Source organism: Notamacropus eugenii, chromosome 2 (assembly GCF_028372415.1).
Source record: "Notamacropus eugenii isolate mMacEug1 chromosome 2, mMacEug1.pri_v2, whole genome shotgun sequence".
In the NCBI taxonomy this organism is placed as follows: domain Eukaryota; kingdom Metazoa; phylum Chordata; class Mammalia; order Diprotodontia; family Macropodidae; genus Notamacropus; species Notamacropus eugenii.
In genome coordinates this window covers 352593704-352665792 of record NC_092873.1, presented here as the reverse complement: position 1 = coordinate 352665792, position 72089 = coordinate 352593704, and the positions used below count along the sequence as shown (strand labels likewise).

General features: G+C 40.5%; 1 protein-coding gene and 1 pseudogene across 2 annotated transcripts in view; one reads left to right on the top strand and one right to left on the bottom strand.

The window, feature by feature from the left end:
• Positions 1-30614, bottom strand: part of SKAP1 (src kinase associated phosphoprotein 1) — a 382247-nt gene extending 351633 nt beyond the window's left edge. For both annotated transcript variants that reach the window (XM_072646171.1, XM_072646172.1), the window contains exons 1-2: positions 30395-30614; positions 8757-8862 (exon numbers count right to left, since the gene is read on the bottom strand). In XM_072646171.1, coding sequence (XP_072502272.1) covers positions 8757-8862; positions 30395-30443 — 155 coding nt within the window. In that variant the 5' untranslated portion in view covers positions 30444-30614. The remainder of the gene's footprint in view (positions 1-8756; positions 8863-30394) is intronic.
• An 18516-nt stretch (positions 30615-49130) lies between these two features.
• LOC140523052 (inosine-5'-monophosphate dehydrogenase 2 pseudogene) lies at positions 49131-55022 on the top strand (annotated as a pseudogene).
• Positions 55023-72089: the final 17067 nt, after the last annotated feature.

Genomic DNA, 72089 nt, shown 5'->3' with positions numbered 1-72089 from the left:
GCCTCAGTTTCCTCATTTGTAAAAATAAGCTGAAGAAGGAAATGGCAAACCACTCTAATATCTTTGCTAAGAATACTCCAAATGGGGTTACAAAGAGTCAGCTATGACTGAAAGATGACTGAACAACCAAAAAAACATGGAAACAAATAGGGTGCTCATCAACTGGGGAGTGGCTGAACAGATTATGGTGTGAGAATGCAATGGGCTGTTATTTTAACCTAATAACAAAAGGTGTGGATTTAAAGAAACCAGAGAGAACTTGTATGAAGTAAACAGAACCAGAAGAATAATTTATACAATGGCTATATTGTCATAAAGGAAAATAATGGTGAAAGACTTTGAAATGCTGATCAACGCAATGAACAATCATGCCTCATAGCAAAGAGGTGGTGAACTAAAGGTGCAGGATGGAGCACACATTTTCAGATATAACCAATGTATGAATTTGTCCTGCTTGAAAATACTAATTTGTTACAAAGGAGGGCTTAATTTTTTTGTCCTGGGATGACTAATTATGTCTGGAAAAAATGAAAAGAGCATCAGTAAGACATTGGAAAATACATAAAAGAGGAGAGAAGTACAAAAGGAGAGTCAGATGATCAGAACAGTATGCATACTAGCATGTTAAAATTAACATACACCTAAAAAAGACCCAACCAAACTATGTAAGGCAGATTCAATTTCACATATGAAAAATAAGAATATGAAATCAAACTCTGAGCAATTACAATGCTCAATCTTGATACCAAAACACATGATGAAACATACTTCCCTCTTTTCAGTAGAGTGGTGGGATACTATGGGATCAAAATGTTACATATACTGTTAGATATGGTTATTTTATCTGGTGCGTTTGGGTAACGATTTTTCTTACAAGGGCAGGCTCGGAGATATGACTATGCTACAAAACCCAAAAAACATCAGTAAAACATTAGAAATCATTACAGTGCCACACATGGATTACAAGTCATACTAGCTGAAGTAGAGTTGTAGACAATGTCGTTTGACATCTAAGGACCAGCCTCACATAGTTTGGAGAGAGGATCATCATCAGATTGACCACAAAATCACACAGATTTTTGAGCCAGAGAAAAGCTTAAACACTACGTTTGAGGGGCACTGTGATCCCCTTCCATTGTGTCAGTAGGAAAAGGACCTCCTTTGAATTGTTGAAAAAAGGTGGATTTAGCTAACGACTTTCCTTATGTATTGCTTTACCAGAAAGTAGCATGGTACAGCAGAAAGATGACTGGGTCTATAATCAGGATCTAGATTCAAATTCTGCCACTGCCACTAACTACTTGTGTGACATTGAGCAAATCACTTAACCTTCCTGAGCTTCAGTTTCCCCCTTTGTCAAGTGATAGGGTCGAATCAGGATCAAATGAAATTTGTTGTGGTGGTGGTTCAGTCTTTTCAATCATGTCTGACTCTTTGCGACCTCTTTGGGGTTTTCTTGACAAAGAGACTGGAGGGGTTTGCTATTTCCTTCTTCAGCTCATTTTACAGATGAGGAGCTGAGGCAAACAGGGTTAAGTGACTTGCCCAGGATCACACAGCTAGTAAGTGTCTGAGGCTGGAATTGAACTTGGGAATAGGAGTCTTCCTGACTTAAGGCCTAGCACTCTATCTAGTGCCACCTTGCTGCCCTATTTCAAATGAAATAGCATATGTAAAATATTTTATAAGCTTTAAAATGCTGTATAATAGTGAGCTATCATCATCATCATTCCTTTAGCTTCTGAAGCTCCATCCAGATTTAAATATATGATCAATCAATGAAACAAAAAGCATTTATTAAGCATTCACTTTGTGACTGCATTCCCACTGCACCAGGAGGCACGGATGATAAAAAGACAGAAAGGAAAGAGTCCCTGGCCTTGAAGACCTTACATTCTATTGTAAGGCAAAGTAACTACAGTGCTGGACCTGGAGTTAGGAGTTCAAATTCCAACTGAGCTGTGTGACCTTGGTTAAGCCATTTAACACTGCCGACCTCAGTTTCCTGATGGAGATAATAATTAACACCCATCTTGCAGGATTGTTGTGAGGATCCAATTAGGTTGCTTGTAAAGTGCTAGCAGATGGGGTGTAGGGATCAGGAAAGGCCTGTTGGAAGGGGTACCTAAGCTCAGCTTTGAAGGTAGCTAGGGAATCTAAGAGGCAGAGATGGAGAGAGGGTGCATTCCAGGCCTGAACAACAGCCTGTACAAAGGCACAGAGATGGATGGTTCAGCGTTCGGTGTGAGAAATACCAAGAAAGCCAGTTTGTCTGGAATAGAGAATATGTGAAGGGCAGCCCTGTATATAATAAGCCTGCAAAGGTACTTTGGGGCAAAGTTGTGAAGGGCATTGGTCCATCCAATCAATAAACACAGGCAAGGTTGAAAAGCCTGACAATAGACTGACTGGGGAGAAGTGGGCAGGAAGAGTGCAGGGTCCTAAACTGTGAATGTGGGTGTCTGGAAAAATGGTGCTGGTGGTGCTCTTGACAAAAATCAGAGTTTGAAAGAGGCAAGAATTTGGGAGGAAAGATAGTGAGTTTTGACTTGGACATGTTCCAGACAGACAGAAAATTCTGTTTGAAATTTCTAATAGGAACTTGATGATTAAAGACTGAGGCTCAGAAGAAAGACTAGGTTTGGATATATAGATTTGGAAATCATTTGCATAGAATGCAAATAACTGAATGCATTGGAGCTAACAGTGTCACTGAGGGAATATAAGGAGAAAAACAAAAAAGGTCTGCGAACAGCTTTGGTCTAAACTCCTCCTAGTCAGGGGTCAAGTTAAAGAGGATGACCCAGCAAAGGAAATTAAGCCAGACAGAAAGAAAGGGAACCAGGAAGGGGCAGTACCATGAAAACTCAGAGGAGGAGGTGGCTGATGATATCAAATGCTGTACAGAGTTCATGAAGGAGCTGGCAATTCAGAGATCACTGGTAATTTTGGAAAGAGTAGTTCATGTTGGGTGACGAATCTGGAAGCAAGATTGTGAGGGATGGAGAAATTAGAGGATAGGAAATGGAATCTAATAATTTTTTAATGTAATTTTTTCTAGAAGTTTGGCAGTGAAAGGGGAAGAAAGATATAGGATGATAACTTGAGGGGATCATAGGTATAAGGAAGAGGTTTTTTTTAAGTTTTAGGAATTCTGATTACGTTGGAGGCAACAAGAAATGAGCCAGGAGATAGGGAGATAAAATATTAGAGAGGGGGATCAATTGCGGGATGAGTGTGTTGGGGCATGTATCTAAGAAATACTGTTTGTTACAGGCAGTGATTCTCTGGGAGAAAGAGGGAGAGGGATACTGTGGAAAACTATAAAGAGGTAAAAAACAAAAGATATCAATAAAAATATATTTTAAAAATTAATTCATGCCAACTATGCACAGAGCACTGTCCTAATATTGAATCAAGTAAAACAACACAGTCCCTATCCTAATGGAGTCCACAATCTAGTGGGGAAATACAACATAAACAGCTATAATATAGCTATAATCGACTGATGTAAGCATGTAAGGGAAATACAATTTAAGGTAGAGAGGCCTGATATCAGGGTCCAAGCCCTGCCCTCTGATACATAAGGGTGGTGGGAATCACTCAACCTCTAAGTGCCCCACACAACTTTCTAAGACTTAAGGGTTGCAGAATAATTCCTGATCTGATTGGTACAGGGAGTTTCATCACAAGGAGTCTCCTACCCAAGTCAATGAAATTTGAGGGAGATAAGAAGAAGGGAGTAGAAGAATGAGGAAATAAGAGGGACAGAGGAATGGGATTGGAGAAGGAAGGACAAATAGAAAATATTCATAGGAAGTCTGAGGAGAGAAAGCTCATCTCCAAGAGTGGGTAATAGAGAAGGCTTCATAGACAAGGTAGAATCTGAGATGAGTCTTGAAGGATTGGTAGAATTTCCACAGACAGAGACTGGAGGTGAGGTATTCTAGCTAAAGGATGAATACAGGCATGGAGGTGGGGAAATATTGGCTGAGATAATAGAATTACTGAAGGAAGGTTAGAAGAATACAGGAGGCTGAGGGACAACCTTGAATAACACTGGACTTGATTCAGTAGGCAACACAGCAATCACTGAAGGATTTTGAGAATAGTGACACAAATCAGATCTTAATGTAAGAAAGGCTAATCTGGCAGCAATGTCAGAAATAGACTGAAGAGACTGTTGGTGACAAAATGGGTTAGGAGATTGTAATAGTCAAGACAGTTTCCACCAACACATCCTATTTTTACAAGTCTATAACACTATTCTTTCAATAAGACTAAGGCTAAAAGTTCATTTTGTGGCAAGAATTATTTTCATCTTAGATGTGATTTAATTCCTTATTTTGACATAATTACCAAAATTAGACTTACATACACCTTCTCAGAAACTACCTCTTGTATAAAGGGATCTATGACTACTAATAACTGACAGAATTCTAGCTGACAGGTTTATCTCAGTCTATACTTCCAAACCAGTTGAGGTCACCTACACCTGAACAGCAGTATTTAATGGAGGCAGTTACGTGGCTCAGTGAATAGACCAGTGGGCCTAGAGTCAGGAACACCAGAGTTCAAATCTGGACTTACTAGCTGTGTGACCCTAGACAAGTCACTTCACCTCTGTCTGCCTTAATCCACAGGAGAAGAAAGTGGCAAATCACTCCAGTATCTTTGCCAAGAAAATCCCATGAATAGTACTAACATGCTGTAGTCTATGGCATAGTTGTGAAAGAGTTGGACATGACTGAACAATAACAACAGTTTAATATAGGCAACAGTGTGTGTGTATGTGTGTGTGTGTGTATGTGTGTGTAGTGTACCTACAAAAGAAAAACCCAAAATGCACACTGTAACAAACCTTCCTTTCATGGTACAGCAATTGAATAAGGATGCCAACAAGATTTACTATGGAATAACTATGAAGGACGGATGATTTCAACAACATAGGGAGCTCACAGGGAGAGAATTCCCTCCACTAAGACCAATGACTTGGTGAATGTGTCCTATGGAGTTACATTAAGTGACTTGTTCAAGGTCATCCAAATATTAAATGTGAGTGACACAAATTGAGCCTGGGCCTGGAGTCAGGAAGACCTGAGTTCAAATCCAGCTTCAGACACTAACTGTGTGACCCTGGGCAACTCTGTTTGCCTCAGTTTCTTCCTCTGTAAAATGAGCTACAGAAGAAAATAGCAAACGACTCCAGTATCTTTGCCAAGGAACCAAAGAGATCACAAAGAGTCAGACACAACTAAAATGAGTGAACAACAACAAACTGCCTGACTCCCGACCCACCACTCTATACACTCTGACAAGCTGCCTCTTGTAAACAGGTAGCTGACGGAAACTGAGGGCAGCGACTATATCCTAGCTGTCTTTACAGTTCTCAAAGACCCTAACACAGGGCCTTGTGCATGGTAGGTATTCAGTAAATACTGACTGAATTAAATCCTTCTCCTTTGCTATCCTTCTCACTTTGGATTGATGGCTTCTATTATGATTTGAATAATCATGAAATTCTAAGGAATATATCATCTTTCTCACAGCAAAGAAATGCACTGAAAGCAGCCCCCAATGATGCAGCTGTTTCCTGAAGCTACTGCTGATGATTTCCTGAATGTCTGCCACATAAACCACAGCAAGCTCTTTGAGAGGACCAAGCTGCTCCTTACTCCCTAACTCAGTTTACATGCATTTGCTTTAAAAAAAAGGTAGCTGCTATTGCAGCTGTTACAGTTGTCAAAACATTGCAATTCTTTCTTTCACTACAGAGCCAAAATGTGAAATTCAGACTTTTCTCTCAGGATGAAAATCCACAAAAGAACTCCTGTTTGTGTATCCAAAACTGGAACAAGGCACTTGTGAACTCCGGGCAAGATTTCAGTGATTACCTGCTCAGAACCTTTACTGGAAAATATATGACTTGATTTACTGAAAATCAAATACTTCTTAGCCACAAAAAGCAGAATTTCCTGGCATTGAAATATGTGCATTTATAAAAAGGAGTATTAGAAAGCATCCCTTATGCACAAGGTTCCATGTTGTTCAGAACATTGATTATACCGTATGTTTCCCTCATCGTAACAAAAAAATCTAAAGCAGGTACCATTCTCATCCTTTAACTTCTTCAGTCCCTATAGAGATGATTAAATCCTGTTGCCAAATGACTTTCTAGGCCACAAATGTAGATATATCATGGATCAAAACATACCCCACACAAGTCTCATAATACACATAGCTTCCAGTATGAAACAAGAAGTCTGAAACAACTACCATCCTTTTACCCATCCACTTCCTTAATTCTTCAAAAGTCTTGTGATTTCACTAGAGCAGATGCTTCCTCCACCAACACAAACCACAGTCCCTCATTACCTTAAAGCACAGTTTCATGAGTTGCTGCCACCAAAAGAAAAATGTATCACTTGCTGACCAGCGCTCTGCCGATGAGCCCTTTATTGGGCTGGTCCTTGGATGATAGACAACAGAGTCTGCCATTGGGTCCAGCCTTCCCAGATCAGCATATTTACATATTGCAGCCTCCCAGCAGAATGTAAACTCATTAAAAGCATGGTCTCTTTCCCATTTCATCCTTGTATCCCCAGGACCAAGCAATGCCAGGCACCTGAGAAGATATTTATGGAACCGGACTGGTTGGATTTACCAGTTTGTGCTCTGCTGGTACAGCCTGTGATGATCCATGACCACTTCCATGCCATGGTGAGGTATAAGATGACTTTGATCTCTTTCAAGAGACAGTATGGCACCATGGATAGAGAGTTGGCCTCAAAGTCAGGAAGATCCAGGTTCAATTCCCTTCTCTGTCATATCCTGGCTGTGTGAATCTGGGCAAATTATTTAAATCTCTCAGTGCTCTAGAAGATTCTCTAACGCTATAAGTTTCACAAAGGTACCAACCTACATAAGGACAAGACGTTTCATCATCCAGGTTTTTAGACCAATAAAACCATAAATCTAGTCCCTAATCCTTGGTTTTTGTCTTTGGAGACAAAGGATCTGGGTTCAGATATCACCTTTGATAACACCTGTATAAACTGAGGCAATCCACCTACTCTCCCTGGGTCTCAACTTCCTCATTAGTAAAATAAAGGAACTAGACCAGCTAGATTCTGAAGCCCCTCCCAGTTTTAGGTCTATTATCATCTGAGCCTATACCTCTAAAGACAAATTTTGGAGAGAGGAATAAGCCCTGTATATTAGTCAAGCTTTCATTTATATAAATCTACTACTGTAATACTATTACTCCATTATGAGAAAGTTTCATACCAACTCAGGCAAATGGCGTTTGCCAGGGACACATAGTTAGTAAGTGTCTGAAGCCAGATTTGAACTCAGGTCTTCCTGACTCCAAGCCCAGGCTCAATTTCTGCCACTCACACTTAATATTTGGGTGACCCTGAATAAGTCACTTAACGTCTGTGTATTTCTTAGGCAACTCCATAGGACATATTCACCAAGTGACAAATATTGGTGGAGGGAATTCTCATGCTGGGAGCTCCCTATGTTGATGAAATTAAAGATAGTTTAATTGTTGAAAAGTAAAAGAGTAGGAAAGGGAAAGGAAGGGAAGGGAAAGAGAAAGGGAGGAGAAGGAGAAGAAAAGAAAAACACAGGAATGAAGGAAGAAAGGAAGGGGGGAAAGGAAGGAAGGGGAAAAGAGAAAGAAATAAAGGAATAAAGAAAAGAGGAAAGAGAGGAAGGAAGAAGGGAAGGAAGGGGAAAAGAGAATCTTGTCTTCTGCATTCTGCTTGTTTCAATTATTCAGGCCAACCCAGGCTGATAATTACATAGTCCCAAGTTGCTGAGTAAAACTGATGCTTAATTAGCCAGCAGGAAAGATCGATTAAGATACAGCAGGGCATCTTGTGAGGTTCTTTAGCATGACTGTGGGGAATAGGATCTGGCTCTGGGCCTTCTAGAGGATTAAACTCTCTGCTGCTGCTCAGAGACTTGAGCGGAGTTCTTTATAGTAAATATACAATTCTCAGCCTCTCAAGTCTTTAGGCACCCCCTCCCCACCTTCTAACGACAGGCCTAACAGGCACTCAGTATAAAAATTCCAGATCACGAATACCACAAGATTGGAAAATGCCAAAGTAAGCTTTCATGCCTCACTACCCTCTCCCAGTGACCCCATTCTAGACAGAAGGTGGCAGAGAAATAGGCTGCGGAGAAAGATCTTATAACCCTTCACCCTTCCCTTTTCCTCCCTTCCTCCGATCCTTAGCAGATGTATGTACCCGTTAGATACACTTGTTAAAAATGCACATCTTCAAATACAGGACAGAATCTTTTTTGGAAAACCTCTTGGTTAAGTATAATATTCCAATGCATTCTTAAGAGAGATCATTCTATGTGTTCAAAAAAGTCACATATGCAAAGTTACATATGAAATCCCTTCTACTGGGGAAGGAGATAATGAAATAGACCACAGATTGAGAAGACAAACCAAGGGGTCTCTGCCTACTGTCAAGTACACTTTTTTCCTGAAGATATATGGATCGACATAATTTTAATTCTTGCCAACATTTTTAGTTAAATGGAAAGATCTTTAATAAAGGTCAGTGGAGTTATCTGAGGCTCAAAAGAGGTCTTCTAATTACCTTAGGCTACACAGATAATTAACTGTATCTTCATACTTTCTCTTACTACATTTATCAAATGTCTACCGCAGTAGATTATACTTCATCTGAAATATTAAGTAACAATTGTAATAATAATGGGTTTAGACAAACCTGGCTTTGATTTGCTGGAAGCCCCGTAAAATTGCATCTCTGCTCTCCCATGCACTGGTACTAAGGTTCTCATTCTGCAGACCTTCTACCAGGTAATCTTCCACATCTAGAAGGAAAAAAAAAACATGACTCAAAAAGAAAGAAGAGGAATTCAAGGGGGAAGGAGGAAAGACTACCAAGGGAATTCAGGGATGGCCATTATTTCCCTATTTAAAAAAAAAAATAGTGCATACAAAGTAATTCGTGTCTGTTCAGGACCCTGTCAGCCTAGAAAGCTAAGGCACATGACAGCCACAAAGCAGACCCTTTTTTAAAAAATAAATTATATTTTAATATTAAATATGATCATGGATGGCAGAAGGAATAGGTTGTCAAATTTCATAAACATATAAATGTTGCAAACTAGTCACAGAAATTGACAGCCCAGCAGGAAACCATGAGGAAATCTTAGCAAACATCACTGAATTAAAACCATAAATACAAAATCAAGCACCCAAAAAAGCAGGCATTCAAAGAAAACAAATTTATTAAGAAGTATAATATCAATCAGATTACACAGTGTAACGGAGTGAGAGACCACACATGCAAGAAAGAAAGGAGATCTGACAAAGAAAATTGCATATGCAGCTCAAACACACATTATAAATCTGGGTTCTACTAGAAGGTACATGTGTAACACCAAAGCACTTTATGTTAGTCACAGTAACATTTGGAACCCTAATTTTAAGGGGCACATACCTTCTCTACTCTCCTCTAACACGTACAATACAGAGGGAAATGACTGCAATGACAATTGAGAAAATTGCCAGAATTACCAGATCCTTGACTTATTCTGAGGGAAAAAGAAGACCCAAAGGTGCCCAAAGTGTATCTTTAAATTGGTCAACTTCAAATATTTAGGTTGCAATGCAATAATAAATTAATTCTTATCAATATATTAGTTTGCCTAATAGTAATAGCTACTTACATAGCACTTTTAAGTTGGCAAGGCACTTTACAAATATTATCTCATTTGTGTCCTCCTGACCATCCTGGGAAATAGGTGCTGTTATTATTCCCATTTTACAGATGAGAAAAGTGAAGCAAGTAAAGGTGATGTGACTTGCGCAGTCACGCAGCTAGTCAGTATCTGAGGTCACATTTGAACTCAAGTCTTCCAGAACTCTACCCACCAAGCCACCCAGCTTACAACAAGACAGTTTTGAAATCTTTTCTCGAACATTATTTTATTTGATCTTTCTAGATAGAATTAATATAAGTTCTTATCTTCATTTGTAGATGAAGAGATAATATCAGGGAGTGGAAATGACTTGTCCAAGGTCACATGTAGCTAGTAAGTAAGTAAGGGAATGCTTTTGGACAGGTACTGCAGATAGAAAATCAACCAAATCCAGAAGTGACTAGGAGAAAGAGAGCTATGTTACAAATGGAAAACTGCTTTCAACAGTCCCAAGTTGCTCCCTGACACAAATCCCCATATTTTGAATGATGATATATTCTCCTTGCTGTTGCTGAATTGTTGCAGTTGTGTGAAACTCTCCATGACCTCCTTTGGGATTTTGTTGGTCTTCACCCTACTACAGTCTACACCCTACTACCTATACTACAGTGATTTGCCATTTCCTTTTCTAGCCCATTTTACAGAGGAGTAAACTGAGGTAAACAGGTTTCAGTGACTTGCCCAGGGTCACAAAGCTAGTCAATGTCTGAGGTGGGATTTGAACTCATAAGGATGAGTCTTCCCAATTCCAAGCCCAGTGCTCTATCCACTTTGTCCCCTAGTTGCCCTTGAGCAGTGACTCCCAAATCCCGAAACAGAAAATCTCTAAAGAACTGAATGTGAACATGTACTACAGAATAATGCCATAAAGGATACAGGAGCAAGATATGGCATAAAAGATTACCTAAGATATGTATGATCAGAAAGAGATCAGTTGGATGTCAAGAGTTAGGGATAACATACAGAACACCCAGGTGAAGCTCAGGAACCCCTAACATGTTTAAAGCTCTAGTGGAAGACTTCTACTCTGTGGGGCAAATCTTTTCGGAAGGTTTATTGGAAGATAAATAATATGTATACCAAACAGAAAGGTATGGATGCATGTCTAGCTATACCACTGGAGGAACAAGAGCCTAAAGTTACTGAAACATGGAAACACTCAAAGTAAGACACGAAATGTTGTCTTACATGCAGGTTCATCAGAGAACATAGGCAAAATACCTGAGTTTAAACCCTGCCTCTGATATATACTAGCTGTGAAACTCCAGGTAAGTTAGTCAGCCTGTCAGGGTCCCTAAACGATTTTCTAAGATTCTCAATTACAAAGAAATAACCAATCTGCATTAGCAAAGGGAGTTTCTCCCAAACAGATCAAATCTACCATCTGAATAATAAGTCAACAGCAGGATATGGAAACTCCTAGAATCATTTCAAAGGCTTAGGATAAAGTTCAGTGTCTGAAGTGGAAAGTTTTGCAGATCAAACATATAGAACACCACCAATGATCTGATTCCTTATTATATATGTCATCAACATTATTACCATAGTACCTAAGTTCCTTTAGAGACACTATGGAAAAAGTGAGGGCACTTTCCCAGTCAATGATAATACTAGCCAAGAGTGAGGGGAATGCCTAGAACCCTTGAAGTATCAAAGGCAGTTTAAAATTTCTATTATATTTCACACTTTTAAATGGCTTTCTTGAAATTAAACAAAAAGCACTTTCCTTTCATCAAACAATCAATCAGTCACAGAGCATTTATCAGACATTTAAGAAATAAAGGCAAAATTGAAACAGTCCCTGACACGCAGAAGCATATATTCTATCAGGGAAGACAAGTTACCATGTAAGTATAAATGAAGTAAATACCAGATGATGGTGAGAGAGTTAGGGGATCCCTGAATCATCTGCCTAGAGCTGAAAGGGTCCTCCGAAGTCATCTAATTCTACTCCCTCATTTTATAGATAACGAAACTGAAGCCCAGAGGGATTAAGTGACCAGTCCAGTGTCACGTAGCTACGTGACCAAACAACAAAAACGATCATAGCATTTGTGTAAGGATGACCCAGCCAGAAGTGATCTTTCTTCCAATAAACTCATGTAGCTTTGTTTTTATTCAACTCACCCTTACAAAGTACTAACTGTGCAAAATACTGTGAATGATTTATTAAACATTTGTGATGTGCAAAGCATGAGGGATACAAATAGAAAGTCAGGACAGTCCCTGCTCTCAAGAAGCTCACATACTAAGATGAGATAATACATGTGGAAGATTTCAGATGAAAGCCAGATGGGAAAGCCCCATGTTCTTTTGGAAGTGATGACAAAGTAGGTGTTAATGCCTCTTCTTTCGAGATGAATGCTGAAGACACCCTTATAGAATTTATATTTCCCCAGAGAGATGTGAAACATGCACACATAATGTAACTCATGCCTGTAGTTACTATACCATACACATAGGTTTCCAAAGTGGGCGATACCGTTCCCTGGGGGGCACTGGAATGACGGGGGGATGGCGTAGTAGTCTCAGGTAACACAAATTTTAAAAAAAAAACATTAAAGGGTTAAAGAAAGTAGATTTCCACAGGGACGCTGAGTAATTTTTTTAAAGGGGGAAGTAGACCAAATAAATTTGGGAACCTCTGGATAGAGTATGAAAGCTGGAGAGTCATAATTACTGAATTCTAGAGTTGGGAAGGATCTTGACCATCATCAATGGATGAATTCCCTCCCCATCCTTAAGAACTGATGATCTAGCTCCAGCTGAATACTTTCCCTGAACACGAATTCACCAACTGTTTCATTACGGACAGCTCTAATTGTCAGGAAGTCCCTCCTCACACTAAAAATTTTATTATGATGTTTCACAGTTTTAAATGGCTTCCTTAAAACTGAGCAAAAAGCACTTTTCCTTTCATCAGCCCTTAAACAGAGGTTCTTACCTTTTTTTGATTTGTCCTGGATACCTGTGGCTCTCTGGTAAAGCCTACGCATTCCTTCTCAGAAAAAGCATTTTTAAATGCAGAAAATAAAATATATAGGATTACAAAATAAGCTTCCTTGATTGAAATACAGTTATCAATTTTTTTAAAATAAAGAAAGTTTATGGATCCCTGGTCAAAAACCCTTGCCTTAAAACTTTCACTTACTGAGTCTAGTTTTTCATATTCAAGGTTTTACCAATCCTCCTTTCTTTTAAGTCCTCATTGAGGTACAGACAATCCTTTATGGTTGATACAGACACTGTCTTCCCCACTAGACTGCCCTACCCATGTCATCTTCTTTCCCAGCATAATATTTCTAGTTCCTTTCACTATTCTATACAGAATATATAGAATAATATGGTTTTGAGTTCCTTTCTTTCTGCTCACCCTTCTTTAGATGCTCCAGCATGTCAATGTCCACCTGAAAAATATGTCACTCAGAACTGAATTTCAGATATGGACTGACCAGAAGAGTACAGCAGGATTATCATCTCTCTCATTAAGACAATTATACATTCTAAGAGCACATTAGCTTTTCCAGCTGCTGCATCACGCTGTTGACATACTAAGTTTATAGCCCTCTCAAACCCTAGATATTCTTATACATGTTTTATGCCCCACTACCATAAGTTCCTTGAAGGCAATGACTGTGCTTTATTATTCATCTCTGTAATCCCCTCAGCATTTAGAATTCAGAATTGTTTAAATACATGCGATACACACTTGCCTGACAATAATAGGACTAAAAAAGCATCCTTCTGTTTCTTCCCTTATCAAATGAAAGAGTTCAACTAGATGGTCTTTAATGACACTTCCAATTCTGACCTTCTATATCCAAAGGTCTTCCAGGTCTAACATTCTAAGACATAAGGCTCTTCCTGACATCCTGTGTTCTAAGTTCCCTTCTGGCTCTAAAATTCCATGTTCTCAGTTTCCTTCCAGTCAGATCTAATGTTTTAAATCCTAAACTTCCTTCCAGCTCTGAGAGTCTATAGTCCTTATAATTTTATAAAGATAACACTATATGAATGTATTCTGTCCTTTGGCTATATTTGGGAAGAGAAGGAATTAGAAACAAGGCACCTTATCACTGGACCATTTACTTCAAACTTTTTCCACCTTACAATACCATTCACCTATAAATTAGCCTCTAAATGTGGCTAGGACCAAAAGAGGGCAACTGGGCATCACAGTAGATAGAGTGCCAGGCCTAGAGTCAGGAAGATGAGTCTTCCTGAGTTCAAATCTGGCCTCAGACACTTACTAGTTGTGTGACCCTGGACAAGTCACTTAACCCTACTTGCCTCAGTTTCCTCATCTGTAAAAGGAGCTGGTGAAAAAAATGGCAGACCACTCCAGTGTCTTTGCCAAGAAAACAAAAGGGGTCACGAAGAGCAGGATGGAACAAAGAAGTGACTGAACAACCACAACAAGAAGGCCTTAAGGAAAGCAGTCCAGAAACCTGAAATAAACTATAATTTTTTATTGCTTTCTTTGTAAGCTCTTTAAGACAGGCAAAGAAACTGTAACTGTATTTCCAATTTTGTGTTCGTCTTTTGTTGCGAAAGAAAACCATGCCATAAGAGAAATGGTGACATGACTTGCACTTGACCTTGTTTTGAGGGAGGGCTGAAGGGAAGGAAGAAAACAAGCATTTATTAAGCTCCTACGATGTGCCAGACACTGTGCTAAGCACTTTACAAAAATTTTCTAATTTGATCTACATGACAACTCTGAGAGGCAGGCACTTTTTATAGTTAAGGAAACTGAAGCAGACAGAGGTTAAGTGACTAATGGAGATTCTGAATGCATTCTCCTGGGTTATCTTGTTCTAGTTACATAGGAATATTAAAGATACGTAGCTTGGACAAGGATAGACAAGTGCACTGTAAAAGAACACACCAAGATGTATAAGTAAACTGTTAAAAATTTCTAAGGTTTCCCAAAATTGAATGATCCTACGTGTCAAATAACTTAATTATATTGAATTTAAAGGTTTGCAATGTGCTTTACATAGATTTTTGCAGGCTAAATTTTTCAGTACAACTGCTAAAAGCAGAATTTTTTTTTAAAGGAAAAATATTGTCTCTTTTTGGGATGCTAAAGTTCCATGTCTTCCTATTATTTTAAGTGAGAAATTATTTTAAATTAATGATCACTGCTCAAAAGATCATGGAATTTAGACTAGAAGGGACCTTAAAGAGATCCATCCAGTCCATGTGCCCCCTCATTTTACAGATGAATAAACTGAGTCCCACAGAGGTCAAGTGATTTGCCCTAGTCATATCTAAATAGTAAAGAAAATTCCTTTTTTCTTCAGCCACAAAAAATAATAGCCTTCCATTTCATTTTGCTACAACGTAAGCATTTATTTTCAATTATCCTCATTTTATTTGCTGTGAAGCACTTCCGAAAAAAGAAACATTTGTTTCAGTCATTCATTGAAGTAAATGTTAAATTGGAGCAAGGAATTGCCAAATGTTCCTGCAAACATTTCCACAGGCCAAGAACCACTCAATTTGACTGGAGGAAGCATTTTGCAAAAACATTTGAATTTCTGTAGCTGCACAAACATTTCTAAAGCATTTTAGCGGTATGCTTGCCTGAAATGGTGACACATTCCCACCTGATGTTTCTAGAATATTGGTATGCCCCTGTCACAAAGGTTTGGGCTTGAAGAGCCATTAGAATGTGAGATCCTTGAATTTGGGGACTGCTTCATTGTTTCTGTTTACAGCACCTAGCATTGTGCCTGGCATACAATAAGCACTTAATAAATGCTTGCTAATTGATTTTTAAAATCAACACTGAAATAAACTGTGCCAAGGTTTTATAATCCCACACTTTCAGGGATTCTAAAATCCATACCTAATTTGCAGACACTTTCAAAGTCATGGAGCAAACCCTTCCCCCTTTCCAGGACTGTTTTCCCTTTCACCAAAAGCCTGCCAACTCAGTTATACTGTCTCAAGGGACCCCTGCCTTAACCCTACTACCTCACCCATTCCAGTGTAGTCAGTCTGTCAGAATCCATCCACAAGGAGCTGTCAGGAGAGTGCAGGGGGAAAGAAGGGACAAAGAACCTGATTTGACCCTCCCTGAGAGATCCTTATGCCAATTCTTCACCTCCCTCCCCAGTCCTGATTCCGGCTTCTCATTCTCTTCTCAGAAGCCCCAGCTTTGATCCTTTCTTATCTCTGCCCTGTTCCCATTACTCATCCAAGGCCCCATCTTTACTCTTCCCCCCCATCTCCATTTTTCCTCTCCAGAGTTCCAACTCCATTTTTCTGCTCCCAACTACCCCCACAGAGCTATGAAGAGAGGGAGGAACCAGGACATTTTAGTTGGCCTGGACACCATGAGGCAGTTAGGTGACAAGAGTGCCCAGAGCTTTGGAGTCCGGAGAGAGAATACCTGCGTTCAGATCCTACCCTCAGACACTTACTGGAGGTGTCAGTGCAGTCACTGAAACTCTGTTTGCCTTGGTTTCTTCATCTATAAAATGGAGACAGTAATAGCACCTCCTTCCCAGGTTGTTGTAGGATCAAATGAGGTAACATACATAACGCATTTTGCAAACTTTAAAACACTATATAAATTGAAGATATTTTTATTACGATTTTTCCTTAAGCAGGTGGAAACAACTGAGTTTAGCATCAAGTTAACCAGGATAATTAGTTAAAACAGGAAATTCCTAGGTGGCCCACTTCTTCCTACCTGTACCTAAAGGGAGCCCCATCCCAACACTGCCCTACATCTCCATCCCCACCCCTCCTTCAAGCATCAATGAGTCCAGCAACAACCTGGTGGTGTCCAGGGTCTCTACTCATGAAGTAGCCCAAAGTTTCTCCCTCAGTCCTTTTTGATCTGCTATTCAAGATCTCCCCCAATTGATTCTTTAAAGATGATTTCAAGAACGAGGTAGATGGGCACGGCAGGTAGTCTGTTAGCTTTAGTCAAAAAGACCTGAATTCAAGTCCTAACATATATAATTTCTAATTATCAAAATTGTCAAAACCTGGACAAGTCACTTGATCTCTGCCTCAGTTTCTTCTGTTAAATGGAGAATAACTGTTGTGAATCTCAAATAAGATAAGACATGTAAAGCCCTTTGTAAATCTTAAACCAATATATAAATGTTAGCTTTATTATTTTAAAAGAAAAGGTGATTTCATATAGTGTGCCAAAGGCATATTTGGTGATGCCCATCTCAGGCAAAAGAACCGTTCATTACATTTCTGAACCTTGTGCTGCTGGATTCCTTGCTCCCAAACCAGTATCTTGGAGGTCCAAGCTCTCATTGCCTGTCAGGTAAGAGGATGAAGAGATGGCAAAAATTGCCTTTTCTGGTATTGGAGCTCTGAGCACATTTCCTCGAAGAAATACAGTTATCCCTTCCACATTGAGGGGGCTAGGAGACACAGCACCTCCATGATCTGGAAAATCTGCATAAGTTGTTTTGGCCATCTCTTCATACCAGAGAAGTCTAAATTTTTTTCTTTTTCTTTTACAGTACAAAATAGTAAAATGTGGGTTGATGTTACACAATACTATACATATGTTTTATGCATTTCCAAGTTTCTAAACATTTTCTGTGTAATCTGCTGGCCTTCACATGTCGTCTATGTCTTCCACAAAACTCTCCAAAACTTCCCATTTAATTTCTTATGCTGACCCACAATATATCTAAATTGCAATGGGGAAAGTCCTGATGTGGAAGAAGTAATTGTATTATTATATCTGGTGATTGATATACTAGGGGTTAAATAAGTATTTGTGGGCAGCCCTGGAAACCTAAACACCAAGCATAACATTGTTTTCCGAAGAGAAATTGCTTCCCAAGATTCAAACACCCTAAGCTGCGCTTTTGAAACATACCACGTGAGTCAGCTGTGGTACCATCTCTAGTTTAAATGTGTGAACTTTCAAAGTGGATAAAGAAGAGATTTGGTGAGTAGGATGCTACTTCATTTTTTTAAATCCAGGCCTATAATTTAGCTTTGTACAGTGCCTGGCACATAGTAGGAGCTTAATAAATGTTTCTTAACTGACCAGGTTCATTGATGTAAGGAACTTCTCATGTGCAAACTCCTTCTATTCAGCTTTAACTTACTATTTTTGAGGGTGGCCAGGAGGGAATTTATGAGGGATCAAGTGACTTGTTCGTGGTCACTCAGCTAGCAGGACTTCAACTCAGGCTGACTCTAAACCTTCATTCTTCCATATCGCAATGCCTTTTCCCATCCTTCATGCCCATTTTAAAGTATCATTAATGCCTGATAATTTTTTTAACTGGGACAACTAGATGGCACAGTGGATAAAGTGCCAGATCTAGAGTCAAGTAGACTCATCCTTCTGAGTTCAACTCTATCCTCACACACTTATTAGCTCTGTGACCCTGGGCAAGTCACTTAACTCTACTTGCCTCAGTTCCCTCCATCTGTAAAATGAGCTGGGGAAGAAAATGGCAAACCACTCCAGTATCTTTGCCAAGAAACCCCAAATGGGGTCATGAAAAATCAGACACAACCGAACAGAAATTTTTTTAACTGGATACAGTTTTCTCTACCTGAAAAGGACAGAAACCCCTTGAATTTCATGCAAGGATTTCTGGGTGCTTTGAACAGTTCATTAAACCTGGCAGTCCCCCTTTGAGTTACATGCTTGCTTTTAGCTCTAGTGTATGATTTCCTCAGTATGGGAAATTCTTGTAATGAAAACTCCCTTCACTGATCAAGATCAGAAACTCTTCTTTAACTCAGTCTTAAAGAAGTAACTGAGGCACTGAGAGGCAGGTGATATGCCCGTGTGACACAGCAGAAATGCACTGGAGGTAGAACCAGGTCTTTCCGACTCCAGGGCCAGTTGTCTGTACACTTAGTCCTGAGTTATTCAGGCCATTTAAACGATGAAGTCCAAAGATGTTAAATGGCTTCCAGAAGATCTTAGGGAGTTTCTGGGAGTGTAAAAACAATCCATAATTGTTGCCTCTTTGTCCCAACTGCAACATAAAGACAAGGCCCTGGTAAATTCAGCATTCACTCAAACAACTCCCAGCAAGCAAAGCACTCGTAGACTAGTGTCTAATTTATTTATCCTGCTCTGTTACAGCCATGAGAACAAAACATTACTTTGCCCATTTTCACATCCATTAAAAACAAATGGAAGAGGGGTTGGAGATAATGTTTAGACTTGCTTTAAGACTAATTTTGATTTAAAAAAAATCATAACCCTTGAAAACATTTTTGAAGCCATAAACCCCATCATGGATGACAAGGTTGAAATCAGAACCACCAGCTCTGTTTGTATGTGCAAGGGAAATGGAGTACAAGAGTCGCCAGCGTGCTGCGTCGTGTTATGTTCTATGCTGCCTGATGGTTTTTGTCCTATGATCCAAGAAATGTGTGACATTTATTTTGTTATGCCTCCTCCAGTTCATGAGAAAAAAGAACTAGGCAGCCAGTACTCTTGTCCAGCCCTCACCCAGAAAAAACCCCGTAAAACAAATATAATCCTAGATGAGATTCCCACTAGATACCAAACTACAAATCTGGGGCCAACAATTTTGTGACCTTCATTTTGGGTAGAAATAAGAATCTTTCTAAAAATTCATCAGGAAGTAAAACATTCAAAAGGAGGTGTGCCAGCACTCAATTTAAACAAATGTCAATATACAGAATCAAGGGCATGTAGGTGACACAGGGGATAGAAGGCCAGGCCTGGAGGCAGAAAGATCTTAGTTCAAATGTGGCTTCAGACACTTATTAGTTGTGTGACCCTGGGCAAATCACTTAAGCCTATTTACCTCAATTTCCTCATTTGTAAAATGGGCTAGAGAAGGAAATGGCAAACAATTCTAGTATCTTTGTCAAGAAAACTTCAACAGGTCACAGTCAAACATGACTGAAAAATGGCTTAACAACATATAGAATCATAGAGCACCAGAGGTCAGCTACAGGAGCGATCTCCAAAGTGGGGGCCATGGCATGACCTCAAGGGAGCACGTGGAAGATAAGTCAGATGTTACCCTTCCTGCAATAGGCAATCATGAGGTTTGTCTTCAACAGAATTTATACCATGACATTTACCCACTAATAAACAACGCTTTCCTATTCTACTCCCTCCCATAATGGACCTTATCTACTTGTGTAAGCTCCCATCCTCTCCTATTCTGCACCATGATCCAGGTGCCAGCAGTTGAGGAGAGAAAACCCATCCTTCCCCCAAGAAGTAGCCACACTTGGTCCCCTAGATTACCTGGAGGCTACTCTGTGCCCAGAGGCAGTGGTAGGTAAGAGACCACCCCTAACCTTTTTCATTCTTAGTTAGGGCAGAGTGAGCCACACAGGATGAGCAGACATGGTCACATAGTGTGACCTGAACTGAAGATCTCACGATATTATCTTCCTTCTCAAAACACACTTCTTCTCTGCACATCCTTATTTCTGTGGATAATGCTCCTCTCCTGGTCTCCCAGGATCTCTAACTCCTCATTATCCTTGTGTCCTTACTCAACAAAAACAGTTCTCTCCACAATTACCAATGATTCCCTAACTGTCTAGTTGGATGGCTTTTTCTCCAACCTCTTTCTTTTGGACTTTTCTGCAGCATCTGACAGTTGTGACACTAAATGTCTTCTCCACATGGTAATTCCTCCTTCCACCCCCACTGGATTTGCTGAAAACATTTGTCACCTAAAAAAAAACCTCTCTGATCTATGCACTTTAACAATCTTCCAAATCAAGAATTTGAGAGGCTTCTGAACCCATTTGTTAAAAATACAAAAATGAAACATTTTCTGACTAGCCTGCAAGAACAAATGATTGACATCAGAAAAGATGAGGTTTCAACTAGCTAAATTTCAGCAATCTTCCTATAATTGGTGGATAGAATTGAAAATTGAATATTATGAGTCAGTAAGCTCAGCCAATGATGCCCTTTTCCCTAATGGAACCATGGATCTTTATAAAGCATCTTTTTCTGCTCTGACATAAAACTAAGCATCAAAATAAATTGAGCTTAGACCAATACCTTCAAATCACTATTGCAAAGTGTTAAATCAAGATTTTAAAAAAATATTGAAGCATAATCAATCACATTGCTCTTCCTAAATATATCGTTATTTTCCTCTCATTTTTGCAAGAGCAAAAAGATTCTTTTGTATCATTAGCAAATGTGATATTTTATTTCGTCTCTATCTCATTGTCTATATCTCATATATCACATATCTCATGCCTGTTTTGTATAAATGTAATAACGTACATGTTCTTAATATAGTAAGCAGTACCTTGTATAATTTATAAGTAAACATATATTGAGAAAATACAATCAAAATGCTTTAATCATTCAGTCATTTTTTAGTCATGTATGACTTTTCATGACCCCACTGGGAGTTTGGGGACAAAGATAATGGAGTTCTTTGCCGTTTTCTTCTCCAGCTCGTTTTACAAAGTGACTTGCCCAGGGTCACATAGCTAGTAAGTGTCTGAGACCAGATTTGAACTCAGAAAGATGAATCTTCCTGATTCCTGGCCTGACATTCTATCCACTGCTCCATCTGCTTTAGCCATAGAAGAAAACTATTTTTAAAAAATTAGAGAACACTGATGTATATAGTTCAACTCTCACCTAAAGAACAGATCTCCTATTAAAAAGATCCTTGACATTTTGTCATCCAGTCAGCCTCTACTTAAATACTTTCAGTGATGGAAAACTCACAACAATTATATGTGGACACCACTGATTTTTAAAGTTTTCCTCACATCAGATGGAAGTGCTGCCCCTGTGGTGATAACCTCCAATTTATCCTGACTATTAGCAGTTGCCTTTATGTCATTTCCTCCGTTGATCTGTGATCTCCTTAAGTATAAGCAACTGTCTTTCACTTTTTTTTGAATCCCCATCGCTTAGCACAGTGCCTGGCACATAGTAGGCACTTAATAAAAGCTTGTTGTCTTGACTTAAACTACTTGCTGTCTAACCAGGTCTCCACTATCCTCTACTTGGACAGCTGATTTTTTGAATCATTTTCTGGATTTTACATTTATCCTCAATTAAAACAAATTAGAATGCCACCTGATATTGTCTGGCCAACACTCCTAGTCTATATAGATTTTGAATAGGATTCTCATTGCTTATCATCTGTATTATCCAGTATCTTTGAAAGTATAACTGATCTCATTCAACATTGGCTCATTTAAAGTGTGTGTAAGCAAGGGTATTTTATGTGTCTAAAGAATGTTCTTGTTATGTCCCCTTGCACATAAACTCTTCCTTCCTTTATTCCCAGGTATAGATTTTCCTCCTTCCATAATAATATCTAGTATTTATAGAGTACTTTCTGGTTTGCAAATCACTTTGCAAGTATTGTCCTTTGCCCTCACAGCAATCTTAGGAGGTCCACATTTTACAGATAAGGAAACTGAGGCAAACAGAGGTTCAGATTCTTGTCTGGTCCAGTGACTTGCCCAGGGTCACAGAGCTAGTAAGTATCTGAGGATGTATTTGAACTCAAGCTTTCCTGATTCAAGGTCCAAGGCTCTATCCACCTAGCTGCCTTCACCATTCCTCTGGAGTACTGTGTCCTACAGCATCCCCCACCCCCACTCCCGCATCTCACTGTATTTTAGGAAAAGGCTCATAAGAAAACAGAAAAGCTTCATTTTTCCATGGTGTTTCTGTGTTAAGACAAGAGTCTTGATAAGAGGCTAAGCTGCTAGTGATTAGAAAATGCTAGAAGACATACATGAACTGATGCAAAGTGAAATGAGCAGAACCAGGAGAACATTATACACAGTAACAGCAACATTTTACAATGATCAATTGTAAATGACTTAGCTATTCTCAGCAATGTAATGATCCAAGAAAATTCTGAAAGACTTCTGATGAAAAATGCTATTCACCTCCACAGGAAGATCTGAGAATCCGAAAGCAGATTAATGCATACTTTTTTTCACTTCATTATTCTTGGGGAAAGGGGGGGTTCATCTGCACTTTCTTTTGCAGCCTGGGTAATGTAGGAATGTTTTGCATAACTACACATCTATAATCAACATAAAATTGCTTGGCTTCTCAAGGAAAGGAAAGGGAAAGGAGGGAGGGAAAGAATATAGAATTCAATTTTTTAAGTATGTTTAAAATAACTTGTTTACACGTAATTGAGAAAAAATAAAAGTTAAATGCAAATAAATAGATGAATAAAAAAGAAAATAAAGAAAATGCCAAAGAATAAAAAGTTACGTCATTAACAAATGACTTACCATCAACCTTCACTATCTTTTCCCTTGCAAAAATTTAAGAATAAACTTAGACAATGGAACTGAGTAATTTAAAGCTTGACAAACCATCTGGTGGAACCACCCAATCTATCCCGCAGCACTGACATACTAGATAAAGCAGGCAATATATCTGAAACACAGGGAAAACAACACAGAAAGGATAAAATAGCTAAACATGTAGAACTTTCCATCTGGTAGCTTCAAAGACATGAAACAAAACCCATAAATGGGAATATCCTTTTTTAAAAAGACTTCATAAACATGCTAAAATGTCAAACCAAACTTCCTTTATAATACTAAAAAATAACAATAGCTAGCACTTATATAGTGTTTTAAGTTTTGCAAAGTAGTATACGTATGTCATCTCATTGGAGTCTCACAATAACCCTAAGGTAGGTGCCATATTAAAACCTGGAGTAGTTTGTTATTTCCTTCTCTAACTCATTTTACAGATAAGAAAACTGAGGCAAATAGGGTTAAGTGAGTTGCCTTATGTCACACAGCTAGTAAGTGTCTGAGGCCATATTTGAACTCAGGAAGATGAGTCTTCCTGATTCTAGTCTGGAGGCTCTGCCTTGGTAGGAACCTTAGAAGTTATCTAAGTCCACCCTCTTTTATAGATGAAAGATCTGGGACTCGGAAAGGTTAACTCTAACTCTGTATCTAATACTCTCTCTTCTGGACCAGCTTGCCTCTGGGTACATAATTTTGTATTAATTTATCTGTGTATATTATTTCTGACCAATAGACTGTAAGTTCTTGAGATAAGGGGATGTTTCTTTTTTTTTTTTTTTAATCTTGGTTTGCCCACCATCTATGAGTACCTTGTATATAGTTGGTACGTAATAAGTGCTTGTTGATTGAATTAAGAATCCTCTAGGTACTAACATCCACATTTAAAGATGAAAAAATTCATCTCATGAATCTTTGGAACCAGGAAAAATGTACAATAATAATTCACCTATCTGGTAATCAGCTATTCAGAGGAGGAAGATCTCTGAGCAGTCAAAATAGATGTCACAAAGTCTGTACACTTTCAGGCCCCTCAAAATCTACTTACTTTTCTTTTTACACAAAACTCTAACAAACTTAGATAGCTGGTTTCTAAGCCCAAGATAGATTCAAAGTGGCAAATCAGAAAATGGAGCACTCTTTGAAAAGAGAAGAGGACCGATGTTATAGGTAGGTACACAGATAGCCAGGGAATATGGCAGATGATAATAATGTAAGAAACAAAACTGCAGTAAGAAAATAAAAAACGCAACTCGAAAAGCATAGCAATCTTCGCCCGACTTAATTCTCAATGGACCTGTGGTCTCATCAAAGTGAGTGTGTCCTCCAGTATTACTGATTGCGACCCACCCATTCCTGCCCCTCCTGTGTGGGTCTTGACCATGTTTTTCCATAAGTTTGCCAAAAGCACCTCTCCAATATGCAAGAGTTACTTTGCATATGGCAAACACACTCAACAGCCACTGAGAGTATTATATTTCAGGACAATACGATTCATAGCATTCGTAAGAAAAAGACTAACTTCCACTCTGCCTAAGTATTCTTGTATGGAAGATGCAAAATAGTTAGAATATTCCAAGTATTCAAAACAATCATTCCCAAAGGTTTCTAGAGAGCCATGGTTTAACTGTACTGAATCAGATTTTACAGCTGGCTGCATCAACCAATAGAAATCGAGGCTGTAGGAAATGATTAGAAGGAAATGATTAATAGCTATTTCATTCAAAGACGGTTTAAAGTAAGTAACCATAGGCATTTCAGAATGTCTTAAAACAGAGATTATGACAACATGTGGCTGGCTGTGTTGATCCTGTTTGGATTTTATTTTGTAATCCAGACAGAAGGATTTGGATACCTTATAGGTAACTGGTGCCAACTCAACAGATGTTGAGCAATAATCAGGCCCCACTTGTTTACAAAAGCCCACCACCACCAAAAGGATTATAGTAACCATATTTTGCCTCTGCTTCAAAGGTCCTGCCAGGAAGACAAAGAAAATACTGGTTAAGTTTATATTTCACTATGAGAATGATTACACGCACCGACAGCATTCTGTCGCTCCCCTACCCCCAAGCTGCTACTATCGCAAGCCACAGAAAGATAGCCGACTGTTCCATTGAAAGCGAAGTTATTTGACAAACAGATCTGAATATTCCCTCTTCTTTCAACAAATCCAGAGAATGCCCTTCATTGTACTTATCTGTAATTTACTTATGTGTTGATAGGCAACTAGTTACTATTTCTATTGGGAACATTTGACAGAGTCTATTTGAGGAGACTGTTTCCTTTGATCTGTGCCAAAACCCCAATAAATTATTTCTAAGTTTTTAAGGAAAATGATGCATTCTGAACCTAAGAAATTATGCTCATGGTTTTTTATGATTCAAAACATTTGCTCAAAACACCATTTAAATATACAGATGTATACACACACACACACACTATATATATATATATATATATATATATATATATATATATATATACAATTTTAAAGCATATTTCTCCATCAGAAAAAAATATTCCTGTCCTCCTGTTCAATAAATAAATAAATAAGTCAAGCTTTGAGTTTATGGCTATAAATGGCCTGTCTTAAATCATTGTTGGGGTGCCTATGTCTCAGTTTATGAAACTAGTGATTTACTGTGCAAATCTGATAATCTGTCCCTGCCCTCTCTACCCCCTACTTATAATGACACTCATGGTATATAGCTCATGTACTCCAAAACTTCCACTGAGAGATTATGTAATGATCAGGACCTACGCAGAATCACAGAACACAAGGGCCTTAGAGGTAACACAGAGCAGTGGAAACAGAACCAGGCTTGTCACCAGAAAGACTCATCTCAGACATGGAATGGTTGTTCGAGCATGGGCAAGCCATGTAAGCTGTCTGGACCTCAGTATCCTCATCTGTAAAATGGGAGAGAAGGGTTGGAGTAGATGACACCTCTTTCAGCTCTAACTCTGTAGATTTATGATCCTATGATCCTTTGAGTTCAATTCGTAGCCAGAGATGAGTCCACTCTAAAACATACCATGCCTAAAGTCTCTCGCCATTCCTGTCCACCCTCTATTTAGCTGCCAAAATGATATTCCTAAAAGACAGATCTGACCATTTGATGTTACTGTTCAGTTGCATTTCAGTCATATCTGACTCTTTGTGACCTTATTTGGGGTTTTCTTGGCAAAGACAAGAATGGTTTGCCATTTCCTTCTTCAGCTCATTTTACAGATGAGAAAACTGAAGCAGAGTTAACGTATGACTTGCCCAGGATCATACAGCTAGTAAATGTCTGAGGCCAGATTTGAACTCAGGAAGAGGAGCCTTCCTGACTCCAGGCCCTGTACTTATCCTCCATGCCTGTAATTCTGTCTCCTCATCTCTACCTCCTGCCCTCCCTGGCTTCCTTGAAGTCCAGCTTAAATCTCATCTTCTATGAGAAGTCTTTCCTTATCCCCCTTAATACTAGTGTCTTCTCTTTATTGATGACCTCCAATCTGTCCTGTATATATGTTGTCTGTGTATGATTGCTTACATGTCTACCCCATTTGACTGTTTTTTGCCTTCCTTTGTATCTTCAGAGCTTGGTTCCATGCCTAACAAAGAGTAGGTGCATAATAAAGGTTAGTTGATCGACTGGTACAAATTACTGACTGTGATGAATGCGCATTTAGGGTAAATGTTGTATGCAAAAGTAAATGTTCAGGTTTGCTTAAAGACCTCTGGCAAAGGAAGAACCAACCATACTCCTGAGGCAGCCCATTCCATTTTTTTTCAGCTGTTAAGACGTTTTTCCTTACTTTGAGATATATAATCTGCTCCCTTTCAATTTCTACCCTTAGGTCTGTCCTGTGGAGTTAAGCAAGTCTGATACCTCTTTCATACAAAAATCCTTCAAATACTTGAAGATAACTATAATGTTTGATCATAAGATCAAAGATTTAGAGCTGGAAGGGGAGCTACATGTCATCTAGTCCCATCACCTCATTTTTCTTTCTTTTGTTCTCTCTGTCTCTGTCTCTCTGTCTCTGTCTCGTCTCTGTCTCTCTGTTTCTCTGTCTCTCTGCGTCTCTGTCTCTGCATCGCTTAGCAAACAGCAACTAACACAGAAGTGTTTCTACATTCTAAAAACCCAAATTTTCATGTCTCTTGAAGATAGTATTCAGTTGACTCACACCTGAAGCTGAGCACCGTTGGAAGGGGAAGGGAAATAAGCATTTATAAAGTGCCTACTATGTGTCAGGCACTGTGCTAAGCATTTTCTACAGATAATACAGCATTTGATCCTCAAAACAATCCTGAGGAGTAGGTACTATTATTATCCCCATTTTATAGTTGAGAAAACTGAGGCAAATAGAGGTTAAGTAACTTGCCCAGGGTCACACAGTTTATCAGCTAGATTTGAACTTAGGTCTTCCTGACTCAAGCATTCTATCCACTTCATCACCAGCTACCTGATATTGCTACAAGCATGAAAAACCACACAAATGTCAACTTACTAACACACTCACTAAAAGGATCTTTACTTATGTTTATTCCTCACTACCTATTCTTTGAGGTAAATGGGCTCCTAAATGTAAACTTCTCAGAAAATGTCCTTAACAAATATGTTAACCAAGTGAGTTCCTTAAAATTTAACCTCAGACTCCACCTTATATACTAAGAGGCCCAAGCACCATACAGATTGTTAAGACACAGCAAGTTTGATACAGAAGTATGTGACATGCAATTAATCTCCATTCATAGCCTGCTATACTTGTCAGCAAACAAAGGCCCTGCTTTAGAAGGAGATCTGAAGACTTCAATTAAAAACAGTCAGCTAACAAGAAAATAATCTAAGTTAAAGGAAGGTGGCAGGTGCAGAAATGAGTTGTTTACCAAAGTGTCAGTTCCAAACAATAAAATGCCGCACATCAAAAATGCTGAAGGGGTAGCTTTCAGTGCAAAAGCCACTGAAAACAAATGGGAGTTTTGCTCTGGGCCTGTCTTCATCACAGCAAATCAGTGAAGGAGTTTAGAGAAATCTCTCATATACAATCATATATTTGTGTGAGTGTAGTGTATGTATGTATATATATATACACTATGTGTATATGTGGTATATATATATATATATAGTGTGTGTATGAGGTATATATACATAGATATATATATAGTATGTGTATATATGTATACATACCCACTATTATGTAATTATATATAGTGTGTGTAGCATATAAATATAATGTGATAATATATGATGTGTACGTGGTGTGTGTGCGTATATATATATAATAGCGGGTATATATATATATAGTGTGTGTATATGGTATATAAATATAGTATGAATAATATACTGTGTATATATAGTGCGTGTATATATACACACATATATTTTTTTAGAGTATATGGGTATATATGTATTGCATACGTGTTGTATGTATGTATTGGATATATATATGTGTGAGTATATACTGTGTGTATGTGTGTATATATAGCATATATATGGTACATATGTAGTATGTGTATATACATAGTATATGTATGTTATATATGTATGTGAGATGCCAATGTAAAACGAAAATGATGGTTAAGGGAGAATTCAAGTTAATCCCACCAACTTTTATTGAGTATCTACTATATGCCAGGTGCTATGCTAGATACTTAGGAAAGGAAAATAAAAATTAAACAGATCCTACTTCAAGGAGCTTACATTTTAGGGAGGGGGAAAATATAACACGTACACAAGTAAGGAAATAAAAAAGCATTTCCAAGAGGTAGAGGATGCTAATATCTAGTAGAATCAGGATAAAGTCTCCTAGTATGTGCAATTGGCTTTGAAGAGTGCTTTCAACTTAGGGAGAACTGGGAAGAAACTGGGCTCCTCAGCAGCATCCTCTAAGTCAAAAACCAAAACAACTTGTAATTTGTACACAAAAGCCTAATACTGTGGAGAAAAGTGTCAATAAGTAAAAGGTGAAGAAAGAAGTACCCCAAGGTACTGACCCCTTCAACATATGAGCAGCTTCTCATTCCTAAAGCCAAAGTTTATGGAGGTTATAATTAAGATGGATTCTGAGTGTCTCAACCTCAAAGAAACATCTGGCTGGTAAAGAATGATACTATACAGATATAAGCCAGAAATGAAACCTAACGCTGAGAGTAGAAACTCAAGGCCTTTGTCAAAGATATTATTCGAACTGTGGAATGTCAGACCTGGAAAGAACTTGAAATATTATCTTTTCTCCTCATTTAACAGAAGAGGAAACTGATGCCTACAAAGAGAAACCAATTTCCTTGCCAAAAGTCACAAAAGCAGTACATACCCATCTTGGGATCTGAACCCAGATCATGCTATTTGTTTAGAACTACAACTCACTAATCTTACACAAAACTGAGGCCTATGAATGTTATGTGACTTGGTAGAGATATTAAGTGACAGATCCTTTGCCCAAGGTTGCAACATGAGCAGAACCAGGGCTAAAAAAAGAGGTCTCCTAAATCCAAGGCCTGTGCTGTTTCCACAATAGCTCTACTAGGAAATTAAGGGAAATAAAAAGTGAAATATTTCAAGTAGAAATGGGGGAACATAGCATGCCTCCCAAAGCATAACTACTAAGTATGAATAGCCCAATAAAGGGATAGCTAATGAAGTACGGATTCCACAACCTCATCCTCAAAAGTCAAGTAAAAGAGCAAAAGTTATTGTCACTATTCAGTTAAGTGGAGTTTTAATCTAAAAAAAGTCTCATCTGCCTGAGCTCACTTCCATCTATTGCCCGCTGGTGAAGTCTGCTTTGAGCCCTGGGAACTTAAATATTTTTGAAGTGGCCGTGACTTTTAAAAGGTTATGGTCCACCCACTGGCCTTGGGTTGCTTTTTTAGGATGATGCCACAACTGCTGATGGGCAGGAAAAGGAAGAGGAGAGAGGAAAGTGGTACCTGCCCTTAAGGTAATCACTAAATCACATACATATCTGGAAGAGACCTCGGGAGCCCAAATCCCTCATTTAGAGACGGGGAAAAGGAGGTTCGAAGAGGTTAAATAACTAGTCCAAAGTCACACTGGCTTATGTCTCCAAGTTAAGATGGGCAAGTCCTTCAGGCTCACCAAGCACACAAGGGACGGCCTCCACCCTCACCCCCAGACCTTTGCACAGACCATTGGCAGGGCTGCAGACTTCCAGAGACCTCTCACTGTCCCACTTCAAGCAGGGAGGTGAGACTGGGCTGAGGATCACGTTAGGAAGTGAGGGGAGAAGCCCATGCTTAGGGGGCCGCCTACCCCTAAACTCCCCAAGGCCTCATTTCCTTTCTTAACCTCAGAGCCTCAAAACTTTCTGCAGCAGAGGTGGGGGCGGGGAGGGCACCAGACTTTACCTTCCAAGAGCCAACGGATCTCCTCGGGGAGGGTGGCAGCAGCCTGCATTTGGAGGGGGCTGGAGAGAGGCTGAGGCGCGGGTGAGGGCTGAAGGGGCTGAGGACCTTGGCCAAAGAAGGAAGGTGAGGTGTGAGCTTGGAAAGGGTGGAACTGCACCTGCTGCCGGGTCAGGGGGAGGGCGGGGCGCTGCTACAGCCGAGGATGCTACCTCCAGAGAACGGGGCGGGGCGCACGGGAGGGGACGGCTCAGGAAGCGGCGCGCGCCGCGGGGTGCCTGGCGAGCACGGGAGGGGCAAGAAGGTGCCACCAGCACCCCCGGGCGGGGCACAGCCTCCGACGCTCAGAGCTCAGGCTTAGCGCCCTGCACTCTGCCAACCCGCCCCGCCGCTGTTCTGCACGGACAGGGTGCTGGACAGGGGAGAGGAGGGGGGAAAGGGAAAATTGGCGACGGGCGCCTTGACCTCCAAGGTCTTTTTGAGATACAAAACCTATAAGTTTTTGGCCTGGTGTTGGTAAAGAGAATGGATAAAGGTCATTTAACCCAGCCTTTTTAATGTCCTTGTACCCCCTCATCCTCCCTTCCAATCAAATCTTGAGCTCTGGCACATGGAGTGAGCCCACCTTTAAATAGGGCATGCTAGGACAGACACCTGGGAAGAAGAGGACAGACCAAGGAGGCATCCGAACTAAGCATGCAAATCATGTAGTTTTACTGGAAATCCAGGGGATGCCCATCAATTGGGGAATGGCTGAATAAATTATGGTATATGAATGTAATGAAATATTATTCTATAAGGAATGATGAACAGGAAGACTTCAGAGAGGCCTGGACCTGATATATGATCTGATGCAGAGTGAAAGGAGCAGAACCAGGAGAACTTTGTACACAGCAAGGACCACAGTGTGCCAGAGTTTTTTCTGGTAGACTTGGAACTTCATTGCAATGCAAGGACTTAAGAAAATTCCCATTGGTTTTTTAAGGCAAAATGCCTTCCCCGTTCAGAGAAGGAACTATGGAATTTAATTGCAGAATGTAGCAGATCATTTTCCTTTGTATTACATTTTGGTTTGTTATAAGATTTCTCCCATTCATTTTAATTCTTCTACACAGCACGACTATGGTGAAAATGTATTTAATATTTAATTAATAAATGTATGTGTAGAACCTATATAAAATTGTATGCTATCTCTGGGAGGAGCGGGAAGGTAGGGGAAGGGAAGGGGAAAAATCTAAGTTATATGGTAGTGATTGTAGAATACTGAAAATAAAATTAATATTTAAAAAATCATGTAGTTTTATATACGAACTTCAAACTGTTTGGTTATTTGGATCCATGATCCCTGCCTGCTAAAGCTGGGATCCTGGCAGAACTGAGAACGTTCACTTGTCTAAGCTAAATTCTAATGCTTAAGGGAGATGCAGGGTAGGTTCTCATAAATAAATCATCTCAAATCCAGCAAGATAAGGGGCCCAGAGAGGTTTGGAGAGATGCAGGGAGCCAAAAGCAATTGACTTCTTGCTGCAGCTAACAAATATTACTTGGTATAAACCTTGTACTTACTTGTCTATATGCTTATTATAGTACCCTATTCTTTCCTCGCAGTTGAATATAAGCTTCTTGAGGGCAATGACTATTCTGTTTTTTCTTTGTGTCTTAGCACAATATTTAAGCTAATGTTATTGTTGTTAATGATGATGGTGATGATGATGATGAGTCCTGTCTGACTCTTTGTGACCCCATTTGAATACTACAGTGATTCTCCGGATCATTTTACAGATGAGGTAACTGAGGCAAACAGGGTTAAGTGACATGCCCAGAGTCACACAACTTAGTATCTGAGGGCAGATTTGAACTCAGTTCTTCCTGACTTCAGGCCTGGCAATCTATCTACTGCACCACTTAGCTGCCCCAGCTGGCACATAGTAGGTATTGAATAAATGTTCATTGAATTGAATTGACAGAGATATAGGAAAAAGATAAATGTGTTCTGGAGGTCAAACTATTTCACATGTGTCCATAAGGATCACTCACGTCAGTGTTTGGAAACCAGAACTACATTTTTTAAGCAGAGTGGGTTAGAATGTACTTCGTTGCTGGAAGAGTATTCAGAAGTTACAATTTTTTTAAGGGAAATTTGACTCTTAAAGGTACCATCGTTGAAACTGTCTTCCATTTCCCAAGCATTTGTTAAGCATATACTTCAGGTTTCTGGTCACCCACACTGCCTTGCCTTTGGGAGTCCAAAGATCTTACCACAGCAGACTGGGTAAATTCCCAGAATGCTTTAGTACTGAACAGTCTCTGAGGTCTCCCACATAGAAAAGTACCTCAATAGGCTTCCTTTCCCAACTTACAGAAATGTCCTGTGCAGAAAAATGCACCAATTTTTCAAAAGAGCCAAGATTTCATCTAATTGGACCCTCCTTGCACCAACATATTGCCACCCCTGTCCATCTTAGGAGATAGTCTAAATAATAATAGTGGTCCTTTTCATCAATATAAAGAATTCCCAGCGTAAACTCCCCCTCCACTGATGCCAGCAATGTCAGCAATGTTTCTGTCACTTACGGGTTTTGAACACTGCTTAAGAGTAACAGGGAAGGGGGAAAATGAGTGACTTGTCCATGAAAATGCTGCCACTAACATTTACATAGTGTTTTAAAGTCTGCAAAGCCCTTTACATAATCGGGTTCACATCCCGACTCTGACACTACCTATATGACTACGGACAAGTCATTTAACTTCCCGTGCCTCAGTTTACTCATCTGTAAAAATGAGGGGATCAGGTCTGTAAGGTCCCTTCCAGTCCTAAATATGTGATCCAGGATGTGTCTCATTTGAGGAGTTATCCCCATTTTATAGATGATGAAAATAAGTCTCAGGGAGATGAGATTCCTTGCTCATGGTCCCATCATGAGTGTCAGTGGAAAGACTGGAAATTTAGACTTCCTAATACCAAGTGCAGAAAAGCACCTATTACTGACTCTATAAAATCACCTGATGATCAATTTTTAGAGAAGCCTTTCCACATTTAGTGAGGCCAGTCTTTGTGAGCAGCAGTAATGCAAACAGTAGTCTATATTCTAAAGCTTTTAGAACTTGCATTTTACCAGTGTAGCCTTCACGAATATAACCTCTCTGTGCTCCACACTACATCCCTGAGACTTGTAAATTACAGAAGAGTTGCTACCCCCAAAATGTCATTAGTATTCTGCCCACAGCAGCTCACCTCCTCTCTGTGTCCCCTTCTATTTGCCTGTTTCCCTTCTGTGGTAGAAGAGAGCAGCAAGGCTCAATACTCCTTGTTTTCTGCTAAGATACTTTGACACATGTATAAGGTGACATTACAGCCAGATACCTGGAGATTCTTCTGAACCTCACAATGAGGTTTAGTTATACTGGTGGAAAGTGCAGAGATATGTTATACCAAGTGGACAATAGGGAAATTAGAAATCTGGTTTTCAATTTTATCTGACTCTTAATGACGCCCGTAGATCATACTGTCCATGGGGTTTTGTGGTAAAGATACTGCAGTGGTTTGCCATTTCCTTCCCTAGAGGATTAAGGCAAACAGAGGTTAAGTGACTTACCTAGGGTCACACAGATAGTAAGCATCTGAGACTGAATTTGAACTCAGGTCTTCTTGACTCCAAGCCCACAGTTCTATCCACTGAGCCACCTAACTGCCTCCTGGTGATCTCATAGGGTGGATCAGCTGATCTTCCATTACCTGCACCTGTGCTTTCTATAAGGGCACAGGTGATCCAGAGAACAGAATGAATGTTCTTTGTGGACAGTTTCTTTCTTTCTCCCTTTTTTTGTCTTTTTACCCCTAGTGCCAAGAAGAGTGCTTTGCACATGGTAGAGGTTAACAAATATTTGTTAAATTTATTGAAGAAAAAAGAATAAAAGAATCACATCCTTTCTTCCTGGTTGAATCTACAGTGTTAGAGAGACAGAGGTAGCGAGAGGTGTTGCAAGTGACTGGCAGATTCCAATACAGTATTGTCATGTTGCATCAAGGTCCCTTCTCTGCAGATGGAAACCTGCCTCTCTACATCAGAACAACCCCACTTTAATCATCTTAGGACCCAGGTTCAGCAGCCAACCTCACTCCTAATGACATTCTGTTAAATGGACAAATTCCTCTGAAGCCTTGTCCTGCTTTGAAATCCAATTTCACAGGAAGCCAAATCTGATTGGGGGTCGTCATGGAAACCACACTGAGGAGCCTTCGAGGAGCTGAAGAGAGGCAAGGCGAAATGTGATAGTTGAGTCCTTTACTCTTCTGTCGGAAATATCAAAGGGATCTGGAGAGGTTGGCAGCAGATGAGTCCCTGGTATGGTCCTGTTCTGTGTGGCTGGGTACCATGTGGCTGTCATTGGAGGTAAGCAGCCAGCTGTCTCTGCACACACAGTCAGGGACTGGGGTGGAATACACAAGTCCCAGGTGTCTGTCTGCCTCCACAGTTCCTCTTCCCTTCTCAGCTCTCTCCCACCACCACTGCCCCCCTGTCTCCAGCAAAATCTTAGTATCCCCCTTCTTAGCTGTCATCTCATTTAGAGGTTAACTACAAAGGAACAAGGTTAAGACTTAGGGCTCTTGCTGATAAGGGGTTCTTTGGAGCAGAGGCCGTGAAATTAATCTGAAATTTCTTGTAATTAGATAAGATAAGAGTATCTATAGAGATGCCCAGCAGCCAAAGATGGAGTGCAGGGGCCTACCATTCAGTGTTTGCAACCTTGACCCCCAGTCCTCACACTCACAAACACAAGCATATACACATACATACACACACACACACACACACACACACACACATAAAGAGTCTGCAGACACAGGAAACAGTAAGGAAGGCACATGCCTGCCATCTGGGTAGGATAGAAATTGAGGGCATGGAACTCAGCCGGTCTATGGATTGGTTGGGCGGTGGTGCATCTGGTGTGAGGAGTTAATAAATATGCATCCATGGTGGGGGTGCAGGGAAAGGTCTCCACCAGGAGGAAGCTAATGCACCTGGCATGGCACAGGGAGGAGACAATTGCAGGCAAGGTTGGCCAGCTGGCACTGGCCCTGCTCTGGTGACATGGGCATGAAGGGGAGACAACAGCAGCCAGAGGGAGTTTTCCGTGGGGGCCCTGTTGTTTTCCAGTCTGAGGGATGGGTGAGGCTTAATTCAGACCTTGCTATTGATCCTTGGACATTGGTGGCAGTCTGTGGTGGAGCTGGCCTCTGCCCTGTGGATGCACTGCTGCCCCACACCTCCACCTCTCTCTCCCAATCCCATCAACTGGCTTTATTGACTCTTTTATTGACAATGCTGGGGCTTAATGAGGAGAAGAACTGCACACTTCATTAAGGACTGAGAAAGGGGAGGTAATACATCCTGCTAACCCAAAGAACAAGACCCACTGCTGCTGGTGGGGGTGGAGAGGCAGGAAACCTCTGAGGGAGGAGAAATATGCATTCGATTCAAACCCAAGTCAGTGACTTCCTGTTCAGGCACTTTATCATTTAGCAGCTCAGTAGCTTACAAGGGATCTTGCTGATATTGTTTAGTTAACCCTTAAGTTAACCTCAGCTCCTGTAGGCAACCACAGAAAATCAGCTGTGGGAGCACCTTAGAGATGATCCGCTCTAACCCTCCCTCCCCTACAGTCCTCCACCTTAAAGAGGAGGAAACTGAAATCCAGAGAAAACTGGTCCAAATTCAAACATCTAGTAGGAGGCAATCCTGACCTTGACTCCTAGCCCAAACACATTTCCCACAATGCCACACGTTTTCTCACTATCAAGTAAGCAGGTGCTCCCTGTCCTGGAAATGGGGTGGCTTCTAAGAAATGGGTTATATCAGAGAGGGAAAACTTGGAGCAGGATAGAACTCTAGCTTTTGGGTCAAAGGACCTGAATTTAAATCTCTGCTCTGCCACCGACTGCCTGGGTGACTTTGGACAAACCACCTAAAGTCTCTGGGCCTTGGATTTTTTGTCTATACAATGAAGTATTTGGACTAGATGACCTTGACGGTCTGGCAAGATTTATATTTAATGGAGATCTATGACGAGTTGGCAACTTATAGAGTCTGAGGCAATATTAGTGGCCCACTTGATTTCCAAACTATCTTCATTACTGTCTTTCTCTTTTTCAGAGCTCCCATTCCCTTTTATTTTTCATTCTTTCCCTCCCTCTTTTTCCCATCAGTTTTTCTTGCTTCTCTCTGGGGCTGAATTTTAGATCTGGAAAGGAGCTTGAGGATGCTTTTATGCCAAGAGAGGGGAACCTACAGCCTCAAGGCCACATGTGGCCCTCTAGGTCCTCAAGTGTGGCCCTTAGACTGAATCCAAACGTCACAGAACAAATCCCCTTAATAAAAAGATTTGTTCTGTAGAACTTGAACTCAGTCAAAAGGCCGCACCCAAGGACCTAGAAGTCCACATGTGGCCTCAAGGCCGCAGCCCCCAAGTTTTGTTCAACCTTTCATTTTATGGAGGAGGAATGGAGAACACAGAGAGGAAGTAACTGTCTAAACTCCTCACACAGGCAAAAAGCCCAAGTCTCCACTCGCTTGGTCTGGTCTCCAGAATCCACTCATCTTTATCCATTTCTATTATCTTTGACTCTTTTCCCTTTTCCCCTCCACCACATCCAGTAAGTTGCCAAGCTGCATTGCTTCTACTATGTATAAAGTCTCTAAAATCCTTCTCCTTCTTTACATTCAAACTGCCACCATCCTAACTCAGGCCCTCATTATCTCTCACCTGGACTTCTACAACACTTCTTAACTCGCCTCCCTGCCTCTGGCCTCTCTTCTTTCCAATGATTTAATTCACATTATATAGCACTTTTAGTTTTACAAAGTGCTGAGTAGTCACACAGTTATTATCCCCATTTTCCTGGTGTTAAAACCCACGGAAGTAAAATGAGAAAAAAGCAGCGTGGTGCACTAAAAGGCGGTATGGTACAGCCAATAGACAGCTGGTCTCAATGCCAAGAAGACTCATGTTCAAGATCTGCCTTTGACACACAGTGGCTACCTGAAAGGAGTACAACAGTTAAATGTTTAGCAATCGGATATCTGAATGACACGCTTTTAAGTCTAATCTGAATCATTAACATATCCTCCCCAATTTAAGTCTAGACAATCAACAAAACAATAAATCAAGCCTTGATTCTTAGTATCTTCTGATTTTCAAGGAGTTAAGGCTTGCACTGAAAATTTAACCATCAGCTCTTATGGTTAGAGCTGGCTCTGGCATCCCCATGCTGTGTAACCCTGGGCATATCACTTAATTTTTCTGGGTAAGCCTCTAAGACTATAAATTGCAGAGAGGTACAGAAATGCAGAGGCAGAGGAAATTTCTCCATCTGGAATTTCCCTACACCAACAAAATTATGGACCCAGTCCTTATCCCCATCCTGTCCCAAATAGACAGTAGAGCCATATCAGATTCCAGATTTGAATCCTGGTCTGCTAGTGATAAACGCATCACTTTTCCCTTTATCCCATTCTGTTTCTCTGATCCATCTTACACGCTACTGCCAGAGTAATCTAATATAGACCTCTAATCAATAACTCTCTTGCTCAAAAATCTTTTATAGCTTCCTGTTACTTATTGAATAAATTCCCCAAACACTTAGCATTCAAGGCCTTCCTTGATAAAAACAATAGCTCCAGCATTACTGTTGTGCTGTAAGGTTTTCCAAACATTTTACGTCTGTTATCTCACTTGATGTTCACAACAACCCTGGGAGGTAGGTGCTAATATTATACCCACTTTACAAATCAGGAAACTAAGCATAAGAGAGGTTAGATAACTTATGCAGGATCACTTAGCTAAGTAAGCATCTGTATCAGGATTCTAACTCAGGACTTCCTGATTTGTAGTCCAGTATTCTACCTGTTATGCCCCCCAGAGTCCTCATGACACTACCTCGCTGTATCTCACCCTTCCAGTCCAGCCTTGCCTTGTGAATCAACAAGATTTTTCGTTCTCTACCAAAATACCCTGTACTTTCCCACATCTGTGTCTTTGCTCATACTGTTGCCTCTCCTTGGAACATTATCTGACCTTCTTCATCTGTGCCTGTCTAAATCTTATCTATCTTTCACAGCCCACCTCTTCCTCTATGAAGCCTTTCTGACACACATTTAAGCTGTATTTCAGTCATCTCTGACTCTTCCTGACCCTATCTGGGGTTTTCTTGGCAAAGATACTGAAGTGGTTTCCTTTTCCAGTTCATTTTACAGATGAGGAAACTGAGATAAACAGTGTTAAGTGACTTGACCAGGATCACACAACTAGTCAGTATCTGAAACCAGATTTGAACTCATGAACTCAGGAGTCTTCCTGATTCCAAGCTCAGTGCTCCATCCACTGTACCACCTAGCTGCCCTCTGACATATATAGTCATAAATAATCATAATCTTTCCCTTTTCTAAAATTCTGTAGCCTTTATTTGGCACTTGTCATATTCTGCCATATTGTGTTATTTGTGTTCTTGTCTCATCTCCCTAAACCATAAGCTACTTGAGGGCAGGGCCTTATTTTTCTTTGTATCCTTCCAAATACCCAGTATTGTGAATTGTCCATTCATTATCTTTACTATGGCCTTGACCTCATGAACACCAGTCTCCAACACATTGTGTTAACCGTATCAGGCGTGCTTGACAAAGGTCCTCCCACCAACTGTCCTTGAGATAACCTGCAAGAGGACTTGGAACATTCCCAAAGGACTCAAGGCAAAATGCCATCCACATCCAGAGAAAGAACTATGGAATTAGAACACAGAATGAAGCAGACTATTTTCTCTTGTGTTATGTTTTGTTTTGATTTTTCTTATGGTTTCTCCCTTTCTTTTTAATTCTTCTATGCAACATGATTAATGTGAAAATGTGTTTAATAAGAATGTATGTGTAGAACCCATATAAAATTTCATGCCATCTTGAGGAGGAAGGGAGTGGGGAGGAAGAGGGAGAAAATCTAAGACTTATGGAAGTGATTATAGATAACTGAAAGCAAATTAATAAATTTTTTTTAAAAAAGAGAGATAACCTGCAAGACTCTCCTGACTTGTAACATGGGGATTAATGGAAAGGCAATGTTATAGAAGGGTTAGAACACTGGACTCAAAGCCAGGAATACCAGGATTTGAACCCCCTCTCTCATGCTTGCTAACTAAATGACCATAAATAAATCACTTAATCTCCCTGAGCCTCAGTTTCTCAGTTTCATAAAATGGAAATAATAGTAATTGTAGTAAATAACTACCTCACAGGATTTTTGTGGGGACTGAAGGAGGGGATAGTGAGCAAGAATATTTTTAAAAGTGTTTTGTAAATGGCAGCCACTAGTATTAGTGCAGAATCCTAGTCTAGATGCAAGAACCGTAAGCCCCAACTTTAATTTATTTATTGAATTGGCAAAATAACTTAAGGTGATATCTGTCAAATTACATGGAGCTCCTTATGGGATTGCTGAATTTTGACCTAGACCAGATCTCAAAGAACATCTAATCCAAATTCTTCATTTACAGAAGAGGAAACCAAGGATCAGAGAAAGGAAGGGATTTGCCCAGGATTGCCCTGGTCATAAATAAGAGAACTAAGATTCAAACCCAAGTCCTATGACAATATGGTGGCTAAAAAGCCTAGAGGTCATGGGTTCAAATTCTACCTCTGCTAGGTGAAGTTGAGTTAAACCCGGGCCTTAGCTTCCTCATATGTAAAATGAAAGAGTTGGATGAGTCAGTCCCTTCTAGGTCTATGAATCACTATGATTCTGTGATTCCAGATTCAGTATTCTTTCTGCTGCATCATGGAGAAATGCTTCCTGAAGATGACTCTTTGAGTTTCAGTATTCTCCCAACAACCCCATGCTTCTTGAGTAACTCACATACATGATATCACAGGTCACAGTGTCATTGATGGAGCATTCCATTTCTCATAGTTCAATGTTCCAGTAAAAGCCAGTTATATCTCTCCTCATGGTTGTCTATCACGATAAATTGTTATGGGTGAATATTTGACATAAATTTTATGTTCATTCTGCTTAAATCACCTGTGAATATCTTCAGTATCCCTGTTTTGAGTTCCCCTTTATGATCCATTCTCCACCCAGTGGCCTGGAAGTGTTGGTCCTGAGGCAGATGGATGATGAAGCCTAGACTCAAACTGTGAGTTGGTAGGCAGAGGTGGTCTCCTCTTGTCTTTGTACCTTGTTGGATGAGGAGTGATCTTTTCCCTTAGCCTTTTCCATCTCCTGATAGGACTCTATCCAGGTTAACCCCCATCAGTGATAGGTTCAGAAAGGTCCTTGAGGCTGCTCTAGGATCTTAAAAATTCCTACAATTTACTTTGCTGCTAGCTGTACGAACCAAAACTATAATATGAGTGAAGAGGGACTTTCCCTTGCTGGATTGGAGGACATGTCCAGGATGAGATGATTCACCTAAACAGCTGGGTCAGTATGTCTATGAAATGATGTGCGAATGAACTAGAGAAAGTGAACCATGAACCATGTTAGAGAAAGTGAACCTCTACCTTTGAATTCCTTGGGTTCCTTCCTTAGCTCCCCATCCCCAACCTCCACCAAACCCTTCTCCCCAGCCTCTTTACTGGTATAACTAAAAAGACTTTCCCTTTTTGAGCTAGAGAGGCCATTTCTTTCTTTCCAGTCATCTCCTTTCAACTTAAGGATAGGGGAGTCAGGGCTCAGGCAGGTCTTGAGTGGCTGTAGAGAGAGCCCATGCCCCCAGCTCCCCGTATCTCAGTAGCGGGGGGCAACTTTGCCTTTAAATATCCACCACACACACAGACAACACCCTGGCAGCATGAGAGGTTTCCATGGTGACAGAATGCAGGCCATGACCTCTGTAAATGTAATCAGAGCACTGGGATTGGTATGTGAGACAGGTTTAATTTCTCCTTCAGTGAAAGCTCTGTGGTCCAGCCTGTAGACAGGCTTCTCTCGGTGACAGACAACCTGTTATCTCCAGGACGGCTCTGCATATGGCAATCCCCTCTGTCCCAGAGCTGTTCTTCAGCCCTCTGTATCTGAGCAAGCCAGTGGAAATAAAAAAGTCACTAGGGATTCTAACGACAACAATAGTGAGAGCAATACCTGGCTTCCATGGAGACAGGACTCTTTGTAGATGCATGCTCTTACTCCTTCTATGAGACCCAGCACGGCAAAGTGGAAGTGGTCCTGGATTCCGGATTCCAGTCTTAGCTTTGTCACTCACTAGCTGTATGACCTTGGACAAGTCACTTAGATTCTCCGAGTCTCACTTTGCTCATCTAATATGAGGGGATTGGGTAAGATAAATAGATAAATGGTGCTAAATGTAAGGCAATATAAATATAAGCAAGAAACAGAATCCCTACCATTAAAGTATGAGAAGAAAATAATGAGAGCTAGATTTGCAGAGCACTTTACAAATGCTGTCTCATTTGATCTTCAAGACAACCCTATGAGATAGGTGTTATTTTTATTCCCACTTTACACATGAGGATATTGAGACATAAGAGGTTAAGTACCTAGACTTACCTCCTGTAAGTGTCTGTAGCAAGTGTCTCTGTCTTCCAGGCTCTAAATCTAGTGCTTTATCCATTTTGCGAATTAGCTGCCTGGGTAGATAAAGGGGAACTGAAAGGAGAGGGGCATGCTCCAAGGAGGAAAAGAAGTTCAAAGTCATGTAAAAATGAAGAGGAACATGGTGGGACCCTATCTGACGTTGTGACCTGGGTAGGTAGTCACCAGTCAGTAGAGTGGGACCTTAGGTTGGAGCTTTCTCTGGGGTTGGGAAGGAGGCTGGCAACAGGTAAGAGAAAGAAATAGGTAAGTACCCTAGAAAGCCTTTTTTAGTTCTAACAATCTGTGGTTGTACTATTTCATCCTTTCATATAATTTTTTCCAAGCCAAAGAGTGGTGAAGATAGAAGAAGGAACATGGCTATAAGTGAGATGAGGAGAGTGGGGCACTGAAATTTAGAGGTTGCTTATAGCATTCAAATGGAAATGAGGGCCATTAATCCCTACATGAGGATCGCTGTGGATTGCATATTGACTGAGTTTCAAAATATGATATTATCTATGTTTTGCTGCATTTTTATTTATTTTGTTAAATATTTCCCAATTTAATTTTTATCTAGTTTGGGCGTCAGTCAGTAGTGCTGTAGGCTACAAGGGCCTAGTCCTGTGTCTGATACTTCTGGCTTACAGCACTTGTATCCCAACTGCTTTTAGCACCTAGTTAGAAAGAATAATTACTTAAAATAGAATGATACCAAATGGAACTCTGCTCCTCCCTTCCACTACTGATCAACCTGAAAAACAATTGTGGCCCTTTTAAGTACTATTCTACTTTCCCTTTTCACCCAGGAGGCTACATGAGCTTCTATCTGGTTTCTCCACCTCCTTGGATCCTTCCCACCATGGGGTAGTATCTCCACGGTTTCTTTTCATCATAATATCTTTGTTTAAGAACTAGACATCACTACCTAAGGTCTCTCTCTCATCTGTGTGCCCAATGAATTTATCTTTAAAAAGTATATTTGGGAACGTCTTTCATGCTTCTTGTTTCATGTTGCCTGACTCAAAAGGTTTTGGGATGAGTAATGTTAGCCCCAAATATATTGGAGGTGCTGCGGCCACATAGGGCTCTTCCTCTGTAAAGAGTTTTTAATGTACCCGGTGCTTTATTTCTGACCCTAACCTAGTGGCTACAAACAGAGGAGAGTGGGGAATGATTGTTGGGCTTCTCTACCAACCTCTTTCAGACTCCTCTATAGAGGGAGTTAGACCACCTGATATCTAAGGATACTTTCAAGTGTATTATTGGTTTCCTAAACCAAGTTAATACAGACTACACCATCCATTAGTAGCAATTTTCAAATATTTTTGCCTAAGGTGCCTAAGGTCTTATCTGGATCTTGGTTTTCCTAACTATAACGTGAAACTGTTGACCCAGAAGTGGGTAACCTGTAGTCCTTGGATGTGGCCTTTTGACTGAGTCCAAGTTTTGTAGAACAAATCCTTTTATTAAGGGGATTTGTTCTGTAAAGTGTAGATTCAGTCAAAGGGCCACACTTGAGGACCTAGAGGGCCACATAAGGCCTCAAGTTCCCCACCCCTGAAGAAGATGCTCTTTAAAGTCTCCTTCATCTCTAACATTCTGCTAGTCTATGATTCCAGGCATGTCTTCTACCATGCCCTCACCCAGAAATGAAAGCTGAAGGTTAAGAGGTTCATTCATTAGGACAGTGGGAAACTGAGGCATACAGAGACATTCAGTACCTTGGATCTTTGGGTCATAATTTTAGAACTGTTAGGGACCATAAAGATCAATAATCCAACCCTCTTATTTTATAGATGCAGAAAAATGAGAATCAGACAAATAAAGTGACTTGTTAATAGTAACACAGGTTAATATTCTACAGAATTGAAACTCATAAAAGGGATCAGCATGGCCCTAAGTACTGGATTTCCCCCAAATCTTCACACATATTTCAGACCATAGTAAAGGACTTTCTGATCATTCTGATGCTTCTCTCACACAATTCAAGAGTCCAGTAATCATGAGTCCCCCTAATAGGCCTGGGACATAGTGCCAGTCTCTAATCTTCCATCTCTTTCAAGTGGCCCAGAATTGCATTCTGAAGGAAGAAAAGTTGGCTGAAATGAATTTTGTCATTTTTAAATATTTGTTTCTGAGACCAAAAGAATGATCTTTTCCTCCCTACCCAAGAAGATGTAGGTACCTACCCTATTAGGATTCCAATTATCCCAAATTTCCCCCTTTTTAAATGAAGTTTTTAAACATAAAATCACAGAATTTTAGAGCTGGTAAGGGATGGAGGACTCATCTGGCACAAACTTTACAGGTGAAGACACCAAAGTTCAGATGGTCCAATGCTCTTCTGCTGCGTCCCATTATGACTTGGTTTGAAATCTTGTGGCTTTCCTGGATAGTTAAGCCTCAAGACTCAAAAGTCCAATCAAGAGTAAAGACTCCTCCCTACTTCTTTGCAGAAGTTGGTGGGGGAGAAGGGAAGAGTCCACAAGTCTGAAATAGTAAATATATTATTTGATTTTTTTCAGTGTGTCATTTTGTTTTGCTTATTTTTTCTTTCCTTTTTTCTTAAAAAAAAATCTTTGTTATAGGAGATAACTCTGTAGAACAGAAGAGGGGATACACAGGGAATTTTATCCATTTTGCTACTTAGCTCCCTCAATACATACATGTTTCCAAACTATCCTACCCTACCACTCCCTGTCCCAAGAGTAGTTTCCTCAGCACTAGCCTCATAACGTCCTGAGATTTCTACTTGTTGTTAAGTTGTTTTTCAGTCATGTCTAACCCATTTGGGACTTTCTTGACAAAGATACTGGAGTGGTTTGCCATTTCCTAGCTCATTTTACAGATGAGGAAACTGAGGTAAATAGTGACTTGCTCAGGGTCACATAGCTGGTCAGTGTCTGAGGTCAGATTTGAGCTTAGGAAGAGGAATCTGCCTGACTCCAGTCCACTTCAACACTTAGCTGCCAGAACACTCTATCCGTTGTACCACCTACTGTCCATTGGACCATAACTTTCTTGGGAGCAGGGATTTTTTATTTTTTTGCCTTTCTTTGTGCTGGGGATACAAAACAGGTGCTTAATAAATGATTACTGACTTGACGATCTTCCCCACGTCACTCCCTCCTACCCTTGCAAATATATTTGAGAACAAGTTTCATGCTGTTTCTTCAGCACTTTTTCCTAGTACAAAAATTAGCCATAATAACTCTGACCATGATGGGTGCATACAAATAGTAGTAGCACTATTTCCTGTTCCAAGTGATACAAGGGGATGATAAGGTACAGATTTGGGGGAAGAAGGGTAAGATACAGGACTATTGAGGTCTCTATCCCTGTGCCTTCCCTTGGAGGCTGCACCCAAAGCTACTCCTTAGACTGTCACTCCTCTCTGCCTCCTGGATCCCAAGTGGGGTCCCAGTAGCATGCATTTGAATATTCAGAGGTTTGATTGATTGGCATCCTCAATCAAATCATAAAAGCAAAGAATAAAGGAACTGAAAGGAACCACAGAGAAAAGCCTATTTTATCCCTTGGCCTTCTTGGGAAAGTCTAAACTATTGCAGACAATCAGTTGTTTATTCTCTTTTTTAAAAGGCAGTTCAGGTCTCCAGGCTTTCCTTGTGAAATGAAAGGATTAAACCCAATGATCCCTGAAGTGCTTTCTAGCTCTGATATTCTAAGAGCTTCCTCAGATGAGGAAGGCATTCACAGAATTTCTTGGTAGTCCACCACCATATTGAATCTCTCTGATAGTTCCAAGTATGGTATAACATATTTTTCTTCAGTCTGAACTTGATCCAATTATAGTAAACCAAGGACAAGTGTTTAAATTCCAGGAAGTACAATGAGCCTCAGTCCAGTACTGACAGGTCAAGTGAAGAAAGTGGCTGTGTTTCCCTTGAGACCTGAAGCAGGGGCCTTTGGTTGTTTAGTGAACAGGGATAATGAGTGTGTGTTTGTCCTTCGTTGCTGAAGAAGATCATGCCATTAGAGAAATAATGACATGACTTGCACTTGACTTTGTTTTGAGTGAGGGAAGGCTGTGCAGGTCACCAGCCTCACTCCTCCTCCAGAGCCATCTGAATCCAGTGATTAGATATTCATCAGGATGACTGGAGATGACCCAGGATGAGGCAATTGGGGTTAGGTGACTTGCCCAAGGTCACACAGCTAGTGAGTGTCAAGTGTCTGAGGTGAGATTTGAACTCAAGTCCTCCTGACTCCTGCACTGGTGCTCTATCCACTGCACCACCTAGCTGCCCCACAGGGATAATACAGCCAGATTAAAGAAAGGTTCAGTCTTGTCTGAAAATAATCTGGTAAAGTGGAACTGTAATTAAGGATGCAGGTTCAGATTTCAGCTCTGCCACTTACTATCTCTGTGACTTTCAGCAAGTTACTTTACCTCCTCAGGCCTCAGTTTCTTCATTTGTAAAATGAAAGGTTTGGACCAGATGCCCAATGAGTTCCCTTCCAGATCTGACATTCTATGATGCCATGATCCTTATAAGAACATTACAGAGTGAAAACCTCTGTTTCTTGGTCATCAGAATCTCCCCATGCTGTGAGAGCAAAAGCGTTAAGAGTCAAAAGATCTGGATTCTGCTGCCAAGTTAGCTACTGTCTAGCTCTTTGACCATGGGCAAATCATTTCACCTCCTGGAGCCCCAGTTTCCTCATTTGTAAAATGAAAGTTGAACTCATTGAATTCTGAGGTTCATGCTTGCTTTGATGATCTGTTTCTGATTTTCACTATATCCATAACCATAGCCAGCTATTCTACAAACATATTTCCTTGATCAGAAGTGAGAACTAGGAGGACAGATGTCGATTCATTCATTCAACATTTTTGAGCACCTATTATATGCATTATATTATATATAATAAAATAGATCATATCATATATTAAATAATTTAATATTATATAATATTAGACATTTTTACATTAAGGCACTGTGATATGAATTAGAAGCAACAAAGAATGCTGGACCTGGAGTCAGAGGTCCTAGGTATTCCAATCCCGACTCTGCCTTTTAACATCTGTATGACCTTGAGAATATCACTTAATTTCTCTGAGCCTCATTTTCCTCATCTGTAAAACACAGATGTTGGACACAATGTCTCTTAAGAACCTTTCTGGCTCTAGACTATGAACCTAAGAAGAAGACATGATTCCCACTCTCATGAAACTTTGTTGTTTGCCATTTGGTTTGCCAAATGACTTGGTTTGCCATTTCCTTCTCCAGCTCATTTTACAGATGAGGAAATTGAGGCAAACAGGGTTAAGTGACTTTCCTAGAGTCACACAGCTAATATCTGAGGCTAGGTTTGAACTCAGGAAAATGAGTCTTCTGGACTCCAGGCCTGGCGCTCTATCCACCACCTCACCTAAGTTGATAAATATCAACCTATCCTCATCCCTACTGGATACACTGGGTTAGTGATATCATAGTCGTTGACAGAGGAAAGCCAAATGGACATGTGTGCCTGAAAGCTCAGTATTAACTGCGTCCACAATATGTTAGAAGCTATAATCAATAGATACAAAGTGCTCTCTGCGAAGGACAACCCTTTATGTGAGCAGACTAGCCCTAGCCCTCTTGATGGGATTTCACCCGTTCTGAAAAACTCATCCCCAAACACCTTCCCCATCAGGTCACAGTGGTGCCTACAATTCTCTCCATTGTGGGGAAACAAGGTCATTGCCACTTTGAGTTAAGGCATTGTTTTCCAAAGATACTTGATGAAAAATGTTACCTAGGATGGTAGGCAACATTATTTATTGGACTTGGAGTCTTGAGGACCTACATTCAAATCTCACCTCAGATGCATACAAGTTGTGAGACACCAGGTAAATCATTTAACTACTGTGTATTCTTTATTTGAAAAAGGAGAGGGAAGTTGGGTTTGATGGCTTCTAAGTTCCCTCTCCTAGCTTTAAATCTATGACCATATAACCCTGTGATATCTTGGTGCCTGTTATCTATCATGTTATTTTGGTTTAACAGTTAATATATTGGCTAGCTGACCTGAGAGCCTATGATAAAAACAGGCAGGTGCATTTTGATGGAAGAGAAAAGCAGGAAAGGGTTGGAGCACAGAGCCTTGCTCAGGAAAGGCAGGCCTGGAGTGGGACTGATTCATATTTAATATTTCCTAAGTAATCATGGAATTATTGTGAGAATACTAGATGACTGGGAAAGGTGGGGATATAAAGGGCAACTGGAAACAAACTCGGTCTATCTCATCGTGCCTTTTGCCTGAAGATAGCCCAGCTACTGCACTCTAGGAATTGAGCATCTGAGGGCATGTTTACCAGATCCCTGGATGCTGAACTAAAAAATGTGAGCTTCCTCTAGACGGGAAGCTAGGCATTATATTTAATTAAAGTTGTATGGTGACTAAGACTATGGAAAACAAAGAAGGAAGGAAGGAAGGAAGGAAGGAAGGAAGGAAGGAAGGAAGGAAGGAAGGAAGGAAGGAAGGAAGGAAGACTGGGTACTGTGTCAAAAGGGAAGATATAGCAATCCAAAAGTACATTCATCCAGAAATGTTTTCTCCCTCCTGCTCTGTCTTTCCTTGGGGGAAGAGTCCTGTAGTTTTGGAGCTGCTGGAAGAAAAGTTGGAAGGTCTCCAAAGGCAGTCAGCAGGGAGACATCACTATAGCTGGGGGTCTCTCAGTGTTCCTTTTGGGCCCCTCCAGTTCAGTTACATTTCCCTTCCCAGCTTACTTTGGAACCTACCCACTTGAAATAGGAGTCCTCCAGAGCAGGGCAGCTTTGAATTGCATCCTGATCAAGAGGGGGTCTCTGCCCACTCCTTGACCTCAGAAATAGAATCCACCTGAAAGGAGAGCTGAAGCAGACAGGAAATAAAGGGATGCTCCCTGATCCCAGAATCTTGCAGGCATTGTGGTGCCTCTAAAAAGGGAAGAAGTACTGATAGAGAGGTGGGGGTTGGGAAGGGGGTAAGATTTTTCACACCTTTGATCCTGGGATCATCCTGCTCAGCTGAGTGGAATACCAAACAAGGGCGTCTCAGAGCTCACACTTCACCTCAGCCACGCAATCGACAGGAGAAGCAGCCAGCGAGACCGACAGACTGTCACTGGCAAAATGAACTGTCACCTCCCATTTTTCAGAGGCATGGCGGGATGAATTGCAGCCTTGAACCGTGTGGCCCACTGCTGATTGAGTTCCGCTGTCTTAGAACCCCAGCAAACAAGGCGAGTTCATTTCAGACTGACGTCCCACCGCTTATCAATTTAAGAGCCAGTAAAATTAACCACTTCAGAGCTGATTCTCTTCCCCAATCCCCATTCCCTGTCACTTTCCTCTTCTCCTCCTGGGATGCTGTTTTTGGAAAGGTCACCAAATAAATCTCTCTGGGCCTTACCGATATAATGTGAGGTTCAGAGAGAAGTTTTGGGGAAAAGGAGCTGTCCCAAACTGTTGTGAGCATCAAAAAATGCCTGCTGGGCCTTAATCCAATTCAACAAGTTAAGCACCTGCTAGTAGCCTAATGTTCTGTCCGGTGCTAGGCATTCAAAGGCAAAACTGTAAACAATCCCTGCCTGCAAAGAGCTTACCTTCTACTGGGAGAAAGCCACACACAGAGAAGTCAATAGAAATATATTCGAAATCAACAAAGTAATTTTGTTGGAGAGAAAGTCCTGACAGTTTGAGGGATCAGGAAGGCCTTATGGGGGAATTAGCACTCAAGCTAAGACTTGGATGGAGCCCTTTGTCCATATTAGAGGAGGTGAAAACTACATCCTGATTTTATTCCTTATTCATTTAGCAACTTCTGTTCCATGGAGAATAGATGAGATGTATAGGTGGGTATGGCAGAGGGTAGAGCTACTTCTGATGATGGTACCTGAGCATCTGATGGAGGGTCCTGAACTCAGTGGATACGTTGAAGACCCTCAAGGGAAGATGGTATTGCCATGGATAGAGCTCTGGGCCTGAAGTCAAGAAGACCTGTGTTCAGATATGGCCTCAGACACTTATTAGGTGTGGCACTGAACCCTGTTGGCCTCAGTTTCCTCAGCTGTAAAATGGTTATAATAATAGTACTTACTTTGCAGGATTGTTGTGAGGATCAAATTAAATAATATTTGCAACAATAAAAAAATGTTTCACACAGTGTCAGGGACAAAATAGGTGTCCTATAAATGCTTATTTTCATTTTTCACACTGAAGATTCAGGGAGGAAAGTGAGATATAAGCAAGAAAGACTAGGATGGCTAGTGCTAAAATGGTATCTTTATCACCATTGATTGGGTCCCCAGGCTGGGTCTGGTGCTGTCCCAAAAGAGACAAACTTCACAGAAGCACCACCTGGTCTCTTGGGGAGTTCTGTAGTTTTGCCACGGGAGAAGATCCATCTTTTTGGAGCAGAAGGAGAAAATATTCACCGCATCATTTTCTAAATATAAAGGGAAATGTCAAAATCCCACCAACATTCCAGCTCACCAAGTCCTATCCATGGTGTCCTCAGAAATCCAAAGAATCATAAGAGTTTAGAATTGGAAGAGATCTCAAAGATGTTCTAGAACAGAGGTTCTTAACCTGGGGAAGGATCCATGAACTTGACTTTTTAAAAATATATTTGGGGGCAACTAAGTGGCTCAGTGAATAGAATACTGGCCTTGGTGTTAACAATACCTGAGTTCAAATGTGACTTCAGACACTAGCTATATGATCATAGGCAAGTCACTTAATATATATGTATATATATATACACATATGTATGCATATGTATATGCATATATACACACATACATATACATGTATGTATGTAACTGTGTGTATGTATATATTTTTTATTTCAATATCATTGGTTTCCTTTGTAATCTTGTGTGCATTTTACTTTATACATTTAAGAAACATTCTGGGAAAGGGTCCGTAGGTTTCCCCACACTAACAATGGGACCCATGACACACACAAAAAGGCTAAGAACCACTGATCTAGTCCAACCTTCTCATTTTACAGATGAGGAAACTGAAGCCCAGAGGTTGTGACTTGCCCAAAGCTCTTCCTAGGATTATAGGGCTTAGAATTTAAAGGGACCTTGAAGATAATTTAATCCAGACCCCTTCATTTCACATTTTACTGAGGTCCAGAGAGGTTAAGTGTCTTTCCCACAGTAACACGCATGGTATGGGATAAATGTTTGGGGAGTTGTGGAAGTAAGTAGTATTCCTGGGATGCCAACCTGCACTGGAATCTGACTCTGGCTCTGATATTCTTTCTAATATATCCTGCTGCCTCCTGAGACTTTTGCCATTTCTTATATTGGGGGCACACCTTTGATGTCCCCTTTCTTTTCAAAGGAGAGTGATATTTTGTTTCAGCTAACACAATTGAGCTGTTCCGTAAGACACTCTCTACCACTGCTGGGGAGCCACAGAAAGGCAGCTCTGATTCCAGAAAGGGACCATCCCCTCCCTACCAGTAGCATTGGTTCCAGTAGAAAGCAGTTCGAAAAGGTTCTGGAGCACTGCTCCAGCCCAGGAAGCCTTTGTTGTCTTTCTGAGTATTTTTTGTGTGGATGATGCTCATGTCTTGACTAATGTCCACTGACAGGTCAAATGGCTCAAACTATTAGATTAGAATGTATTAACACCCCTTTAATCCTGACAGTTGGTCAGTTTGGGGTGTGCTCTTTAGGGGTTCTTGACAGATCAAAATTGTGTAGATTCACAGGTTGCCTTTTTTTAAAATAAAAAATAACTCCCATACATAACATGTAATCCAGGACAACAAAGACAGAAATAGAGGTCCTATACACATCAAAATATTTAAAGTAGCTCTTAACAATTAGTCTCAAAATACAAAAGGGTAACAATTAGAAGACATTGCACAATAAGAAACAAATGCTTGCACCATATACCACAATAAGCTCAAAATGGATACATGATCTGAATATATAATTCACACCATATAAAATTATATGGGACCCAGATTGAATACTTTTCATTGCAACAACTAGTTCTTAACCAAACAAGGAACTGAGAGATCACAAAATATGATAATTTTGATTAAATGAATTTGAAGAGCTTTTTCAAGAAAATAAATGGAACTAGGATAAGGAAGGAGAGTCTTGATTAAGGGAAAAAGCTTTATATCAAATATCTCTGATAAAGATCCAATATTCAAAATACACAAGGAATTAGAACAAGGTGGTGTAGTGCATAGAGTGCTGGGTCTGGAGTCAGGAAGACTCATTTTCCTAAGTTCAACTCTGGCCTCAGACGCTAACAGTGTGGTCCTGGACAAGTTACTTAACCCTGTTTGCCTCTGTTTCTTCATCTGTAAAATGAACTTCAGGAGGAAATGGCAAAGCACTTCCATATCTTTGCTAAGAAAACCCCAAACACTGTCACAGAGAGTCGGGCATGACTGAAGTGACTCAAAAACAACAGAAAACCAAGAGCTATGCCCCAATGAAAAAATGGTCAAGTTATATGAACAAATAATTCTCAAAAGAAGATTCACAGACTCTTAGCAACTATATGAAAGATCTCTCCAGATCACTATTAATAAGAAAAATACACATCAAAAGCAACCTTGAGGTTTCACTTTGTATCCAACACATTGGTAAATATGAAAAAAGATAGGGCTAGTTGATGTTAGACTGCAGAAGGACAGACACATTAATATATTGTTGACATAGCTGTTCAGCCATGCTAGAGAGCGATTTGGAATTATCTAAAAAAAAATGTCCACACCCCAGATTTAATTCTGAGCTCTCATACATGATATGTAATCCAGGCAGTCAAAGACAAAAAGGTCCCATATACATCAAAATATTTTAAGTAGCAACAAAACACTAGAAATAAAGTAGCTGCCTATTGGTTGGAAAACAGCTAAATAAATTGTCTCTGAGTGTGATGTAAATATAATTGTATTGTAAGTAGTGATGACTATTGAAACAATTCAAAGAAGCTTTGGGGCACTTAGGTGATGCAGTGGATAGACCATTGGGCCTAGAGTAAGGAAAATCTGTGTTCAAATCCAACCCCAGACACTAACTGTGTGACCCTGGACAAGTCACTTAAATATGTTTGCCTCAGTTTCCTCATCTGTAAAATGAGCTGGAAAATAAAATGGCAAACCAATCTAGTATTTTGCCAAGAAAACCCCAAATGGGATCACAAAGAGTTGGACTTGACTGAAAAACTGCTGACCCACAACACGAGAAAATACAAACTAATGTAGTGTTAATGTAAACCAGAAAATATTATGCACAATCATTAAAGCAACATAAATGGAGAATCAGAACAACCAAACTGAATACTATGTTAACGTCATAGCTTGGTTCAAGAAACAAGTTAAGAAAATGTGTTTCCTTTTCCTCGCTGCCAAGGTGGTGGACTGTGGGAACAGAATATTGCATATACTGTTAGGCATGGTTGATGTGTTGGTGGGTTTTGCTGAACTTTTTTTTTCTTTCTTTTAAAGTCTTTGCTATGGTCCTTCCATCCCTTCCCTGCAATGGCAGACTCTCTTCAGCAGTGACACTTTTTATGTTCCAGATGATGGGCTCACCATGCAGTACTCTTCAACTGTGGAGATGGGCTCATGTACAATGACTTCCTCATCCTCCAGGGCAATATAGACTTCACAGCAGACCAAGTAGACTTAACTTCAGCACTTTCCAAAAAGATAAACCTCAAGACCCCATTGTTTCATCCCCAATGGACATAGTCACTGAGGCTGAGATGGCCACAGCCACAGCACTGATAGGAGGTGTTGGCTTTATCCATCACAACTGCACCTCAGAATTCCAGGCCAATGAAGTACACAAAGTGAAGAAATATGAGCAGGGCTTCCTCACTGACCCTGTGGTCCTGAGCCCCAAAGATCGAGTCAGACATGTGTTTGAAGCCAAGGCAAGGCATGGCTTTTGTGGAATCCCAATCACAGACAATGGCAAGATAGGCGCTGCCTAGTAGGCATCATCTCCTCTCATGACATCGACTTTCTCAAGGAGGAGGAACATGACTGTTTCCTGGGCAAGATCATGACCAGGCAGAAGGATCTAGTGGTGGCTCCTGCAGGAGTCACACTAAAAAAAAGCCAATGAAATGGAGTAGAGTGGAGCAGTAAAGAGAATCTACCTATTGCGAATGAGGATGATGAGATAGCAGCCATCACTGCCCACACAGAACTGAAGAAGAATTGGGACTATCCCCTGGCATCCAAAGGCACCAAGAAGCAACTTTTGTATAGGGCAGCCATCAGTACCCATGAGGATGGCAAATATGGGCTTGACTTGCTGGCCCCGACCAGTGTCGATGTGGTCATGGTGGACTCTTCCCAAGGAAACTCCATTTTCCAAATTAACATGATCAAATACCTCAAGGAGAAATATAATAACCTTCAGGTTATCAGTGTCAATGTGGTAACAGCTGCACAGGGAAAAAACCTCATTGATGCTGGAGTGGATGCCCTGAGGGTTGGCATGAGCAGTAGTTCCATCTGCATCACACAGGAGGTGCTGGCATGTAGGCAGCCTTGGGCGACAGCTATATGCAAGGTTTCAGAATATGCACAGCGTTTTGGTGTCTCAGTCATTGCAGATAGTGGCATCCAAAATGTGGGTCACATTGCCAAAGCTCTTGCCCTTGGAGCTTCCACAGTGATGATGGGCTCTCTGTTAGCAGCCACCACAGAGGCCCCCAGCGAGTACTTCTTCTCTGATGGCATCCAGTTAAAGAAATGCCAGGGCGTGGGCTCCCTGGATGCCATGGACAAGAACCTAGGCAGCCAGATCTTTTACTTCGGTGAAGCAGACGAAATCAAAGTGGCTCAGGGGATGTCTGGGGCCATGCAGGACAAAGAGTCCATCCATAAGTTTATCTCCTACTTGATTGCTGACATCCAGCACTCCTGCCAAGATATCAGTGCCAAGAGTCTAACACAAGTCAGAGCCATGATGTACTCAGGGGAGCAGAAATTTGAGAAGAGGATGTCATCTGCTCAGATGGAAGAAGGTATCCATGGACTCCATTCATATGAGAAGCGGCTCTTCTGAGAAGTGGCCTTGTTTGCTTTTACTGCCTCACTTTTCCTTCTCTATGTTTTTCAATAAAAAGCTGGATATAGTGAAAAAAAATCTTTGTTACGATTGAAGATGTACAGGAGAGGAGGAGAATATAGTCTGAAATGAAGGTGTATAAAAGCAAAATATGCCAATAAAAATAAGATTTTTAAAAAAGAAAAGCTAATTGTTGAAAACAAAAATGAAATCTATTCATAATTGTGAATTAAGGATGTGTTTGAATAGATGTGTTTTGAGGAAAGAGAAAGCAGAATTAGAAAAACAGTGGGCAACTGGATAATTTCAAAGGCAATAGGAAGGTATGTTACCTCTGATTTTACTTTGTAATAGTTCCACACACCGCCCCCCTCCTTTTATTGGGTCCCTTATTGTCCAGATTCAAAGAAGTTCCCTTATCCAAAGTTGGCCTTGGTAAACATTTTCAAATCCACCAAATATAGAGACAGACTCATAGAATATGAGATCCATGCCTCAACCTCCTTTCCTAGCCTTCTCCACAGCATTCCACACCATGCTACTCCACAGTGTCCATCATCCTCACCTCCTCCATATCGGAACCTCATACTCCATCTCAAAAGCCATCTTAGGTTCTAATGGGTGAACTTTCTTGCCTGGATCTAGGCTTCTACCTCACATCCCATCAATTTCACCCTACCTCCAATTCATACAACTTCTCCTCTCATTCTCTTCTAAACTCTTTATATGCTGGATTTCTACCTCCTCACTCAGTTGAACCTGCTCCCTCCAAAGTTACCAATGACCTCTTAGCTGTCAAACCTAATGACCTTTTTTTCCTAATCTTCATCCTTCCTGCTCTCTGCAATCTTTGATGCTATCAACCATCATCTCCATTCTGGATATTCTTCTTCTCTCTTGGTTGTCCACTTACCTATCTGGCTGCTCTTTCTCAGTCTCCTTGCTTAGATACTCATTCACTTCATATGGCTATTCCTCAGTATTCTGTTTGCGGCCCTTTTCTCTGTCTACACTTTCTTGGCAACCTCATCAGCTCCCAGCAATCTGTCATTTCTATTTCTATTACTTCTAGATTTATATTTTTGGCCCCCATGTCTTTCCTGAATTCTAGTGCCCTCATAAAAGATATCCAGTTGGACATGGTCAGTAACCAGTTGGTGGCTTAGGAATAAAATCTTAAACTTAACTAAATTCCAACTGAAATCTTAAATTCCACATATATAAAACAGAATTTCAGATAGAGCACTGGAACTGGAGTCAGAAAGACAGATCCCAATCCACATCATTTACTAGCCTTGTGACCTGGGTAAGTCACTTGACTTCTCTCTACTTCAATTTTCTTATCTATAAAATCTAAATCTTATCTATAAAATAAGGGTTATAATGATATACAACAATGTTGTTAAATCAAATGAGGCAATATATGTAAAATGTGTTGCTAAAAAAAAAGGTTATTGCTATCCCTTCCCTCACTCTCCTCTCTTCCTCAATTAACTATTTCTGTTAAAGTACATCACCATCTGTTTTTACAACTTGCGAGTGGCCCTCACCTCTCCCTCCCTCCCCACATACACAGTTTCCAAGTCTCTAATTCCGCATACAGATTCTCCTCAATACAGTTTGTCCCCATTCTCCCCTCTCCTCACTTCCTGGTCCAAACTTTCATCGCTCATCACCTATACGTAGCAATAACCTCCTAATTGACCTCTTTGCCTCCAGCCTCTCTCCTCTCCAATTCCTTCTCTGACAGATTGATATTCCTAAAGCATAGGTTAGACCATGTCTTTCTCCTTGCTCAGAAAGTCCAGTGGCAATCTCTAGTACAAAATACAAATTGCCTTGTTTGGTAGTTAAAACCCCTTACTGTGTGTAACTGTATGTTACTCTCGTTCAATATTCATGCCTTGACATCAACTGTCTCCCATACCAGGAATGCTCTCTCCCTCCGTGGTTCACATTTGTGGAATCCCTAGCTTCCTTTATGGCTCTGCTCAAGTTCCAACTCCTATATGAAATCTATACTGGTGCTCCCAGGGGCAGCTAGGTGGTGCAGTGGATAGAGCACCAGTGCAGGAGTCAGGAGGACCTGAGTTCAAATTTCACCTCAGACACTTGACACTCACTAGCTGTGTGACCTTGGGCAAGTCACTTAACCCTAATTGCCTCATCCTGGGTCATCTCCAGTCATCCTGATGAATATTTGGTCACTGGATTCAGATGGCTCTGGAGGAGAAGTGAAGCTAGTGACCTGCACAGACTTCCCTCACTCAAAACAAAGTCAAGTGCAAGTTATGTCATTATTTCTCTGATGGCATGGTCTTCTTCAGCAACGAAGGATGAACACACACACACACACACACACACACACACACACACACACTCTGGTGCTCCTTATCCCCCCCCAGTTGCTATTGCCCCCCAACTTCTGAAATTACTTTGCATTTACTTTATATCTATCTTATATTTCATTATCTCAATGTGTTATCCTCCCTTCCCTACTTCCGTTCCCTGTAAAATATAAACTCATTGAAGGCAGGGATTGTTTTATTTCTGACTTTGTAACTCCAATATTTAGCACACCACCTGGCACTCAGCAGATCCCTACTCATTACTTGTTGAATAAATGAAGGCAGTGTGGTACAGTTAAAAGAGTACGAACTCTGGTGGCTGAGGACCTGGATTTAAATTTTGCCTCTGGCACCTACTTACCTATAGGACCTAAAGCAGGCCACTTGACTTTCCTGATTCATCACCTATAAAATGAGAAGCTGACACTAAATGAGCACAAGAGCTGAAGAGCAAATTAGTGAATGGGTGCCCTTGGGTAAGTCATTCACTCTCATCTGTGAAATGGGGATAATAATATCTGAATGACTTGTCTCACAGCTTGGTTGGTAGGATCAAAAGAGATAATGGATGTGAAATGCTTTGCAAATCTTAAAACAGTATATAAAATTCTATTCATTATAGGGAATGGTTCTCTGAAAAGGAGCATTGAGGAAGGAAGAAGGATACTACTAGTTGAATTATGGTACTGTAAAAAAATAAAGAAATTAATACAAGCTTATTTAAAAACATTATATAAATGGTAGATACCAGCATCTAGCAGCCCACCGTGCATATCAAGCATTTAATAAATACTTATTGAATAGTAACCAAATAATAACCAAAATGAGTGACTCATATCTTTGTATTTGTACAAATATAATGTGGTAGAGTAATCCTATGGCAGGTTGCATGAGAGGGGTGGATTTTAATATGTTAGCCTTTCAGAGTCTCTTAAATCATACCATGAGTGGTCAGTCCACAAAGCCACAGAACTGACTCTCTCTTCCATATCCGACTCAGTAAGTATAGACACCAATGTTCCTGAGACTTAGAACATGTAGGTGCATGGAGACAAGCTCTGAGGTCACGTACCCTTTCCACCCTATCTAGCAAAAATCAATCGCTAAGCATTTATTAAGCACCTATTATGTGCCAGGTTCTGGGGAATAAAACTACGAAGAATAAAATAATCCCCATTGACAGTGAGCTTACATTCTAACAAGGAAGATGGTCCCATATATATAATAAACATAAAATGTATAAGTACCAATATATGCAAAGTAGTTGAATATGAGATAGGTTGGGAGACAGATCTGGGGAGAGATGGGGGAGAAGATGAACAGACTCATCAAAGGGATGATATTATTACTGTCATTCTCCATGAAGACTTTTGGATTCCACCTTGACCCTATACCCATACTGAGACTCCTATCCAACAAAATTCCTAAGAACTCAGACTCCATTTTGTGTATCAAAAGATAAGAAAGCAAAGAAAGCTTTGAGAAAGCATAGACTAATGGACTGAATGCTTTACTTGGAGTCAGAAAGATCTGGGTGTGAATCCTGGACCTAGATACATACTAGCTATATAATCCTAGGTAAGTCTCTTCCCTTTTTTTCAACCTCAGTTTCTTCATCTGTAAAAACAATGAAATCACAGATCTAGTCTCTATCCCTATAATTATGCCCAGAGTCACACAGCTAATAAGTATCTGAGACTAGAATTGAATTCAGGACTTCCCAACTTCAGGCCCAGCGCTATCCACTGTGCCGCCTAGCTAAGAAGTCTCACAAATCATAAACAAGAGGAAGAATGATGAAAGAGATTGGGGAGGAGCACTATGTAGACTATCCTTGAGTTACCTTAAGTGTCCATTATGAGAAAGGACCATGTGCCAGATATGCTGAGATCTGTTGCTGTAGCAAGATAGGATCAGGAATGTCTCACAGGGAAACTGATGCTAACCTATAAACTCTCCAGTCTTAGCACTGGTTGTGTCCTGTTCCTGCAAGGTTGAGAAACCAAGAGGAACTAAATGAGAAATGTATTTATTTGCATTCTCAAGAGACATTCATCCCAAGCAGTCATGTGGCATGGATGCCAAATGTGTGGCTGCTTAACTCAGGGCCCTTGATTTATTCTCCTATCCTTTTTACATTAAAAGCCTATCGATGTTTATTTCATATGTCAAGTATAGTTGTTCTGTGAGAGAATAAACTGACTGAAAGTTCAATCCCCGGATTGAATCTGCTGCTAAAAAACAGTATTTGAAGCAGATAGGTGGCGTGGTGGATAGAGCGGGAGGACCTGTATTCAAATCTTACTAGCTGTGCGACCCTGGGCAAGTCATTTAACCCCTATTGCCTCAAAAAAACCCAAACAAAATAATACTAGACCTGCTCTTTCCCATGGCATGCAGGGTGAAGAAGTTGTTCATTTATGACTTGAACACCTTGCCATAAAATGGGGAAGAAGAAGGCCCTCTTTCTCCTCCCCTTAAGCTTTGTGATCCTGAGATCAGGTATGTCCTTTTCATTTCTACACACAGGTGGTGGAACCCCAGACTCTGGAGTTCCATTCAGGATTCTAGGCTGGATGTTGCTGCCAGCCTAGCAAGAAAACCTAAAGAAAACAGGGTTCTGGGATGAAAACCCAAGGGAACTTGAATTTGGAACTATATTTTATATGAATCAAATAAGTCTGTGAACCTAATCTCCTTCCCTTCTCCACGCTAAGTGGCACAGTGGATTGAGTACTGGGCTAGAGTCAGGAAGATTCGTTTTCTTGAGTCAAAATCTGACCTCAGACAATTCCTAGCTGTGGAAGCCTGGGCAAGTCACTGGGACCTACTTGCCTCAGTTTCCTCATCTGTAAAATAATCTCGTAAAGGAGATGGCAAATCACCCCAGTATCTTTGCCAAGAAAACCCCAAATGGAGTCAAAAAAGGGTCAGACACAACTGTACAATAACAACAACAAATCCCACCCCAGGTGTTGGAAGGAATGTTCATATATTTATTCTTGCTCTACCTTTCAAGTAAATATTCCTTTTAAAAGCTAAATGATAATAATTGAATAATTGAAGTAGCTAGGCATCCCAGTCATGTGGGAGCCTGTGCTACCTAGGTGGGTAAAAACAATCTGCTATTGGCATTTTAAAAGCAAGTGTATTGATATTCAATTTGACAGTTACACAATTATAAATAATGTATTTTTATTTCCTATTCCATGACAAACGAAACAGTCACCCCTAGACAAGAAGGTAAATTGTGTCCTCTGGCTAATATGAATGAAGTCCATTATCAACTGGGCAAAGACATTTCAATTTGCCTTTAAATGCCGTTTACAGATCCCTAGGATTAATAGTGAAAATAGACTTTATGAAGGCCCTGTGTTAGTAAAGTAACATTGATCTAAAGACCAGAAACCTATCAGGAAAGAAAGGAAGCCTTTCCCTGGTTTCTGTGGGAGAATATAAATGACTGGGTAATTTCAGTGACTGAGTGAAAGAAGCAATCTCCCCTCCCTGACTTCAGAGGGCACACTTCTGCATCAAAAGAGCTGCCAGGGAGAATCAGCCTGAATGTCAATGAAGATATTCTCACAGTAATAGGCTGGGATTTCAGGGGAAGGTTTAGGCTCATACCCAGTCAGGCACTCAGGATCTCTTTCATGCCCTGACTTCAAGACTAGGTTTGGACATAGGTGGAGTAGACAATAACGTTTAGATATGATTTCAAAGACACCAGAAAGGCCAAGACATCCCCCAAAATCCTCTTACTTTCTCTCACATTTATTCATGACTAAAATGTCTTGTTTGGAGTTTTATCCCTTTGACTGAAGCTTAGATCTTCAGTTGCAGTGCAAACCCACATGGGAGAAGTAATACATTCAGCTATTATCAGTTCTGTGTGTTGGTATAAATGAAGGAGCTAAGTGTTCTCATATAAGGAGATAGAATATGAAGTCACTGGGAACCTGGAATGAGGAGAGCTGCAGAGGCTATATGAGGTCATTGATGGGCTGAGGTACCCAGCAACAAGCAGGTAGTTGAGATCACAGGGACAAATCTTAAGTTTTACCCACTTCCAATTTTTTTCCTAGAGGTAATCCATGCCCTTCTCATAATTCCTGCAGATAAATGACTCAGAAGTAAAGCTACCTGGGGTTCTATTCTCAGCTCTGCTACTAATGATTAAATATGACCTTATAAAGGATCCAGTCTATTGGGTCAGGCCTGATAAAAATTACAGAATTTAGAACTAAGAGAGGCCTCAGAAATTGTCCCCTCATCTTCACAGATGTGGAAACTGAGGCAAGAAAGATAAAAAGAATCTTGTCAAAAGTCATGCAGATATTAAGTAGCTGAGCTGGATCTCGAACCCACATCTTCTGAAACCATATCAGATGTTCTTTTTATTGAACCACACTCTTTCACTGGACCTCAGTTAATTTTCAGGATAATTTTTTCTGCTTACTAAGCTTTTCCTGATGGCCAAACTGCAACTCAAGATAGCAAGTTCTTATGGGTAAAGAAGGGGGGAATATCATGAAACCTCAAACACAAGAGGAATCCTACCCAATACACAGACAGATAACTCCCCAAAGTTCTCTGAAAGCAAATGTCTTCTTTCCTTCAAGACATCAGGCAAGTTATTTCTCTCTGGGTCTATTTGCTCCTCCATAAAATGAGTGTATTGAACTAGATAATCTTGAAGTTTCTAACTGGAGTTTGAAAATTGCCTCAGACACTTTGCTTCCAGTCAAGTCCCTTAACCTGCTTGTGCCTTGGTTTCCTCATCTGTAAAAGAGGGATAACAATAGCACCTACTTAACTGGACTGTTGTGAGAAGCGAATGAAATAACATGGAAAGTGCTTTGCAAGCTTTAAATCATCATGTAAAGTCTGGTTATTATTCCAACCCTCTTTATCAATCATAGAAGAGACATAATGGGGTAGTTAATAGAAAGTTGGCCTCCAAATCAGACATGGGTTCAATTCCTACTTCTGACATATGGTGACTCTGTATCCTTTGGCAAGTCACTTAATCTCTTATTGCCCCAGACAACTCTGTGAAACTGTCAATTCCAGAGCAGTTGCCCATCTACATTGGTTTTGAAATGATTGAGGGAGGTGCTTCATCAGAAATTCACTGAATTATTGAAATCATAGGTCTAGACTTAAGAAGAAGAAAAAAAGATGGACACCTAATTGTTCTTGTGGTGTTTTGGTACATCTGATCCAAAGATAGCAGCTGGAGTAAGTTGTGGAAAAGGGGAAAAGATGGTAAGAGAACTGAGCAGGCATCAGAGTCCAATATAGCCTGGCCATCTGGTAGCCAGGAGATCAAGACAAGGATCAGTGGGTCTGTGGTTTGTTGAAGCGAAGACCATGTCGAAGGTCAGGGGCTAGGAGGTCAGGAAGATAAGGTAAAATAATCATATCTCAAAGACCAAGAGTCAGATACTCAGTCAGATACCATCATTAGGGCTATGCTTCAAACAGATCAAATAAAAAAAAAGATTCTTACAGGCAAAAATACTGATAGCAACTCTGTTTGTGGTGGAAAAGAATTGGGAACTAAGGGAAGTGACCATCCATTGGGGAATAGTTAAACAAATTATAGCTCATGAACGTAATGGAATAATAATGCCCCATAAGAAATGACAAATAGGACCGGTTCAGAGAAATCTGGGAAAACTTGTATGAACTGATGCAAAGTAAAATGAGCAGAACCAGGAGGATAGCTTATGAAATAACAACAGCAATGAAAGGAAAAACAACTTTGTAAGACTTAATAACTTTGGTTAATTATGTGACCAGCCACAGTTCCAGAGGACTAATAATGAAACACAGGGTCTGCCAGATAGGCAGATGATGAATGCAGTGTGCAAAATGATTCATGTACTTTCACAAGTAGACAGTGTGGGAATTGGTTTTGTATTTTTGACCATGCATACTTACAAAGATTTTGGAGGGGTTTTCTTCAGTTTATAGGGGGAGGAAGATGGAAGGTGGTGTAGCTATAGGAATACCCCCTCAAAAAAAGAAAAAGAAATGAAGATCATTGAGCCATTTCTTCGTAAATACCCAGAATAGAACAGAAGGATGGCCATAAGGAAACAGACAACCAGGGCATTTTAAAAGCTCCATGTCAAATTTATTATGTACTTAAATGCAAGCTGTACATAATAGATATGGCATTTTATGTACAATCTTTTTATGCTCTACTCTGTATATGAAAATGCTCATTTTATTTCATGCTTGTTAAGTTTATAATAAAATCAAATCAGAATCAAGATTAGACAATTCAACTGCCTTATATTACAGTTAAGGAAACTAAGGTAGAGAGATTCTTTTTCCAGTTCTAAGTAAAATTGTATAGAAGTCAAAGATTGTTTTCTTTCTTATTCCTTTCTGTATCCTCCTCAGCTCTTTGGTTCCCACCTCCCTGCCAATCCCTTACTCTGTTCCTTGGTGACCAGGGCCTTCTACTATGACACCATCACCCTGAGCAATACCTGACATCCTGGATCTTTCTTGGTCCTCACATTGCCATCAAAATTTATCTTTTTCATTCCTTTCATTTGCCTTCCAGATGAGGGGTTAAGTTAAATTAGCTAATCTGAAAAATCAAATCCAGTTTAAATGATAGTGATTGGTAATAGCTTTATAGATTTACACTTTAACAAAGGCTTTCAATGCCTTAACTAAAGGGAGGCAGAATGGTCTGTGAAAAGAGAATTGCCCCACTCCTCACCATTCTGTTTACTCTGCAGGCATCTTCATTAACCTCCCCAAGTCCCTCCTGCAATAATTTTGGATTTTGTTCTGGGTCCCTAAGCTCCAACAGGTAAATGTTTGCTTTATCTTTCCATAAACTAGACCTCTGCTACAGTTTCTTCATCATGTTCCTGCCTTGACCTACTCCTCTTCATCAGCATCCCTATATATGTTGTCCTAGTTTACTTTAGCACAATGCCTACCGCATAATTCTTAATTAATGCTCTATCAATCTAGCTATCCATCTATTCATCTATCTATCTATTCTAGTCATAAGATTTCAGTTATAATCCAGATTCTACATTAGCTGTGGAATCTTGGCTACTAATACCTCTCTGGGCTTCAGTTTTTCAAGGAAAAAAATCTGACTATAGATTATGGAGAGGGTCTCCAACAAAAGGCCATGGGAGTCATAGGGATCAAAGATCTAGAATGAACCTTAGAGGCCATTTAGGCCAAACTACTCATTTTACAGATGTAGACTTTTACCTACCAGCTGATTTCAAGACATCACCAAGTAGATTTCCAAGAGGGTTTCCATTGGCCCCTAGTCCTCTATCTGAAATACTAAAATTCCCAACAGGGGCAGGAGTGAAGGAAAGCTCCATTGAGACACTTTACCTCTTCCATGTCTTCTGGGACAACAAAATTAACCCAACTTTACAAAAAATAATCCTATGCTAGATAACTATAATTGTTGTGAAGAAAATGTTGAATAAACCATCCAGTTCAACATTAAGATGAGCTATAAAGGTCCTTTCAGTTCTAAAATTCTGTAAGTCTATGGGTACATGTATGAACAACATGAGGATTTTAGGGGCCGATGAGTGTCTTGGGTGAGAGGAGGCAGAGTTATAACCAGGGAACCCAGGAAAAGAAATTTAGAGGGCACTAATAGCTAAAGGAGTATTCCCATCCCAGCTCCTCCCTTTCCCAATCCCACTCTTAATAATAGGTTCATCCTGGGATCACTTTCTACCTCCAGGGCTATGCCCCTTCATTCCCTTCACTCTTGGTGTCCAGTTCTTCAGCACTGTAGAAACCTAACAGCATCCTAGGATCTCAGGGTCTCTCCCTTTCCCCCAATAGTTCCCACCACTATTGCCCACTTACTTGCTCCAGATGGCAAAAGGACTAGTTATGGCTCTGGGACTGGGATCAGCAAAGAAAGGAAAGGAAAGGAAAGGAAAGGAAAGGAAAGGAAAGGAAAGGAAAGGAAAGGAAAGGAAAGGAAAGGAAAGGAAAGGAAAGGAAAGGAAAGGAAAGGAAAGGAAAGGAAAGGAAAGGAAAGGAAAGGAAAGGAGAGGAAAGGAAAGGAAAGGAGAGGAAAGGAAAGGAAAAGAAAGGAAAAGAAAAGAAAGCAGTAATGACAATTCTACTGAGGCAAATGGTGACAAGGTCAATGCAAAGTTGAGGTCCTGTGAAGGAGATCCATCCCAGAAAGCTCATCTGGAGCATAAAATTCCAAGCAGAGATGACTCAGAATTTGTTCATCAGGGAGCAAATCAGGTCAGGATGCAACAAACAAAGGAGTCAGAAGCTAGCCAGAATGTTTTCTTAGCAGGATTGGTAAGGTCTAAGCAGGTCAGCTTTGCTTTAAATCTTACCACGTACTCCCTGATTTTCTACATCTTCCTCCCTTTCCTCCTCCTTCTGCATGGGCCGTGCCTCAGAACTGCTTACAAGTGGGTGCATCCAGGTGAGTGGAGCAGATATTTTGGGACAAAGGGACAGTTCTGACCTTCAGAATGATACGACAAAGAAGCCTACCCATTCCACTTGCCCATAAGGTATCCAGCTCTACATTTGGGAAAACTGGAATAAGAGCAGCATATAGAATGTCTAGTATAATATAGTAGAAAGATTTGTCAGAGTCAAAAGATCTGGGTTTGAATCCTAGCTTACTAGCTGCACGATTTTAGGCAAGTCCCTTCCCCTTTCTGGGTCTCAGTTTCCTTCAACTATATAATGAGGAAGTTGGATTGAATTACCTCAAAGGTCGTTTCTGTAAGCAGGATGGTTTCAGAAAAACCTGGGAAGACTTATATGAACTGATGCAAAATGAAGTGACCAGAACCAGTAGAGCATTGTACACAGTATCAGCAATATTGTACAATGATCGACTGTGAATGACTTTGCTATTCTCACCACACAATGATCTCAGACCATTCCAAAAGACTCATGACGAAAAATGCTATTCGCCTCCAGAGAAAGAGTAACTGATAGAGTCTGAATGCAGATTGAAGCATACTTTTTTTTACTTCATTTTTCTTTTTGGTCTGTATTTTCTTTCAAAATGTGACTAATGTAGAAATACGTTTTGCATGTTGCCCATGTATAACCTATAGCAAACTGCTTACGATCTCAGGGAAGGGAGAATGGCGGGACAGAAAGAATTTGGAACACAAGTTTTAAAAAAAATGTTAAAAATTGTTTTTACATGTTATTGGAAAAAATGAAATATATTTTTAAAAGTTCATTTCTGCCTCTAAGTCAGTGATTCCACTTGAAGGCCTAATGACAAGCACAATCTATCTGGTTATATGATGAAAAGAGAGGGAAAGGGCCCTGGTCCTGGTTATGTGACACAGGGAAAGTGAGAGAGGGGATGCTTGGTGGGCATGATGTCATCTTTCCCTGCTGTGGGGAAACTGTCAACTCGAGGACTGTTGTCAGTTTTGAGGGGACAGCATGCTGACACTTAGGCAAGGCATGTGTATGATTGATCCTTAAGACCCATCCTGCAATTTAGAAAAAAAAAAATCGGGTGTGCATATAAATGCCTTTCTAATTCTTGATGCTGCATGGCCCCTGGAAGGAATCTCCGAGATTAAATTAAGCTGTTAACCCTCTAGGCTCTCCTGTCGTTTATTGTTAAGGAATTAATAGGAATGTGGGAATGCAGATGGCCTGGCTGTCAACTCTAAGAGGCGATTTTTCTGATCTTTGAGGACGTTTCCAGCATCTTTCATTAAGCACTCATGTACCAATTTGTCATTTTAACTGGGCAGGAAAGAAACTCCCACTGAACTCTTTAGCTCAGGTGCTAGAAGTTAAATTTTTCAGCACAAAGCCTTGCTTAGTTACTTCCTCCTGCATGACTCACAGCGGATTGGATGATTCTGATCACTTGAGGGACAATGGGACCACGACTATTCCAGGAGGAAACCTCAAGACTAAAATTGTTATTCCATTAGGTACAGAATCACTGGAGATCTCTAGAGATCCCAAGAGGATCAGTGATGGAAAAGCAATCTAATTTTCTTCTCTTCCTCAAAACTGACAGGAACCCACTCCTTAGTATTGGGAAGTACCACCTAGAAGGGGGGAAGACAGGCTCACAGCTTAGCCACCATAGCTCATCTGGTTTAGAGTTAGAAAGGCCCTCCGCCTGGGTCATCCCATCCAGCCCCTTCATTTTACATAGGAGAAAGCGGAGTCCCAGTGATAGTAATGCATTTCCTCCAACTCCTATCAAATTGGTCAATCAGTAATCAACTTAGTTGTGCCAGGCAGCATTATAGGATCTGGGGATACAAAGTCAAAAGCAGGAAGTTTATGTTCTAATGAAGGAGTCAACACACACATTTATAAGTATATACAATGTAACCTCGGGAGAGAAGGCACCAGCATCTGGGAGGAGCAAGAAAGGTCTCGAGAAGAAAATGGTACTTGAGAGAATCTTAAAGGAAATTGAGGGATTCCAAGGGGCAGGGATGAGGAGGCAGTGCATTCTGGGCATGGGAGAAAGTATCAATCAGCATTTAAGTGTTACTATGTGCCAGGCACCATGGGGAGCACTGGGGAGTCAAAGAAAGGCAAAAGACAGTGTCTGTCCTCAAGGAGCTCACAGTCCAGTGAGGAGGATAAAATGCAAGCTACCAAGTACAAGGCTAGTATAGCCCCGTGAGAGAGGTAGTTGAGAAATCTGGTAGCTAAAGTTCCCTCCCTTTCTCTTTTGCCCTCTCCCACTAGCAATAGTATGGATGGAATTATAGGCTTGATTTAAGACAGACAGTTATGAGGGCTAACCCAAAATGGAATGAGCTGCTTTCAGAAGGATGGGCTCCTTGTCACTGGAGATCTTTAACCAGATGCTGGAAGTGGCCTTTAATCCAACTGCCTTGTTTTATAAATAAGGTAACTGAGGCCCAAAAAGTCTAAGTAATTTGCCTAAGATGGCACTGGTACTAAATTATCTGAGCTGGAATCTGATTGATGGTAATACAAGATGAACAATGACAACCCTTCTAATTCTGAAATTCTAATGATGGGATTTTCTGGGAGGCTTTGGCCATGATTTTTTAATCTTTCTGGTCCTCAGTTACTCTTGGTTGGGGAGGCAAGAAAAGTTTTGTATGCTAATGGTAATCATGAATGTAGTTGTTGTGTTCGGTTGTTTTAGTCTTGTCCGACAGTTTATGACCCAGTTTGGAGTTTTCTCAGCAAAGATCTTAGAGTGATTTGCCATTTCCTTCTCCAGCTCATTTTACAGATGAGGAACAGAAGCAAACAGGGTTAAGTGACTTGCCCAGGGTCACACAGTTAGTGAGTGTCTGAGGCTAGATTTGAGCTCAAGAAAATCAATCTTTCTGACTTCAGGCCCAGCACTCTATCCACTGAACTACCTAGTTGCCCCCCAATCACGAATAGTTGGGGCTTGCCCTACCCCTAACCAGGATAGGTTACAGTCCGCATGAAGACTTTTCTCCCTGTTTATCTCTTTAACCAGTCAATTCAACAAGTTTACATTAAGCACTTACTGTGTACAAAGCACTGGATGTTGGAGATACAAAGAGGAAATAAAACATAATAACCCTTGCTACCAGAAATTTATAACATAGTAAGACACGCAAATAATCACAGTCTGTACAATTTTGATAATCAGATGATAAGAGTTTATTAAGCATTTACTCTGTGTTAGAAATTGTGCTAAGCACTGGGGATACAAAGAAACGCAAAAATTGTCCTTGTCTTCAAGGAGCTTCTATTCTAATGGGGAAACAACAAGCGAAGAAATACCAATATATAGACGGTATACAGAATAAATAGAAAATAGAGAGGAGAAGGCACTAGCAGCTGAAGGAACCAGGAGAAGGCTCTCTCCTGCAGAGTGATTTGGAGCCCTTTTAAAAAAATTAAAATATGTTTTGTTAATCCATTTTGCCTTTATATCATATTCAGTTTTTTGAGTGAAAAAGGCAAACATTTCTTTCTCTCCAAAAGAAGTCCTCCCTTCTAATAAAAACCACTCCAATATATTTGCGGAAAGAACTTCCCCTGCCCCCTACCCCCTGCAAAAAAAAGGAGTCAGGAAGAGTGAACGTAACTGAAAATGACTCAGCAACATGATGTGTAAAGCACTGCAATAGGTACTGGGGATACAGCAACAGTATGAAAATAGCCCCTGCCTTCAAGGGGTTTATATTGTGCTGAGGGATGTAATAGATAGAGAATTACATAGAGGAGGAAAGACAAAGCACTAAACACTGTGGGAATCCGGAGGGGCTTCTCATAGGAGATAATACATGAACTGAGCCTTGAAGGAAGCTAGAAATTTGGGGAAAAGAAGGAAGGAAGGCCCAGGGGCAGACCCAGAAAACAATCCAGATGGAATGTCCAGTTTGGGAACTAGCAAGGAGGCCATTAATAGAAATTAAAAGAGAGGAGGAGAAAACGGCTGGGAGGATGGGGCAGTGCCAAAATGATCAGCTTTTCCAGGCTTCTGGGGCATTTTGGTGCTATCAGCATGGCTACTAGTTAGTGGACAGAATGAGAAGTAGACATTGTGGACCCACTGAGGGGATAAAGTTGGTGACTGAGCTTCTTGGAAGGAAGAAAGAGAAAGAGAGAGAGAGACAGAGGTTTGACACTTCAGAAGGGATTGCATGGAGTGAAAGACTTTGGAAGCTGCAGATGGACATAGAGGAAGCTGGCTCCTTAACATGTTCCAGATTTTCAACTTACCTCCCTGAAAACTTCAAAGAGAATTTCCCCTTGGGTGAGAGAAGGATTATTCTCTTAGTTAAACTGAGGCCTAATCTTGATCTCATCTAAGGAGTTTACTCATTCATGTATTTTCTCTTATATTCTAATCTGTCTAACTTCTCTGGTTTCTATTTTCTTTTTTTTGCTTTTTTGCTGAATGGGTTTGCTCACCATTCACTATTTCTGATAGTCTTTTGCATACCTTTTGCATAGAGTTTGGAGAAAAGGAGTCAAACCAATGGATGTAAGTGTGGAGCTATTTTCCCCCATAAGAGCAACCAGGAAAGTTGCTTTCTTTCTGAACTTCTAAAAATTATTCTCATATTACATCATGATTAGAATTTTTTTGAGTGAAAAAAGGCAAACATTTCTTTCTCTCCAGAATAAATCCTCCCTTCTGATAAAAAATGATTAACAAACCACCCCAATATATTTGCCAAGAAAACCTCCCCCCCAGGTCACTTTGTTGGACTATGGTTCTTCTTATTATTAGAGCTCATTCTCTATAAAATACCACCAGCGATATTTGGGGGAACAAATCTATATAATTCTAGTCCAGACAATAGAGAGAAGGGCACACACTCTCCAGGCGCTTTCCTCCCAATCCCCCAGCTAGAGTGCCAACACTAGAGTGTTGAAGGATAAACACAACTCAGGGTCATCTCCTCTCCTCAGATCATGTCTCTTCATACTGCTTGTATACTCCCTCCACCTTTTCCCCTCCCTCTTCTTTTCAGTTGTCCTTGATATATTAGCTTCCCCTATTAGAATCTAAGCTCCTTGAGGTCAGAGAATGTCATGTTTACTTCTATTTATATCCCCAGTGCTTAGCCTGGCACATAGTAAACATTTAATAAGTGCTCTATTTAAATACCCCCATTTTGCTGATGAAGAAAATTGAGACTCAGCAGCTGATTTTCCCTGGGCTCACGTAGCTCAAAAGTGGGAGAAGTATGGACTTGAAGACTGAATCTTTTTAACTCACTTTGCTTTTTCTACTACATCACATGAATTCCTACTAGGTGTTCCTGCTCGCCTGTGTGTATAATTAAAAATTCTGTTAACAATAGCTCTTTCCCCATTGACAGCTCTTTGACCTTTCCCTCTTGTCTGTTGGTAGAGGTGATGATTTCCGTATCTTCTCCCTGTCTTCCTTTCTCCCATAGGGAAGTGCAGTATTGAATCCCCCCTGAGCTCTCCTTATCATTCTGTCCTTCATTCTTAGCATGGTCTAGCTCTCTCCTTCCTTTTATCATTACTATTTCAGCCCCCTTTTTCTAAGGTCATTGCATTGACTCTGAAACCACTCACTAGCTATGCAACCCTGGGAAAACAAAACTTCTCTAAGCCTCAGTTTTCCCCAACTGCAAAATGGGTATAGCTAGAGCATTTATTAAACATTTACAATGTGCCAGACATGGTGCTAAGCACCAGGGATACAACTGCTTGATAGATGATTGTGATTGTCATAGGGTCTTTAACATAGTCCAGTAAAGTAATTTGGGGGAAGGTTTTCTCGGCAAATACATTGAAGTGGTTTGTTAATCACTTTTTATCAGAGAGGAGGATTTATTCTGGAGAGAAAAGAAATGTTTGCCTTTTTCACTCAAAAAAAAAACTGATCATGAAATAAAGACAAGATGGATTAACAAAGTCATACAGTTGGTTAATAACAAGGACTAAATCTCAGGTCTCTTGCCTCCCCACCTCTACTATTCCTGTTCTTTCTATCACAGCCTTACTGCATGGATTTTCTCATCCTTTTTCCCTCATCAATGTTTACATTTCCTGAGCCCAATCCCTTAGGCCCTTGCTCTCTCTTCAGTCATAGCTGACTAGTCTGATAAAGGGCTCTTTGCTTATGTGTCTCTAGGTACTGGTATGTTCACGTGGTTTCCCTCTCAGGTAACACAGAGGTAGCATTTTAACAGAGGACCTCCTGAAATCACCATACTTTAGCCCA